General features: G+C 44.8%; 1 protein-coding gene across 1 annotated transcript; it reads left to right on the forward strand.

Moving 5' to 3' along the window:
• The first annotated feature begins 6,301 nt into the window (after positions 1 to 6,301).
• mboat4 (membrane bound O-acyltransferase domain containing 4) lies at positions 6,302 to 56,971 on the forward strand. The gene is made up of 4 exons (XM_041185300.1): positions 6,302 to 6,366; positions 21,040 to 21,168; positions 23,711 to 23,935; positions 55,993 to 56,971. The coding sequence occupies exons 1-4, from the start codon at positions 6,302 to 6,304 to the stop codon at positions 56,969 to 56,971; spliced, it is 1,398 nt and encodes a 465-aa protein (XP_041041234.1).
• Positions 56,972 to 72,089: the final 15,118 nt, after the last annotated feature.

Below are 72,089 nucleotides of genomic sequence, written 5' to 3' on the forward strand. Positions count from 1 at the left end.
CCCAGGGGTAATATTCAACATAACGAATGGGTCGTGTCAGGATGGATGGATCAACATTGCCCGAGGGGTGGATATAATTTGTATATTGTGCGCAACGGGTGGGGGTGGGGGGGTGGGGCGGGAACAGGAGCTGTAATGTACGAAAGCAATATGAAGGCAGACCCAAGTTTTGGACCAAATGCAAACTACCACGTGGTGGAATGTGCACATGCATGTGCATCCCCATTCCCCAGTGATAACACCTAGGAGGGGCAACCAACAGAAGTGTAGCAGTCAGGAATGCCCGTATGGAACACAGGATATGTCCCAATGGCACCCATTTGCTGGGCTCCACCAGCAATCACAGCAGCCCACCAGCCCCAACTACCAGAGCGACCACTCTGAAGCCCATCCCGTGTCCTGAATTTGAAGAACGGCCCACCAATGGGTTGTATTAATTAAAGAAAATAACGTTTTGGATGACAATGTACACCTCAGTTGGTACCTGTTATGTTGAACATCTCACATATTGGACTCCCATCCTGGTGCTCCAATCTGACCAGGGCATTATATGAAAGGTTGCTAAAACAAGTTATTAAACAGGAAACACAGGCTCAAAGATCACAGACAAAAGCTGCAGAAGGGGGAGAGCCCAACTGGAGATAGCCAATCTGGACCAAAACATGCGTGCCCTGAGTGCACAGCTGAAGGAAATTCTAAGAGATAGACAAAAGATCCAGACCGACAGTTTGGGTACTAGCCAGTTTTTTGTGGATCAAGTGCAGAAGGTAGCCACTGTTTCGGAGGGCCATGCCAAAACAATAAACAACTTGATCAAGGAGGAACAGCGGGCTTTTGGACAGGCTGCCAAGAACAGTGCTTGTAGCACTTAGGTGTCCTGAGTAGTAGAGCAAACCAGGGAAAACCTGAAACAGGTTCACCAAGGGAAGGTGTCTCAATGGATTAGTAATGACCAATTGGGTAACTTAACTATGGGAAAGTCCAACATAACCAGTTGCCAACTCAGAGGTCTTACGTGGGTGTATTCTACTAATACACATTGTATTGTAAAGCAGGGGAATGTTGCTGGGAATAGTATTGGCCATGCCTATCATAACACCAGATAATGTTCCCAAGGGATTATGAAACAAAAACAGAAAATGCTGGAAAAACTCAGCAGGTCTAACAGCACCTGTGGAGAAAAAAAAAGTTAACATTTCGAGTCCTTATGACTGTTGGTTATGATTTATTTCCCATCCCTAGTTGTCCTTGAGAAGGTGGTGGTGAGCTGCCTTCTTGAATCACTGCAGTCCATGTGGTGTAGGTACACCCACAGTGTTAGGAAGGGAGTTCCAGAATTTTGACCCAGCAACAGTGAAGGAACGGCGATATATTTCCAAGTCAAGATGGTGAGTGACTTGGAGGGTAACTTCCAGGTAGTGTTCCATGTGTCTGCTGCCTTTGTCCTTCTAGTGGTCATGGGTTTGGAACACGATATCTAAGGAGCCTTGATGAATTCCTGCAGTGCATCTTGTAGATAGTACACACTGCTGCTACTGTGCGTTGGTGGTGGAGGGAATGAATGTTTGTGGATGGGGTGCCAATCAGGCAGCTTTGTCCTGGACGGTGTCAAGCTTCTTGAGTGTTGTGGGAGCTGAATTCATCCAGGCAAGTGGGGAGTATTCCATCACACTCCTGACTTGTGCCTTGTAGATGGTGGACAGGCTTTGGGGAGCCAGGAGGTGAGTTGCACATCACAGGATTCCTAGCCTCTGACCTGCTCTTGTAGCCACAGTATTTATATAGCTACTCTGGCGAATCTTTTTAGATCCAAAATGGATAACCTCATATTTCCCTACATTGAACTCTGTCTGCAACTCACTCACTTATTACAACAACTTGCATTTATATAACACCTTTGATACAATAAAATGTCCCAAGGCACATCACAGAAGCATTATCAAACAAAATTTGACACTGAGCCACATAAGGGGATATTAGAGCAGGTAGCCAAAAGTTTGATCATAGAGTTGGTTTTTGATAAGGAGCATCTTAAAGAAGGAGAGAGAGAGAGATGGAGGTGTTTAGTGAGGGAATTCTGAAGCTCTGGGCCTAGGCAGCTGAAGGTATGGCCACTAATTGTGGAGTGATTAAAATCAGGGATGTGCAAGCAGGCCGGATTTGGAAGAATGCATAGATCTCAGGAAGAGGTTACAGAGATAGTGAGGGGCAAGGACATGGAAAAATTTGAAAACAAGGAAGAGAATGGTACTAGGTTAGAATACAGGCATCAGAGTTTTGGATAAACTCAAGTTTATGGAAGGTGGGAGGTTGACCAGGAGAGCACTGGAGTAGTCAAATCTAAAGGTAACAAAGATATTGATGAGTGTTTTAGCAACAGCTTAGCTAAGGAAGAAGCAGAGATTGTCAGTGTAATGGAAATGAAGTAGGTAGGCTTGGTCAGGATATTGGTCAGAAGCTTAGCTCTGGGTTAAATAGGACATCAAGGTTACGACTGGTCAACCTCAGATGGGAATCGGATTGAGTCAATGGCTAGGGAACAGAGTTTGTGACAGGGATCAAAACAGCTTGAGTCTTCCCAATATTTAGTTGAAGGAAATTTCAACTCATCCAGTATTGGATATCGGACAAGCTGTGTGACAAATCAGAGGCATAGGAAGGCTCAGAAGAGGTAATGATGTGGTTGAGCTACATGTTATCAGCATCGCGTATATTTAATCTTTCAATGTCCTTTTGCAACATTCAGATCCCATCTACACTATTTACTATGTCACGTAGCTTAGTGTCAGCTGCAAACTTGGATATATGACTCTCCATCCCTTCATCTAAGTTATTTATAAATACAATGAAAAGCTGAGGCCCCAGTAGAGGTGATGGGGGGACATCTTTAATCACATCATGCCATTTTGAGTACAGACCTATTATCCCTAATCTATTCGAATAGGTTGTCTCCAATTCCATGCATTCTCATTTCTGTGAATAAGTTCTCATGTGGAACTTTATTAAATGCCTTCTAGAAGACCATATAAATAACATACATCGGTGGACACTCCCTTAGCTCCCACATTAGTGTCCTCCTCAAAATTTAACTAAGTTTCTTAAACATTACTTATCCTTTACAAATCTATGCCAGTTTTCTCTGATCAATTCACATCTAATCATATAGTGCCTTGACAATGAAGGCACTCCAAAGAAACTAATCAAGCAAAACCTGACCCTGTGTCAAAGAAGAACATATTAACATAGCTGATTAAAAGCTTGGTTAAAGAGGTAGATTTTAAAGAGAGTCTTGAGAATTTGAGGCAATGGATGTTAGGGAAGGGGTTTCAGAGCATAACCCCTAGATTGCTGAAAGCACAAAAGGTGGGTCAAAAGGAATGAAAGGTGCACAAGAAGCCAGAGTTAGAGGAAATAAGAGTTCGCAAAGAGTTGAGGGCTGAAAATGCTTATATGGATAGCGAGGGATGAGGCCCTGTAGGGACTTGAACACGAAGGATAAGAATTTTACATTTGAGGCATTCAGGCACTATGTAAACACTGAGTTTTAGGCACCTTAACAAATGCCTATAAAAGGACCAGACAAATCCTTAATTCCTTCACTTTAACTTTTAACTAAGGAATTCTGTGGGTTTTACCACCCAGTTTAGGTTTAGAAATGATGCCTAAGTCAGCTCACCAAACTGTCATGTCTCTCAGTTCAGGTTGAATTGAGTTCTTCTCTAACTCCTGGATTGGGATATTCTCAAACTCCTGAGTGAATTTTTTTTATTCATTCATGGGATGCGGCCGTCGTTGGCCAGGTCAGCATTTATTGTCCTTTCCTAACTGCCCTTGAGTAGGTGGTGGTGAGCTGCCTCCTTGAACCGCTGCAGTCCATGTGGTGTAGGTACACCCACTGTGCTGTTAGGAAGGGAGTTCCAGGATTTTGGCCCAGTGACAGTGAAGGAACGGCGATATATTTCCAAGGCAGGATGGTGAGTGGTTTGGAAGGGAACTTCCAGGTGGTAGTGTTTCCAGGTGGCAGTGTTCCCATGTGTTGCTGCCCTTGTCCTTCTAGATTGTTGTGGTTGTGGGTTTGGAAGGTACTGCCTAAGAATCTGGGTGAATTCCAGCAGTGCATCTTGTAGCTGGTACACACTTGCTGCCACTGTGCGTTGGTGGTGGTGGGAGTGAATGTTTGTGGAATCATATCTCTCAAGATTGAATTTTTCTTTTACAAAATGGAAGGACTTGGCATTATCTGTATATTTGGATGCTGACCTGGGATTTTCTTTTAAAAGGTCATAAGTTCAACATGGAATTGTCAACAAGCAGGTCTCTTCCAAAAAATTACCTGACCTTAACAGTACTTGAGAAAGATCTGGTTGTTTGTTTTGAACTACAGTACATACTGAAGAAAAGCAAAATCTAGTAACTTGCTGGAAATCACATGAACCGACTGGCTTTGAAGGCAGTCTTGTTGGGGAACAAGCTGAGGAAAGAAGGCTACCCTAATTAGCTCTTGCTTTCCACTTTACCTAAAATTATGTGTGGCTATCAACCTGTAGCCAGAGAACCCTCATCTGAGCACAACTGGCCTGAATTTGGACCTGCAAAGCTGAGACTAGTCAGTGAGAACTTCCAGACGTCCATAGGGACCAGTGACCTGTCTTCACATGAGGAACCTCTCTGTCTACAGCATCGAAACCCTGTGAATTTTATCTTTTAGTTTTATAACTCCCATCCTCTAAAGCCCACCTCTGCTGAGTTTGTCCTTTGTCTGTATATGTGTCTGTGCATGTGCTAGGGAAATTCCATAAGAAAAGATAGATAGTTAAACTTCCCGATTAAAATTGTGTGTTAACCAGTACTTAAAACTTGCAAAAATAAGTTTTGTTTTATAATAAACAATCATTCTGAATTTATTTGAAGAAGCCTGGTTGAAGACTCTTTTATTCTGGACACCAGTAAGGGAAATAGATGATTGGCTATTTTGGTGAGAAAACTAAACTGTTAGATTAATGGTATGGCCTGCAGAGTAGTGGGGCTGGATCATATGTGCACTCCTATCATCGGGCTGCTTTGTTCTGGACGGCATCAAGCTCCTTGAGTGTTGTGGGAGCTGCACTCATCCAGGCAAGTGGGGAGTATTCATCACACTCCTGACTTGTGCCTTGTAGATGGGGGACAGGTTTTGGGGAGCCAGGAGATGAGTTACTCGCCAGAGGATTCCTAGCCTCTGACCTGCTCTTGTAGCCACAGTATTTATATAGCTAGTCCAGTTCAGTTTCTGGGCAATTATAATCCCCAGGATGTTGATAGTGGGGGATTCAGCGATGGTAATGCCATTAGAATGTCAAGGTTAGGTTCACTCTTGTTGGAAATGGTCATTGCCAGGCACTTGTGTACCACAAATGTCACTTGCCAAGCCTGGATATTGTCCACATCTTGCTGCATTTGGACATGGACTGATTCAATATCTGAGGAGCCGCGAATGGTGCTGGACATTGTGCAATCATCAGCAAACAACCCCACTGCAGACTCTATGATGGAAAGAAGGTCATTGATGAAGCAGATGAAGATGGTTGGGCCAAGAACACTACCCTGAGGAACTCCTGCAGTGATGTCCTGAAACTGATATGATTGACCTCCAGCAACCACAACCATCTTCCTTTGTGTCAGGCATGACTCCAACCAGCTGAGAGTTTGGCCTGATGCCATGAGACTTCATTGGAGCTGGACTCAATGTTGAGGACTCACGGAGCAATTCCCTCCCAATTGTGTACCACTGTACCACCACCTTTGCTGGGGTCTGCGCTGCCAGTGGGACAGGACATACCCAGGGATGGTGATGGTGATGCCTGGGACATTGTCTGATTCCGTGAGTATTGATTCCGTGTTGCCTGACTAGTCTGTGAGACAGCTATTCCAATTTTGGCACTAGCCCCCATATGTCAGTAAGGAGGACTTTGCAGGGTTGACAGGGCTGGGTTTGCCATTGTTATTTCCGGTGCCCTCATCGATGCCAGGTGGTCCGTCTGGTTTCATTCCTTTTAGGCTTTGTAGCAGCGTGATTCAACTGAGTGGCTTGCTAGGCCATTTCCAAGGGCAGTTAAGAGTCAACCACATTGCTGTGGGTCTGGAGTCACGTGTAGGCCAGACCAGGTAAGGCCTGCAGATTTCCTTCCCTAAAGGACATTAGTAAATGGGTGTTTTTTTTTTACAACAATCGACAATGTTTTCATGGTCATCATTAGATTTTTATTGAATTCAAATTTCGGCATCTGCCATGGTGGGACCCTGGATTACTAATCCAGCGACAATGCCACTACGCCACCAGCCCCACTATGTGAGGCAAGTGAAAACCAAGAAGAACAAGGGCAACAGGTATGGGAGCACCAACATCTGCACGTTCTCCTCCAAGTAACACAGCATCCTGATTTGGAAAAATATCTCTGTTCTGTCATTGTCACTGCAGCAAAATTCTGGACTCCCTAACAATACTGTGGAAGCACATTCACCACACAGACTGCAGCGGTTTGAGAAGCTGGATCCCATCCCCTTCTTAAGGATAATTAGGGATGTATAATAAACAATGGACTAACTAGTGATGCTCACATCTCATGAACAAATTAAGAAAAAGAATTGAAGGTGCTTCAGTGATGTAATTAAAAAAAGTAACACTAAACCAAAGAAAATATTAGGAGGGGTGTTGAAAGCAGAAGAGCTTAGGGAGGTAATTGCAGAGCAAAGGCTTATGCAACTGAAGACTCAGCCATCAGACATGGGGCAAAAGTAGAGTGATGATCAAGAGGCCCCCGCTATCCCTTTGGCCGTGCATTGGCTTTCACTTGAAGCTCATTAGCCACTTCAACCATTGCAAAATGTGTTGAATCCTTCTACATCGAACTGAATGTTCTACATGAATACTGTGTGCAGTTTTGGGCTCCTTGTTTAAGGAAGGATGTAAATGCATTGGAGGCATTTAAGAGGAGGTTTACTAAATTGATACCTGGAATCAGCAGGTTGTCTTATGAGGATAGGTTGGACAGGCTGGGCTCGTTTCCACTGGAGTTTAGAAGCGTGAGGGGTGACTTGATTGAAGTATATAAGATCCTGAATGCTCTTGACAAGATGGACATGGAAAGGGTGTTTCCTCTTGTGGGTGAGTCCAGAACTAGAGAGCAATGTTTTAAAATTAGGTGTTGCCCTTATAGACGGCGATTAGGATAAATGTTTCCTCTTAAAAGGTTGTGCAACTTTGGAACTCTGTGCCTCAGAAGGCAGTGTAAGCGGGGTCACTGAATATTTTTAAGGCAGATGTAGATAGATTCTTATTTGGCAAGGGAATCAAAGGTTATCAGGGTAGATGGGAGTGTGGAATTCAAGACACAAACAGATCAGCTATGATCTTATTGAATGGTAGAGCAGGCTCAAGGGGCCAAATGGCCTACTTCCACTCCTATTTTATATGTTAAGTTGCAAAACAATGTAAGGTAAAATTTTTAATCATGAGAACAAGCTTATACACTGTGGGGTTCTGCCGACATGGAACAGAAACTCAACACTGTATATATTTAAAACCTTTATTCTTATTGCTGTTTCTTATTCTGAAACTGGACTAATCAATTAAGATGGTTGACCCTCTGTCTGGAGTTATCCCCAGCAGTCTCCAGAACAAAAGAATTCTCCTCTCAGTTTCAGGAATGTCACACCTCGTTGTGCCTAAGGAACTACTAACAGACAACCTGAGAGACAGAGAGGGTGGGTGTATGTGTGTGTGTGTGTGTGTGAGAGAGAGAGGGTAGCTTTGTGTGCAGCAGAATTGTACTCGAACACAATCTGTAACCTCATGGCCCAGCATATCCCCCACTCTGCCATTACCATCAAACCTTAGTTCAATGAAGAGTTGCGGAGGGCATGCCAGGAGCAACACCAAGCATATCTAAAAATGAGGTGTCAACCTGGCGAAGCTATAACACAGGACTACTTGCATGCCAAACAGCATAAGCAGTAAATGATAGACAGAGCTAAGCAATCCCACAACCAATGGATCAAACTAAGCTCTGCAGTCCTGACACATCCAGTCGTGAATGGTGGTGGACAATTAAACAACTCACTGGAGGAGGAGGCTCCAAAAATATCCCCATCCTCAGGGATGGAAGAACCCAGCACATCAGTGCAAAAGAGAAGGCTGAAGCATTTGCTACAATCATCAGCCAGAAGTGCCGAGTGGATGATCCATCTCAACCTCCTCCAGAGGTCCCCAGCATCACAGATGCCAACTCAATACACTCCATGTGATATCACGAAATGTCTGAAGATACTGGATACTGCAAAGGCTATGGGCCCTGACAACATTCTGGCAATAGTACTGAAGACTTGTGCTCCAGAACTTGCCACGCCCCTAGCTAAGTTGTTCCAGTGCAGCTACAACACTGGCTTCTACTCAGCTATGTGGAAAATTGCCCAGGTACGTCTTGTATAGAAAACGCAGGACAACTCCAACTCGGCCAATTACCATCCCATCAGTCTTCTCTCGATCATCAGTAAAGTAATGGAAGGAAGTCATCAACAGTGCTATCAAGCGGCACTTCCTTAGCAATAACCTGCTCACTGATGTCCAGTTTGGGTTCTGCCAGGACCACTCAGCTCCTGACCTCATTACAGCCTTGGTTCAAACATGTACAAAAGAGCTGAACTCCCAAAGTGAGATGAGATTGACTGCCCTTGACATTCAGGCAGCTTTTGACCAAGTGTGGCATCAAGGAGCCCTAGCAAAACTGGCATCATTGGGATCAGGGGGAAAGCTCTCTGCTGGTTGGAGTCATATCTAGCACAAAGGAAGTTGGTTGTGGTTGTTGGAGGTCAGTCACTTCAGCTCAGGACATCATTGCAGGAGTTTCTCAGGGTAGTGTCCTCGGCCCAACCATCCTCAGCTGCTTCATCAATGACCTTCCATCATAATGTCAGAAGTGGGGATGTTCGCTAATGATTGCACAATGTTTAGCACCGTTCGCGACTCCGCAGATACTGAAGTAGTCCCTGTCCAAATGCAGCAAGACCTGGGCAACATCCAGGCTTGGGCTGACAAGTGTAAAGTAACATTTGCACCACAGAAGTGCCAGGCAATGACCATCTCCAACAAGAGAGAATCCAACCATTGCCCCATGATATTCAATGGCGTTACCATCACTGAATCCCCCACTATCAACATCTTGGGGGTTACCATTGACCAGAAACTAACCTGGACTAACCATATAAATACTGTTGCTACAAGAACAGGTCAGAGGCTAGGAATCTTGTGACAAGTAACTCACCTCCTGACTCCATAAAGCCTGTCCACCATCTACAAGGCACAAATCAGGCGTGTGTTGGAATATTCCCCACATGAGTGCAGCTCCCACAACACTGAAGAAGCTGGACACCGTCCAGGACAAAGCAGCTCGTTTGATTGGCACCACATCCACAAACATTCACTCCCTCCACCACTGACGCACAGTAGCAGCAGTGCGTACCATCTAGAAGATGCACCGCAGGAATTCACCAAGGCTCCTTAGACAGCACCTTCCAAACCCACGACCACTACCATCTAGAAGGACAAGGGCAGCACATATATGGGAACACCACCACCTGGAAGTTCCCCTCCAAGTCACTCACCAACCTGATTTGGAAATATATTGCCGTTCCTTCACAGTCGCTGGGTCAAAATCCTGGAATTCCCTTACTAACTGCACTGTGGGTGTATCTACATCACATGGACTGCAGTGGTTTAAGAAGGCAGGTCACCACCACCTTCTCAAGGGCAACTAGGGATGGATAATAAATGCTGGCCCAACCAGTGAAACCCACATCCTGTGGATAAGTTTTTTAAAAATTCAAAGGGAGCTCCAGGAGGGCCATTTGTATTTAATAAACCAATCTTGCTAGTGGAAGCAGTGGGTCTACTGAGACAATGGTTTCCCAAACAGCAGACCCTAAATATAAATGGCACCCCTTTCAACCCATAATGGCTAAGACACTATCAGTCCTAGAAACAAAGCCAATTTCAGACATTGGATAAACATCCCCTTTAGACGTCATTGTGGAGAAGGGAGGTCACATGACCCAAGACTCTGGCCTTTTGAACAGTTTAATATTACCTTTCTGAGCTGTACACCCAGTTTACTGTTTTACCAGCTAACTGGCAAGCCACAAAGAAGCCGGCTCTGCCCAGACAGGACAACCAGCCCATTGAACCTGACCCTGCTGGGAGATTTCATACCATCGTCTACAGAACCGACTCACTCTCTGCATGCCTACTTCATCTTGCAACACCAACACCACCCAAAAAGCAAATCTTACCACCCTGGTCTCCAGCCAGCTGAACTCGAAATGGCTATATAAAAGAATTCCTCATTGGACTCTGACTCTCGGACTCTAAAACTCACGTGAACCAATATTCAGTTTTTCTAAGGTCCTTGTACACTAAACTTCCTTTTCTTTATCCCTCCTTTACTGTGTGAATGTGGAATGCGAGGTTCTAGAAACTCCTTTTGCAGACTTTGAATATGTGAGATAAACGAACCTTCTGAGTTAATTAATCCTAACTCAAGTTTGCTGTGGATTATTAGTAAAATTGAGGGGTTGGGAAAAAATGTCACTGCTTATTCTTTAAAACAAACTAATTCAAAACATCAGTTTACGGACGGGTAGCAAGAGGAAAACAGTGCTGTTTGAATTGTTCCCTGCCTGTTCAAAACAACACACACAGCAAAAATAAATTCATAATTGTCACATATTGTCTCCTTCCCATCTTCCCTCCCGGAACTCATTAAATGGAGTGAACATAAGAAAGGTAAAATCAACAAAATTGTAATTGGGGACCATGGGACATGCATTATTGATGGGATGCCCGGGAGGACTAGTGTACAATGGAACTTATAGCTTTTATTGGAACTGACTGTCTTATTAACACAAGTTTCTCAGGCCGGGATTTTCCAATGCTGCTCATGGTGAGGCCTGTTGTGGGCGGGACTGAAAATTTGGAGAGGCAGCCAAGCATCCATTGACTTTGGGCTGAAATTTTGGCGGGACTGGTAAATCCCACCATCAATCTTTTTGTTCCTAAATTCACACGGGGCAGCATTTTCCTGTCGGCGAGCAGGGGGGTGTGAAGCTTGCTCACCGACGCGTAAAATTATGCGCAGTGACATCGGGCGTGCATCCCAACGTTACAGCGTGTCATCTAGGCTGTCAGTTCGGCGGGCACACAGCTGAGTCGGCTGCGCACCCACCGAATTGTCAAAGGCCTATTAAGGCCCGTTAAAAACAATTAAATGAGCTGCCCGTCCGATCTTAAGGTTGGCGGGCAGGCAAAGAGCCTAGGCAGCCTTCGCATATTTCATGGACCATCATCCACGGGCAGGATGAGGTTTCATGAAGTGTTCAAAAAAATCAGTAAAATTTTTTCCAAAATTTCATTAACATGTCCCTGCTCATGTGATAATGTCACATGAGGGGACATGTTTCAAAAGTTTAAAAATTCTTTATTTAAAAGCTTAACACTGAAACAAATCTCCCTGAGGCACACCCGTTTCTCAGGGAGATGTCTGAAGCACTCAGGGAATTCCCCCCTCCCTCCCCCGCCCCCCAGCCTGCACAGGGAGCACTCAGCCCACCCACTAAAAAACAGTGGTGTGGATCCGATCGGGGGCACCGATCAGGTTCGCGCCCACCCCCGTACCACCCCTCTTGACGGGGGAGAATTTCTGGCCACGAAATAGTGTTGGGTGAGGGGGAGGGGGGGAGATGTAAGGGAGCATCGCTAAGATTGCCAATTCTGGTTCATCACAAAAAGTTTTATCACATTTCCTGGCATTTCCCACCGCCCCCCCCCCCCCCAACCCCCCAACTCTCAGTATTGCTTACCTGTTACCTTCATCCTGATGTTGATTGGAAAGCAAACCATTTCTGCATCAATAGAGTCATGACTATTCGTCATAGGGTCTCTTATCCTATCTCCAATATTTTTAGGGTTAATAAACATGTGTTAAAGAAAATATTTTTTAACACCCTATGACTTTTCTTGCAGCAGATTAATCCTGAATTCCTGGAGACACAGAACAATCAGGGTACAAGTACATGTTATGGGACCAATAATGCAGACAACTTGAGTTCAAATCTTACTATATGGCAATTTGAAAATTGGTTAAAAAAAATTGGAAATAAAAAACTGGTATCAGTAAAAGTGACCCTGATCATAACATGATTGAATTTTACATTCAGCTCGCAAGAGGGAAAACATATAAACATAGAAATCAGGAGCAGGAGTAGGCCATTCGGCCCTTCGAGCCTGCTCCACCATTCACTATGATCATGCCTGATCATCCAACTCAATAGCCTGCTCCTGCTTTCTCCCCATATTGTTTGATCCCTTTCGCCCCAAGAGCTATATCTAATTCCTTCTTGAAAACATACAATGTTTTGGCCTCAACTACTTTCTGTGGTAGCGAATTCCAAAGGCTCACTGATCTCTGGGTGAAGAAATTTCTCCCCATTTCAGTCCTAAATGGTCTACCCCATATCCTCAGACTGTGATCCCTGTGATCCTTTCTGTAGGAAAGATCTGTCTAGTCCTTTTAGAATTTTATAGGTTTCTATGAGATCCTCCCTCATTCTTCCGAACTCCAGTGAATATAATCCTAACCGACTCAATCTATCCTCATATGTCAGCCCTGCCATCCCAGGAATCAGTCTGGTAAACCTTCGCTGCACTCCCTTAAAAGCAAGAACATCCTTCCTCAGATAAGGAGACCAAAACTGCACACAATATTCCAGGTGTGGTCTCACCAAGGCCCTGTATAACTGCAGCAAGACATCCCTGCTCCTGTACTCGAATCCTCTCACTATGAAGGCCAACATACCATTTGCCATCTTTACCACCTGCTGCACCTGCATGCTTACCTTCAGCGACTGGTGTACGAGGTCTCACTGCACATTCCCCTCTCTCAATTTATAGCCATTCAGATAATAATTTGCCTTCCTGTTTTTGCTACCAAAGTGGATAACCTCACATTTATCCACATTATACTGCATCTGCCATGCATTTGCCCACTCACTCAGCTTGTCCAAATCACACTGAAGCATCGCTGCATCCTCCTCACAGCTCACCCTCCCACCTAACTTTTTGTCATCTGCAAATTTGGAGATATTACATTTAGTTCCCTCATCTAAATCATTAATATATATTGTGAATAGCTGAGAGTGAGTCACAGACTAGATTTTAAACTTAAATGAGGGCACTTATGAGGACATGAAAGTGGTGCTAGCTAAAGTGAACTGGCAAATGAGGTTAAGGGATAGATCAGTAGAGATGCAGACATTTAAAGGGATATTTCAGAATACACAGAATAAATACATTCCAATGAGAAAGAAAAATTCCAAGGGGAGGACCCATCACCCGTGGTTAACTAAGAAAGTTAAAGACAGCATAAAACTTAAAGAAAAAACATATAATTGTACAAAGAAGAGTGGACAGAATATAAAGAACAGCAAAGAATGACAAAAAGATTAATAAGGAGGGAAAAATTAGAGTATGAGAGAAAGATAGCTAGAAATATAAAGACAGATAGTAGGAGTTTCTATGGATATGTAAATGAGAAAAAAGTTAACAAAGTGAGCATCAGTCCTATAGAAAGTGATTCTGGAGAATTGATAATGGAAAGTAGGGAGGTTATGCTTCATGTTGTACAGGGCACTGGTGAGACCACATCTAGAGTAACAAAAACAGAATTACCTGGAAAAACTCAGCAGGACTGGCAGCATCGACGGAGAAGAAAAAAGTTGACGATTCGAGTCCTCATTATCCTTCCACAGAACTGAGTAAGTAATATTGGTAAGTAATATTAGGAGAGGGGTGAATTATAAGCTGGTTTAAGGTGGGGGGGGGGGCCTGGGGGAAGAGAAGTGGGGGGTGGGGTGTGGTTATAGGGACAAGCAAGCAGTGATAGGAGCAGATAATCAAAAGATATCACAGTCAAAAGAACAAAGAGGTGTTGAAGGTGGTGATATTATCTAAACAAATGAGCTAATTAAGAATGGATGGCAGGACACACAAGGTACCGCTCTAGTGAGTCTGGGGTGGAAAGACGAACAGGGCATAAAAGGTATAGATTTAAAAATAATAGAAATAGGTGGGAAAAGAAAAATCTATATAAATTATTGGAAAAAACAAAAGGAAGGGGGAAAGGGGGTGGGGATGGAGGAGGGAGTTCAAGATCTAAAGTTGTTGAATTCAATATTCAGTCCAGAAGGCTGTAAAGTGCCTAGTTGGAAGATGAGGAGCTGTTTCTCCAGTTTGCGTTGGGCTTCACTGGAACAATGCAGCAAGCCAAGGACAGACATGTGGGCAAGAGAACAGGGTGGAGTGTTAAAATGGCAAGCGACAGGGAGGTTTGGGTCTTTCTTGTGGACAGACCGCAGGTGTTCTGCAAAACGGTCGCCCAGTTTGTGTTTGGTCTCTCCAATATAGAGGAGACCGCATTGGGAGCAATGAATGTAGAAGACTAAGTTGGGGGAAATGCAAGTGAAAGGCTGCTTTACTTGAAAGGAGTGTTTTGGCCCTTGGACGGTGAGGAGAGAGGAAGTGAAGGGGCAGGTGTTGCATTTTTTGCATTTGCATGGGGAGGTGCCATAGGTGGGGTTGAGGAGCAGGGGGTGATGGAGGAGTGGACCAGGGTGTCCCAGAGGGAATGATCCCTACAGAATGCCGCCAGGGGTGGTGAAGGGAAGATGTGTTTGGTGGTGGCATCATGCTGGAGTTGGCGGAAATGGCGGAGGATGATCCTTTGAATGCGAAGGCTGGTGGGGTGATAAGTGAGGACAAGGGGGACCCTATCATGTTTCTGGGAGGGAGGAGAAGGCGTGAGGGCAGATGCGCGGGAGATGGGCTAGACACGGTTGAGGGCCCTGTCAACGACCGTGGGTGGAAAACCTCAGTTAAGGAAGAAGGAGGACATGTCAGAGGAACTGTTTTTAAGGTAGCATCATCAGAACAGATTCGACGGAGGCGAAGGAACTGAGAGAATGGGATGGAGTCCTTACAGGAAGCGGGATGTGAGAAGCTGTAGTCGAGGTAGCTGTGGGAGTCGGTAGGCTTGTAATGGATATTGGTAGACAGTCACCAGAGATTGAGACAGAGAGATCAAGGAAGGGAAGGGAAGTGTCAGAGATGGACCATGTGAAAATGATGGAGGGGTGGAAATTGGAAGCAAAATTAATAAATTTTTCCAGGACCCGACAAGAGCATGAAGCAGCACTGAAGTAATCATCGATGTACCGGAGAAAGAGTTGTGGGAGGGGGCCGGAGTAGCACTGGAATAAGGAATGTTCCACATACCCCATATGGAGACAGGCATAACTGGGGCCCATGCGGGTACCCATAGCCACATCTTTTATTTGGAGGAAGTGAGAGGAGTTAAAGGAGAAATTGTTCAGTGTGAGAACAAGTTCAGCCAGATGGAGGAGAGTAGTGGTGGATGGGGATTGTTTGGGCCTCTGTTCGAGGAAGAAGCTAAGGGCCCTCAGACCATCCTGGTGGGGGATGGAGGTGTAGAGGGATTGGACGTCCATGTTGAAGAGGAGGCGGTTGGGGCCAGCGAACTGGAAATTGTTGATGTGATGTAAGGTGTCAGAGGAATCACGGATGTAGATGGGAAGGGACTGGACAAGGGGAGAGAGAAGGGAGTCAAGATAATGAGAAATGAGTTCCATGGAGCAGGAACAGGCTGACACGATCGGTCTGCTGGGACAGTCCTGTTTGTGGATTTTGGGTAGGAGGTAGAAGTGGTCCGTCCAAGGTTGGGCAGCTATCAGGTTGGAAGCTGTGGGAGGAAGCTCTCCAGAGGAGATGAGGTCAGTGACAGTCCTGGAAACAATGGTTTGATGTTCATTGGTGGGGTCATGGTCCAGGGAGAAGGAGGAGGAAGTGTCTGCGAGTTGACGCTCAGCCTCCGCAAGGTAGAGGTCAGTGCACCAGACAACAACAGCACCACCCTTGTCAGCAGGTTTGATGACAATGTTGGGGTTGGACCTGAGAGAACGGAGTGCAGTAAGTTCAGAGAGAGATAGATTAGAATGGGTGACAGGAGCAGAGAAATTGAGACGACTAATGTCACACCGACAGTTCTACATCTACAGTATTGTATACAGTACTGGTCTCTTTATTTAAGGAAAGATGTAAATGTGTTAGAAGCAGTTCAGAAAAGGTTTACTAGACTAATACCAGGAATGGATAGATTGTCTTATGAGGAAAGGATGGACCGGTTAGGCTTGTATCCACTGGAGTTTAGAAAATTAAGAGACAACTTAATTGAAACCCTCAACATCCCGAGGGGTCTTGGCAGGGTGAACATGGAGAGGGTGTTTCCACTTGTGCAAGAATCTAGACTTAGCGATCACAGATTACAAATAGGGATTGCTCATTTAAGGCAGAGATGAGGAGAGATTTTTTCTCAGAGGGTTGTGAGTCTTTGGAACTCTTTTCCTCAGAAGTCAGTGGAAGCAGTGTTTTTGAATAATTTTAAGGCAGAGCTGGAGAGATTCTTGATTAACAAGGGGGAATGTGGGGTTGAGGTTACAATCAGATCAACCATGATCTTATTGAATGGCGGAGCAGGCTCGAAGGCCTACTCCTGCTCCTAATTCATTTGTTCACGTACGTTTGTATGAAACTGCTGGATAACTGAGACAAAAACAAAAAACTGCGGATGCTGGAAATCCAAAACAAAAACAGAATTACCTGGAAAAACTCAGGAGGCCTGGCAGCATCGACATAACTGAGACAACCCAACTTGTTCACCAATCCCTTTTAGGGAAGGAAACTTGCAATTCTTACTGGGATCGGCCAACATGTGCCTCCAGTTTCACATTTATCAGGTTGATACTTAAATACTCTGTGAAGTAGCTTAGCAAGTCTGCCAGGTCACTAGACAGCATGGGATGGGCAGTAAATCTCAGCCTTGCTTAAATTCTAAGAATATTTTTGTTAAAGTTCTGGAGGGTTGGTAACTTCTTTCCCAACCAGAGGTTGATCTATCAATAAAGGCTGCTTACCTCCCATTCCCCACCAGCTCCCCACAATGCTGTCTCCCACCTCTCCCCCCACCCACCAGAAATAGATTCTCAGTCGAGCTTGCTGGGTTTCCTCATCCCTTGGTCTTCCCATCAATTGGGCTGGACTTCTGATGGGAGGCTGAGACCAGATAGCCAATTACCTCTAACTCCAAGGGATTGTTGAACACACCTTTAATGGTGGGCTCATTAATATATCTACTTTGTTTTCAACTCAGCAGCTGCAACATCTGTCTGCAAGCAGGATTTCAAACTGGTGCAAAGCAACTTTAATTTAAAACACACCACATAAAAGGCAACTCATTTATTTAGTTTCATACCTGTGGAAAAATGATTGGAGTTTTTTTTTAATACAATGGTATGGTATACAGCAACTCTAAGGCTTCTTTAACAGGTCTTCCCAAACTCATGACCTCCATCACCTAGGAGAACAAGGGCAGCAGGTGCATTGGAACACTACCACCTGCAAGTTCCCTCCAAGTCATTCACCATGCTGACTTGGAACTATGTCACTGTTCCTTCACTATCATTGGGTGAAAACGCTGGAACCCTCTTCCTAACAGCACTGTGAGACGTGGACTGCAACAGTTCAAGAAGATGGCTCACCTTCTCAAGGACAGTTAGAGATAGGCAATACATGTTTGTCTTGCCAGTAACACCCACATGCAAAGAATCTAGAATCAGACACCCATCGTGTCTATGCCAGCTCTCTGCAAGAGAAGCTCGGCTAGTCCCACTCACCTGTCTTTTGCCCAAAGACCTGGAAATGTTTTTACATAATTATCCTATTCCCTTTTGAAAGCCACAATTGAATCTGCCTCCACCACACTCTCAAGCATTGCATTCCAGATCCTAATCACTCACTGCATAAAAATAATTTTCCTCATGTTGCTGCTGGTTCTTTTGTTAATCTCTTTAAATTGGTGCCCTCTGATTCTCAACCCTTCCACTAATTGGAACTGTTTCTCCCCGTCTACTCTATCTAAATCTTTCATGATTTTGAAAATCTCTATCAAATCACCTCTCAATCTTCTCTTACCTAAGGAGAACAAGTCCAACTTCTCCATCTATCCTCATAACTGAAGTCCTCAGCTCTGGTATTTTTGTAAATCTCCAATGCCTTAACATCCTTCCTAAAATGTGGTGCCAAGAATTGGACACAATACTCCAGTTAAGGCCAAACTATTGTTTTATTAAGAATACAATACTTTCATTACTCCCAAACTTTTGTATACTATGCCTCTATTTATAAAGCCCAGAAACCTGTATAAACTACTAACCACTTTCTCAACCTGCCTGCCACTTCAATGGTTTGTGCACATACATGAACAAGTCCGTCTGCTCCAACATCCCCTTTAGAATTATATATTTTATATTGCCTTTCCTCATTTTTCCTACCAAAATGGATCTCTTCACACTTCTCTGCAGTAATTTTCATCTGCCACATGTCTGTCCGTTCCTATCCATGTCTTCTTGGGGTCTTTCATTATCCTCCTCGCAGCTCACAATACTTCCAAGTTCTGTGTCATCAACAAATTTTAACATTGCACCATGCACATCCAAGTCTAGGTCATTAATATAGATCACAAAAAGCAGTCATCCTAGGCTGACAGATGCAGTGCTGGAGTTATTAGTGGTTCAGGTGGGCAGCAGGAGAGACAACATTGTTCCACAGGGGTCCAGAACACCCTCAAGGACCACCCTTAAAAAGGAGTGGGAGTAGGACATCAGGTCAACTCCCAGAGCCTTGGCACAAGGACCCGGCAGAAGTGTAACAAGAGATCTAATGATCTCACACAGATGGTTAGCACCAGTGAATGCATCTTCACATGACATCTCCTACCCACCAGAACACCAACTTCTCACATTGCTCAATGCACCACACCCTCATCACTCATCCAGCAGCAATCCCTGTCACTCAGGACTCATGCCTAACATCCAGATATCCCAGTACATCCTCACATACCTACCAAAACTGCCAGCCTCACACCCACTTCTCACTGCCCCCACACACCTCCAACTAGTCAACTGTGATGGGGACATCACCAAACGCAATGCGAAACAATCATTGATATTCTGCCATCTCTCTTTCAGGACAAGGTGACACATACTAGAAGAGACCAGAGCAGAATTGGTGGGGGACAAGGACACCTTGTTCACCTGAGTCCTACAGAGGAGATGGTTCTCTGCATCATGGAGCAGGATGCAATGGAGTCAGTGGCATCCAGTGTCGCGGAGGACATTGCCCCATTTTAACTCCCAGCACACCCCTCATGCTACTATTTGGCATGGCGAGCATGCTGCAGATGGACCTCTTGCTTCCTACCCCCACTCCCAATTCCTACACAACAGCCCTTCCCCTTCTAAGTTCCTGCTTTCAAAGACCAACAAACTGCCATTGCACTGCCACAGCAACACAAGGGAGAAAAGCGAGAGAGAGCGACAGCACAACACTGCTGAGACAGCCCCATCACATGATCTGACACTTGCGGAAGCTAAGCTACCGGCACTGCACTTAACCTTTAAGGCTAGTATAGAGTTAGGATCAGCACATGATGAGTGGGCGGCAAGCAGTCCAGGGATATAATTCATTTACCTGCTGACTGGAGAGTGGGTTGGCAGACAAATACTGCTGCACAGGAGTTGCCTGAAGGCCTCAATGAGGTGGCATACAGGAGAATGTTGAATGGAAATGCACCCACAGATTGGCTGACCTAACTCTGTCAAGGAGCATGAGGGAGGCCAGCTCCAACTTAGCAGAGCATGACATGGAGCTTGACCTCTCTACAGCCTCTGTTTCCCTGTTGTGCTGCAGACCCAAAGGACACTGTCACTGTTGCCCCCATACCTGTTGTGTGGACAGGTCACCAACTCCTCTGCTATCCCTGTGAGGGCGCAGCAACACTCTCTGGCAAACAAACCAAAACACCTTCAAAAACATGCCAGAGTATTTTCAGATATTTTCCAATGGAAAAACGTTCCAAAAATTTTACTTACCTGCAATGAAGGTGCCTGGTCCTTTAAATAGCACTACTGCAGGGACCATCTTGCTGCTCCTTGCTTCTTTTTCCTGAGTGGACAACATAGGTATTTCCTGGACCTCCGTTGTCCAAGTTTGGTGTCCTCTCATCACATCAGCCAGTTGGACAGTGTTACAAAAGGGTAGAATCAATTCAACAGTTCGGTTGTACCCATATCAATGAAGGATGCTATGTGGACCACACCAGTAACTGCCTGCATCACTGCCTACCCCCCAGGGAAGTTAAGTAGGCCTGTGTAGCACTACTGCTAATGGTGCTACATGAATGGATTTCTCACCTGTGGTCTATTGGGAGAGTGTATATTCCACCATTTAAACAGTGAACCACAGGTGTAAATTTTAGTCTTCTCAGGGAGGACATCAAATAATTTCAATTTGCATTTTATCTTTTATACATCTTTCCCATGTAGGGAATGTAATTCTAAGTGAAAGACTAATGGTGCATGGACCCATGTTCCTTGGATACACACAGGCTTGTTTCAAACAGAACAAGAGAAGTAAACTATTTTGCTTTTAATGTAAGCTTTAAGCAAATACTATGATTGCTAGAAGCCAATTAGCATGCCAGAAATAAGTATTGTTTGCAGTAGGAATTCTAAGTGTCAGACAGTACAGTTGCTTATCTGGCACCCAGATTGAATTCCTCTCTGGAGCTGCTCAGTTACTGGGAAACAGGAGCAGGAATCAGTCATTTCCCCTTCTTTATCAATTGACATTTTCTTCTGTTGTATATTTTCTCAAATTCAGTTTAAATATGGACAAGCCTGTGACACATTAATTTGGCGTTGCTGTGTAGTACAAATTGGAGTTGCATTTTAAATATTGCCACTTGCGCTTTTGAATATTGTCAGTTGTAAGAATAAGTAGCTTTAATTGGTTGTCTAACTTATGTTTGAACCATATCCCAGGATGGATTTAGGGTTTTTACAATTTGAGTTAGACTATTACCCAGTCACCATCTACCAGTTTATGAGTGTCCCACTTGCACTTATGTTCTACTGCCTCTCCATCACCGGACGCCTTCCTTTGACTGCAAGGTAAGATTGCCTAAAGTTTGTCAGTAATGAGTAATACCAAGCTCTAACTCATTTAAACACTAAAAGTACTTAATTCCATCCCGTACTCTCCGCAACCTGGATGTCGCGAACATGTACATTTTCAGTCGACAACAGGTAACAGGGCAGGTGACTTTTCTTTGGTAGGTTGAAATAAGGCAGCAATAGCCAACAATATGCATCCCTAGGTAAAATGTCTGGTTGGCAAATTGAATTATATTATCTTGGAACGGAACAGAAGGAAGCTTAGTGTTTTGTAACCTTATTTTGCAGATAGACTGTTACGTTTATAAAACTCTAGCTTAAGTATTTACAGATCCAATAGCAAACTACAAAAATTGAGTTAATGTTTCAGGTTGATGACCTTTCATCTGAGCCCAGATGGAAGGTTACCAACCTGAAACGTTAATTCTGTTTCCCTGTCCACGAATGCTGCCAGACCTGCTGAGTATTTCCAGCATTTTCTGTTTTTTATTTCAGATTTCTAGTATTCGCAATAGTTTTTTTTGTGCAAAAAAGGAATTGTGAAGAGAAAAGAGAATAATCTGCAGGAAAATCTAGCTTGGTGGATTGTTTATTTCACTCTTTGTTATTATGTAGGATAGACCAGGAATTTAAGGAACACACAGAAATAATTTTATAAGTTAGAAATTTAGAAATTATAATTTAGAAATAATTTTAACTTGAGTGTGAAGTAATCCTTTTTTTGTGATGATCAAAAGTTTTCTTACATGGAACTCTCTTTTGCAAGCAACTGCTTCATTTAATTTTAAGAAAAACAAAAACAAGTAATAGTCTTGTCAGCTGTTTTGTGATAGTAGGAATTTGATTATTGTGAAAATGTTCAACTGTTCAAAGTGCATTAATTATATATTATAAAATACAAGGATATCTCCTGTACCATTTCTTATGGTGAGTCAAGGGTTACAGACTCAGTAACATTTGGTAATTTAGTTAGGTCTACTAATACAAAGCACTTTGGTTATTTTTCAAAATTAGTTGAAGAAAAACTAGAGATTAAACATTTGTGAGCTTTATTCCAGTAATGTTTATATTGGTTTTTAAGTAGAGATTTTTTTGTGTGACAGCAAAAAACAGACATCTAGTTTAAGTCTGGAGGATCTGCAAAAGAAAGAAAGAACCTGCAGTTATATAGCGCCTTTCACAAACTCAGGGCATTCCAAAGTGCTTCTTGAACAAAGGGGTTCTTGACCTGTCTTCACTGTCGTGATGGGCAGCCAATTTGTGCACAGCAAGGTCCCACAAACAGCAATGAGATAAGCAATTGGATAACTTCTGTTAGTGGGTAATGGTTAGGATCGCTTGTCCATCTGAGAGGGCAGATGCAGCCTTCATTTAGCACTGTCTCAATACTCTATGATATGTTAGCTGGTGTTATGTGTTTAATTCTCTGGAGTGGAGTTGAACCCACAAGCTCCTGAGTTAGAAGTAAGAGTTGCTACCATTGAGCACTGTGTGTTTCAGTGTATTTCAACGTGCATAAGTTGCTATGAGAACTTATATGAGAGGTTGTAAGTATGTCTATATGTGAGTGTGACTATGTAAAGTATGCGTGTTTGTGTTTCTGTCTGTATGCTAGAGTGTATCGTTTGATATGTGAGTGTATGCATCCAGAGCCAGGATTTTACGCTTCCCCACAGACAGGCTTTTAGACAGAAGGGGAGCGTGAAATTGAACGGACAGGATTCTCTCTGGGTGGGCAAGACCTAGGACAGGAAGTCCACCCTTGTCCCAATTGAGGTCCTTAAGTGGCCAATTATTGGTCACTTAAGGGCCATTTCCTGCCCAACCTCAAATTTTAGGCTGGTGGGAAGATTAAACCTCTGTGGGGGAAGGCTGAAATACATCAAAGTTACATCCTGGACGGGGAGTGGCCAAGGTGGCGGGGGGGGTGGGGGGGGGTGGGGGGGTGGCATCCATCGAAGCCCTCTTCTGAAGTCGGGCACCTCCGTGCCCCCTTCATTTAAAGTCCAGTGGCCTCCTGAACTCCCTCCCCACCCCAGGTCTCTCTCCCGAGACCTCAGTCATCCCTTCTCGTGCCACCCACCCCCCAAAGGCCTTCCCTACCCTCACCACCCTGGGACCCTCTGAACTTGTCTGTGCCTCCAGTTCCCAGACTTAGTCTCTGATGACTTCCTGAACTTCTTTTTCTGTCCATTGCAGCGCTGCCGCTGTGAGGAGCGGAAGTCCTACCTGCAGCCAACTGACCTTACTGACGCTTGTTGGAGTGTAAATTGGCTGCAGGGCAGTTGGATTCGGCGGGGATATGTTTCCTACCGACTCTTTGGATGGCAGGAAACAAGACCCCAGCATCCTAAAAATTCAGGCCCCTATGTATGTGTGGGTTTGTGTATGTGTTGGCCCATGTGTGAATCTCTGTGTGGGTGCATGTGTTTGTATTTCTTTTAGAAAAGCTGATCAATAACACGATGCTGATGTGCACAATTAAGAAGCAATTCATATGGGTTTAATTTAAAGAACAGAATTTGTCATATTTCTCCAGATATATATTCCTTATGTTCGGAGGACTTCTAATGGCAATTGTTTCCATGGGATTTTATGCAGTTCTGGTGCTCATACCTTCAGTTCTCTCCATGGTATTCATACTCTCTCTGGAGCCCAGAATTATTCACAAATGGACCTTCCTCACTCAGATGGGATGGCAAACACTGTGTCATCTCTGGCTACACTATAAAGACTACTATCTACAAGAAGCAACAGATATTAAGTAAGTGTATAACCTATAAGCAGTTATTACAAATACCGCTTGGTGATTAATTGATCCATTACCCAGTCTAATATTGCTCTCTCCTGGTTTTATAACTATGGGCAGAATTTTACCATTGGCGGGTGGGGCCCGCTCACCGACCCTTAAAATGATTCAGGATGACATCAGGCGGAACTCCCACTGTCACCCCGGCCCATTTAAATTTTCAGGAAGGCGGGGGCGCAGCAAAATCAGCTGCGGGCCCGCCGACCTGTCAATGGCCAATTGAGGCCATTGACAGGATCAATTAAGCAATTAAAGGACCTGACCATCCAACCTTAAGGTTGGCAGGTCGTCCAGGAGCCCCGGCGGCAATTAGATAAAACATGAAACCTCATCCACCAGCAGGATGAGGTTTCATGCAGTGTTTTAAAAATTGTAATAAAGTTGTTATGTAAATTATGAACATGTCCCAACTCATGTGACATTGTCACATGAGGGGACATGTAAGGGGTGTTTTATTTCACTATTTTTAATATTTTTAAAAGTCGAGGCGATCTCCCTGAGGCTGCGTTTAGCCTCAAGGAGATGAGTGCGCTCTTTCATGCGCATGCACGAGAAAGCGCACTCTCGACTTTAGGGATTTCCACCCCCCACCCGCACAGGGAGCGCATAGCGGTCAGCTCCGCGCCCACCTGCTATTGGGTCAGGCCTGCCCGCCTGACAAATGGAAAATTCTGTCCTATGTTCTACCTCGCTTGGTCCAATTAGTTTTCTCTTGTTCTGCTGGTTCTTCTGGCCTCTTTATTTTACTGCTTTACCTTCAAGCTAATTTTCTCCCAGCTTCATCTCCATGATCTCCTGGCCACACATAATGAAGCCTTTTTGTACACAAATATTAGAAGAGCTATCCAACCCTTATATCCAGGCGTTTGCTTGATGGAATCCAGCATGGTTATTAGGGCTGCTAAGGGACTGCGGACTCACAGATCCTGTATCCAAATAGAGATTTATTTCATTACAGGATGATCAACAAAAGGTCCGCAAGTTCTTGAAAAGTCATCAATGGATTCTCTAGTGATGTCCATCAGATTTTGATGAATGGTAATATTGCACTGACTTTTGAAAGTTTGACACTGAGACCTACCAGTTATCTCATGTATTCAGTGTTCAAACAGAGGCAATGTTTCCGTCATCTGAATATGCCTGTCTGCTTGTAAAACCACATGGACAGTAAGGCCTGATAATTACTGTGAGAGATTGGGGGAACGTGACAGTGGTGGGGTGGGGATTGTTCCCATAAATCACAGAGTGACAGAAGGATCTGAATGGCAGATCCTCATTATCATTTTCTCATTCTACTTCCTGACCGTCAGCTGGCCAGATTGCAGGCTATCACACAGGATAGCCAGCATTAGGAGGCCAGAGTCGAGGACTGTTGATGCTGATCCCCGGCAATCATGAAAAATTGGGGAACAGACAAGGGGTTGGCAGTGAGGCAGAAAGTTTGTTTGAGGGGCGCGTGGAAGCACTTTTGCACCTCCTGCTCCATAAAGCAGTGCTCTCAAAACCACTTAATTTCTGTAGCCAATGGCTCCATCTCCAATTAGCTACCAGCAGTTACAGATGAAAGCGAAAGGTAACAAGTGTTAAAACCAGCAGCAGGCCAAGCCATTGCCCAGCCTAACTCAATACCAATATTTTGTAAAAGCTTTGATCAGATACTCCTGAAAGAAAGTTGATAATGGAGGAAATAAGATACACATTCAAAACCCGAACAGGTAGATCTTTCAGTCAGAGACTATAAGAAATGAATAACTGTAGATAAAGGCTAACTATAAATTAATAGGTTAGCATAGAGATTGCAAATACTTATTTTCTTAATTTCTTTCAGGAAGCTGGTTAGTATAATGTTTACATATATATATATATATATATATATATATGTTTTCTGCAGACTTGCTCTCATTAAGTTTTCATTGAAATTAAGATGGGGCTTCCTGTTCCCTGCACTCCAAGTAATTTATGGGGAATGCAAGCACAGCATGTGTCCCAGTAACAACAGGAAAATAGCAGGATCTGCAGACACAGGGACACTGAAAATATCTTGCAGCATCAATGGGAAATAAAGAGAAAATAAAACCATTAATGAAAGTGAAAGGTCAAAATAAGTAATGCTCCAAAATTAATACAGTCGAAGAACATGACAGTTTAAAAAAAACACACAAATGCTGAGTAAGAAAGCCCTGTGTTGATGTGAATAAATATTAAAAGATCAATGAGATTCATTCCATGTGGCAAATTAATGAGCACTTTGGGAAAAATTGCTGCAAGCTAAAGATCTTGGATTGGAGGTTGGTATTCGTGCTCTGCTACTTACCAGTCAATGGGAGGAAACTTAGCCTCGTAAATCTGTTGGGACAGTTGCAGCAATTACTGTATTTTCGTCACTCATCTGCTGTAGCTTCCTCCTTAACCCCCGCAGATGGTCAGTCCCCAACTTTTCTTACACTGCACTATCACTCTGAAATGTCTGACAATGCCTTTCAGGTGACTAGACGCAGGGGATTAAGATCAAGAAAATCTCTCATCTGCTGATGCTGTGGAGAGCAGCCAATTACTGCACAAGCAGAGATCCCCTTTGCCAGCAACCCAATTTTTCAACACTTACTACAAATTTATTGATGGTTAGCAATGATTCAAGAGCTTATGTGACTTTGTCCTTGATAAGCCCCTCACATGGCAGGGTTACCTGTTCCACGCAGATCCTCTACTTTGGCTGAGCACACCTTCCCTACATGTGCATTGTCTCTGAGTTTGCTGACTTAAATATCACCTTCCTTAACCTCAGGCAGTTAATTGGCACACCTATCTCTGCTTGTAACTGACTGCTACAGTCAGACAATCTATAACCACCTATATTGTGCTTGTAAAAGGTGCCACTCTACCTCTGCTAAGTAAAGATTATGGCCAAAATTTTCAGTTTGGCGGGCAGGCAGAGCAGGTGCTGGTGCGGGCTGCCGCAGACCCGATCACCACCATTTTATGCAGGCGGGCCAATTCAGACCCGCCCAGCGCATTTCCGACTCCCATGGAGAGCGGGAGTCTGGAGTTTGCGGCAGGCGTGTACAGACCTCTGGATCCAATAGCGACCTGGCAGTCTGTTTAAAAAAAGGCCCGGCAGCCTCCTTTAGGTTGATCACCATGGCCAGCGACAGGTGGTACTGCAGGGGTTCTGCACAGCAGACCAATGTTGGGGGAAGCCCAGAGGGGGATGGCAGGCTGCAGGGTAGGCCAGTGGGGGGCCAATGTGCCCCTTGCTTTTCAGATGATTGCCTTGCTGCCCTTGTCAAGGAGGTGCTGTTTCCCCAGGATGGGAGGAGGAAGCCCTCCACATGACAAAGCATGCCTGGGAGGAGGTGGCGGAGGTGGTAAGCTCCCAGGATGTGGTATGGCATCTGGATCCAGAGTTGCAAGTGCTTTAATGATTTGTTGTGCTCTGGAAGGGTGAGTACCATGTTGGTGTTGGGCATTTAACCTAGCAGATAGCCTTAGCCTTTGAGGGTCCCCCCGCCAAGTCTTACTGTCATGACTGCATTGACTCATGTTGGGCATTTGTCACACGCTGGGTGGGCAAGCAGATAGTGCCCATGCTTACATCAGCCTCAGTGATTAATGAGAAGATAGGTTCTCCCCGCACCATGTGTTGGTCTTAGCTGCACATGACTAGTCTGGGGGCAATCTGCAGGAGATGCAGCTCGGTGCATACTCAGAACTCCAACACATGTCCTATTCACAGTGATGAGATTGTGGAAGGGGTGCCTCAAGGTCTCATGGCCAAGAGCCATCTGGTGCCCTCGGCGCCGCATCTAGTTGTGCCTCCTTGCCATGTGAGCAAAGACCGTGTATTTCTGAGAGTGATGGATGCAGAATGTGTCCAAGGTGGCTGTTGGGGGGGTGGAGGGGGGAGGTTGGGAGCAGTCATACTAGTTTGGCACCAATCAGCAGTAGTGTGGACAGGAGGCACTGGAGGCCTCAGATGGGCCACAGTGGTTGGGGTGCAATGTGCGCGTGCAGAGTACATGAGCGATTAGCCCCAGTGAATGGTCTTCCCTGTTTTGCAGGAGAAAAATGCACACGATGCTTATGAGCATTCGCGCAGTGGAGGCGGCCAGGCCCAGTTGGTGATATTGAGTCGTTTTGAGCAGGAGCTTGAAATGCGCCATGCACCCAGGTCCACTGGTGTCAGTGAGGCAGAGGTGGAGCGGCCAGTTATTTGAGGTCCACCATCCCACCATCCAAAGCACTGTTGATTGTTGGAATCATGAATGCAGCAATACTGCTCATTCACAGACTGATACAATCAGACATGTGGTCATACACAAAGGTCCATCAAAGATGCACGTGTCCAGCACCTTCCAAAGTCACCTTATCCCATTTCTGACCACTATCCCCATGGCCTTGTATGCCATGGCATCGCAACTGCACATCCAAATACTTATTACATGATAGGAGGGTTTCTGCATCCACCACCCTTTCAGGCAGTATGTCCCACATTAATGTGTGCCAGAGTTCCTCATCACCTCACCTGTCAACCTCATGCCCCTTACCTTAAATAAGTGCCACCAGGTTAGTCATCCCTCCGCCAAGGGGAAAAGTTGCTTTCTGTCCACCCTATCTATGCCTCTCATAATGTTATGAAGCTCAATATTGTCACCCATCAATTTCCTGTGCTCCAGGGGAAATATCCCCAATCTATGCTATGTCTCTTCATAACTCCAACTCTCCAGCCCAGCATGCATCCTGGTCAGCGACCTCTGCACTCTCTCCACGCCAACCACATCCCTCCCATGAAGCGTTGATCACAACTGCATGCAGAACTATAGCTGTGGCCTCGGCAGCGTTTTCAGCACTTGGAACATGTCCTCTCTGTTCCTACATTATAATCCTTGGCTAATAAAGGCTAGTGTGGCATTTACCTTCTTAAATGCCTTATGTACCTGTCCCGCTACCTTAACGGGCCTGTCGATATGCCCAGCAAGGTCCTGTGATCTTTCTTACTTTCTACGGTCCTACCATTCCTCATGTATTCCCGTACCTAGTTTCTCCTGCCCAAGTGCATCACCTCACACTTATGTACATAACATTCCATTTGGCATTCCTTTGACCAACTGACCAGCCCGTTTGTATCTGCCTGTAATGTTTGGGCCACCTCCTGACTATTTGCCACCCCACCAATGTTCATCTCCTTAGGTTCTGGAAGGTTGAGTGCATAATGAGCCGGGGGAAAGGGATGAAGTGTGTCCCTGTATGGATGCTAACTGATCCACTATCCTTCTTGTTATTTTCAGCATCATCAGAGGCTGGCGACCAGGCTCCATTACTGATGCCCCCTCTCACACCTGAGGGCTGTGAACTGTCACCTGCATCACACCATTTCTGCCTGGCAGGCACCAGTGCAGATACTAGCACATCGGTGGGAATTGCAACATCGGCTAGTGTCCCGGGGCACAATGGAGAGGGCACTTCACAATCGCTGGAGGAGATGGTAGAGACAGAGAGTGCAGATGGTGCCAGCAGTAGGAGGACTTAAGGGGACTAGGCACATGCTGAGTCGGGGCGTGATGATGTGCCTCTGGAGTCGTCCATGACACAGCAGCTGCAGGAAATGCGGCCAGGTGTGTGGGAGCCTCTGGGAGGGTTGTATGAGATCATGCTTCACTAGGTGTCATGGTGGAGGAGTCCATGCGAAGTATGAGTGATGCCATTAACCTCATGGCAGAGCATCATGCTTCCTCCAAAAAGAGAATGGCGACTCTCGTGGACAGGGGCTTACAGGAGAACAAGCAGCATCTCCTGGGGATACGCTCGGACCTGCAAGTCCTCACAGCACCAGTGGCCACAGCTGATCATTGGCAATGTGGGAGATGGTCTGGGCACCAAGTTTCCCAGCTCGGTGGCCATCCATCTACAGTGAGCAGGGAGAATCGAAGCGACCTCACGTCAGCACAGCAGCTGCCTGTCGTCTCTGTGGGCTCCTCAGTGCGCTGCGGATGAGGGCAGCAGCTCCTCCGCCCCTCTACCAGTGACCGTTGCATCCGTTGAGTCTACGATGACTGGGGAGATGCCAGCTGTGGAACTGGCCGCTCCCTCCCAAGCAGGGCCAGCACAGGCTCCGCGGGCCCAAGGACGTCTGCCAAGGTCATCGAGGCCACCAGGATAGCAGAGTCAGCTGGCTGTCTCAGAAGCCACTTTGAGCAATGGGGCGGCACCAAGAAGTAGCACCCGTAAATGTAAGCATAAGGCACCTTAGGCACACCACGGGTTTCTCATTGGTGCTTTTGCGTTGGCCCTAGATTAGGGAATTATTATTTATTGCTGTTGTAAAAACGTTTTGCTTTCATTTTGTTGCACCATATCATGGATGAAATTAAATCTAGATATGTGTTACCATAGCTGAGTGTGGCTCCTTTGTTCTGCATTTGTAAGTTTTACATACATTGTCATGAGTGTTTGAGTGGACATTGATGTTTATGTCCAAAGTCCTTAGTTGCAGCTGATGAAGTGGCAGATTTAGCACTTAAGTGCCGAGTATGGAAGCACCAGGCAAGGCTGGCCCTCCTGATCCATTTGTGTGGAGCTAGCTGAAGGTTCGATGGATTAAAGTCTCCCAAGTGTCCCTGCCTCCTTGGTGTAGTCCCAGGTCAGCATTTAGCCCCTCATCATTCCTCTGTGCTTCCTCATCCTCTGAATCAGTGCTGGACTCATCGTATGCAGCCACATCCACTGCGTCAACATCTTCATCGTCTACTGCGTCCCCCCTTTCCAGCACAAGATTATGCAGTTTGCAGCAGACTACCACAATCAGAGAGACACAACCTGGGGGGTACTGGAGTGTGCTCCCTGAGCAGTCCAGGCAACGGAAGCGCATCTTGAGAAGACCGATGGTTCTCTCCACCACAGCCCTTGTGGAGGTGTGGCTCCTGTTGTAGTACTGCTCAGCTTCTGTTCTTGGATAGCGGCGAGGCATCATGAGCCATCTTCTGAGGGGATAGCCCTTGTCACCCAGCAGCCATCCATCAAGCCGAGCTGGAGCACTGAAGAGACCCAGCACCTGGGAGTGTCTGAGGATGTAGGCGTCATGGGAGCTGCCTGGTTACCCTGCACGGACTTGTAGAATCAGCATCCTGTGACCACACACAATCTGCACGTCCATGGAGTGGAATCCCTTCCTGTGTGTACAGCAGAGTGGGAGACACCGCAAAGATCACTCACTGAGCCCTGGAAGGAGTCAGAGGCATAGAAGTTGAGGGCAATTGTGACCTTCAGAGCCGCTGGCATAGGGTGTCCACCCACACAGTTAGGGGAGATCTCAGGGCCAATCATCTGACAGATGTAATGTACTGTCTCCCTTGACAGTTGGATCCCCATTCGGTACTGCACCTCAGTCATATTGAGGTAGCTGCTTCTCACCTGTATACCCTGGCAGCAGGATAGTGGCGTCTTCTGTGGCCCCTTCCACCTTGGACTACATCTTGGCCCAGCACATCTTGTGCCTCTGCCTGGCCTCCCAAAGGTGGCCCCCCTGGAGGCTGATTGTCCACTCCTGGCCTCCTCCTCATTCTATCCCTCCCTTCCTCCTCAAAGAAGCTGCCTCCAGCAGACATGTCAGAACCCATGCCCAGACAAAAGGGAGGCCTCCAGAAAGCTGGAGGCACGGTAAAGATTACTGACAGCAGAGTGCTGAACTGAAGGTTCAAAGTACACAGAAAGCTGCTGGAATTCGTTCTGAACTGCTGCAGATCACACAAGCAAGTTTAAAAAACTTTCTGCAATAAATACTGCACAGACCAGATCGACAACCCCACTGAGCCCTCTTATCCCGCCTGTGGATGAGTTTTATTAAAAAGTCGCTTACCCGCCTGCCCGTTGCGCCCTTGCGCCGAGCTGAAGATCACGTGGGCGCCTGAAAATCAGCGTTGATTGCCGAGTTAAGGGTCTTAACTAGCCCATTAATTAATGGTGGGCACGTGTTGCATTTCATCACACGCCCACCCAACGAAATACCACGATGGCGCGCGGTGACATTGGCATGCTCGCCCGACGTCATTGCGCCTCATTTTACGCGCTGACGTGCAGGGCCCGTCCCCGCCCCCCCTCCCCTCCCCCCCAAACATGTCATTCTGAAAATTCTGTCCAGAGAAAAGAAAGGAAGAATCTGAAAGAACGTGAAAGAATGTGCCAGAATTTGTTCAAATTCTTATACTGTTGTATAATTTAAATTCAAATAAAAACCCTTTCCATTCAATTGATCAATCTCGATAAGACATGCATCAAGAGGTTTCCTTCTGGAGGTAATCATGTCTAACAGCCTCTTAAGAGTCCAGGAAGATCTTAAGCTGATGAGGCATGGATAAATCAACACATGAGACTCAAGGTTATAAAAAGAATAAAAGGATAAAACTAAAGGCTCTGTATTTGAATGCACAAAGCATTTGAAACAAAACAGATGAACTGAGAGTGCACAATGAAATAAATAAGTATGAAACAAAAACAGAATTACCTGGAAAAACTCAGCAGGTCTGGCAGCATCGGCAGAGAAGAAAAGAGTTGACGTTTCGAGTCCTCATGACCCTTCGAAACGTCAACTCTTTTCTTCTCTGCTTTGTGCATTCAAATACAGAGATCTGAATATTAACGGATATAGGACATTTAGGAAGGACAGGAAGCAAGGAAAAGGTGGAGGGGTGGCCCTATTAGTTAATTATAGTGTTAGCACAATAGAGACAGATGACCTAAGTTCAGGAAACCAGGATGTGGAAACGGTTTGGGTAGAGATGAGAAATGGCAAAGGCAAGAAGTCACTTGTGGGAGTCGTATACAGGCCTCCTAATAGTAACCACATGGCAGAATGGAGCATAAAGGAAGAAATAACGGAAGCTTGTCAGAAAGGCAGGGTGATATTCGTGGGAGATTTTAATCGACATATAGACTAGAAGAGACAGATGGATGAGGAGTTCATAGAATGTTTCCAGCATGTTCTGGTGCCAACCAGAGAGCAGGCTATACTACACCGGGTGTTGTGCAATGAGATGGGACTAATTAATGATCTCATAGTGAAGGCATCCCTAGGTAACAGCGACCATAATAGGCTTGAATTTTACGCTCAGTTTGAGGGAGACAGGAGTGGGTCCAAGAATATGTTTTTAAACTTAAATAAGGGAAATTATGAGAGCATGAAAGCAGAGCTGGCTAAAGTAAATTGGCAAATTAGGTTAACGGATAGGTCAATGGAAATGCAATAGTAAACATTTAAATGGATATTTCAGAATACATAGGGCAGCTTTATCCATTCAGCGAGCGGGGACAGGGTGTATGTCCCGACGTCACCCCACATCATTTAGATTTTCAGTTTGGTAGGCGTGCAGCCGAACCAGCTGCATGCCCGCCAAACTGTCAAAGGCCTATTAAGGCCATTAAAAAACAAATTACCCTGATTGATGGACCTGCCCATCCAACCTTAAGGTTGTCGGGCAGGCCAGGAGACCAGGCGGACCTCAGAAAAAGCAAGATTTAAATTTTTCTCAAATGTTTAAATAAAAGTTATTGACAAGTCCCAACTCATGTGACAGAGTCACATGAGGGGACATGGCAGGGAAATTTTTTTATTGCCTTTATTTCAACTTTTGAATCAAAGCCAATCTCCCTGAGGCAGCACTTTGCCTCAGAGAGATCTGTGTGGTTTTTCGCGTGCATGCGCGATAGATTGTACTCCCAGCTGAGGGAGTCACCCCACCCGACCCCCGCCTGCACAGGGAGCACATATCCTGGTGGATGTCAAGCTGGGCGGGCCTTAATTGGCTCTCCCATGTAAAATGGCGGTGCACCCCCAATGTGGGGTGCCGATCGGAGGCCTGCCCATGCCCACTCCCACACAATGTTGCCATAGAGTAGAATTATTCCAACGAGTAAGAAAAAGTCCAAGGGACGGACCCACCATTCGTGGTTAACTTGAAAAGTTAAAGATAGTATCAAACTTAAAGAAAAAGCATATAATTGTGCAAAGATAGGTGCAAGGTCAAAAGATTGAACAGAATATAAGAAACATCTAAGGATGACTAAAAGATTAATAAGGAGGGAAAAATTAGAATACGAGAGAAAGTTAGCCAGAAAAATAAAGACAGATAGTAAGAGTTTCTATAAATATTTTCAAAAGAAACAAATTTACAAAGTGAGCATTGGTCATATAGAAAATGAGTATGGAGAATTGATAATGGAAAACAAAGAAATGGCAAATGAATTGAGCAAGTATTTTTTATCAGTCTTCACTATAGAGGATACAAGTAATATCCCAGAAACAGCAATAAATCAGGAAATAGAAGGGAAGGAGGAACTCAGGAAGACTACAATCACCAGAGAAATGGTACTGAGCAAATTGTTGGAGCTGCGGGCTGACAAGTGTCTGGGTCCAGATGGACTTCATTCTGGGGCCATAAAAGAAGTGGCTAGTGAGATAGTTGATGCATTGGTTTTAATTTTCCAAAACTCCCTAGATTCGGGAAGAATTCCATTAGCTTGGGAGATAGCAAATGTAACTCCATTATTCAAAAAGGGAAGGAGACAGAAAGCAGGAAACTGCAGGCCAATTAGCTTAACATCTATTGTAGGGAAAATTTTAGAAGCTATAGCAGGACACTTGGATAAGTTCAAGGTTTTCAGGCAGAGTCAACATGGTTTTGTGAAAAGAAGCAGAGTCGGAGGGCGGAGTTCCAGAGAGGTGAGTATAAAAACCTTATCTTGGGGATTCGCCGCCTACTTCCAGGGAGCAGAGTCAGAGGGCGGAGTTCCAGAGAGGTGAGTATAAAAACCTGACCTCGGGGATTCGCAGACCTCGGGTCTTTTAAAAAAATAATCAACACTCTGTTTGCACAGCACAAACAGGAATTCTGCTGCAGTGTGTTTCACCCCAGTGTCAATGTGGGTCATGAAACGTACCAGTTTATTTCTAAGGTAAATCTGTGACCTGATTGGCTGATAGAGAATCTACACTGAATTTGAAACTAAAACATTGTTAAACTAATTATACCTAATAAATTAATCACTTAATTAATAAGTAGAAGGTATCTAGACCATAATCAGGGGATTACTGTTCTTAGAATTTAGCATTTATAGTAGTAATCTAGCCCTAGGGAACGTATAGTTAATAAGGAGTCAATAAGCAGTTATTACATTTAAATTAATTTATTAAATAGTTCTAGAAATGGCAGTTGCTGGGGTGAAGTGCTTCACCTGTGGGATGTGGGAAATCTGTGATGCTTCAAGTGTCCCAGACAACTACATCTGCAGGAAGTGTACCCAATTGCAGCTCCTCACAGACCGCATGGATCAGTTGGAGCAGCAGTTGGATGCACTTAGGAGCATTCAGGTGGCGGAAAGCATCATAGACAGGAGTTTTACAGACGTGGTCACATCCAAGGTACAGAGAGATAGATGGGTGACTGCTAGAAGGGGCAGGCAGTCAGTGCAGAAATCCCCTGTGGCTGTCCCCCTCTCTAACAGTTATACCATTTTGGATACTGTTGGGGGGAGATGGCCTATCAGGGGAAAGCAACAGCAGTAGCCAGAGCAGTGGCACCACAGCTGTCTTTGTTGTTAAGCAGGGGGCCGTCAAAGCACAGAAGAGTTATTGTCATAGGGGACTCTATAGTCAGGGGCTCAGATGGGCGCTTCTGTGGTCGTGAAAGAGACACCAGGATGGTATGTTGCCTCCCTGGTGCCAGGGTCCAGGATGTCTCTGATCGGGTACAGGACATTCTGAAGAGGGAGGGAGAACAGCCAGAGGTCGTGGTACACATTGGTACTAATGACATAGGCAGGAAGAGTGACAAGGTCCTGCAGCGGGAGTTCAGGGAGTTAGGCAGAAAGTTTAAAAACAGGAACTCTAGGGTTGTAATCTCAGGATTACTCCCTGTGCCACATGCTATTGAGGCTAGAAATAGGAAGATTGTGCAGCTGGACATGTGGCTGAACAGATGGTGTAGGAGGGAGGGTTTCTGATATCTGGATCAGTGGGATCTCTTCCGGGGCAGGTGGGACCTGTACAAGAAGGACAGGTTGCATCTAAACTGGAAGGGCACCAATATCCTGGCTGCGAGGTTTGCTAGTGTCACTCAGGAGGGTTTAAACTAGTATGGCAGGGGGGTGGGAACCAGAGCAATAGGTCAGCAGGTGAAATAAATGACTGGGAACCAGTGAATATGGCCAGTAGGACTAAGAGGAAGGGCAGGCAGGGAGAAATTACTGAACACAGTGGGACTGGGGGTCTGAAATGCATTTGCTTCAATGCAAGACATATAACAGGCAAGGCAGATGAGCTTAGAGCTTGGATTAGTACTTGGGGCTATGATGTTATTGCTATTACAGAGACTTGGTTGAAGGATGGACAAGATTGGCAGATAAACGTTTCAGGATTTAGATGTTTCAGGCAGGATAGAGAGGGATGTAGAAGAGGTGGTGGAGTTGCACTGCTGGTTAAGGGGAATATCACAGCTGTACGACAGGAGGACACCTCATTGGGCTCATGCAGCGAGACAATATGGGTAGGGCTCCGGAATAGGAAGGTTGCAGTCACAATGTTGGGGGTCCACCCAATTGCCGGCTGGAGATTGAGGAACAGTTATGTAGACAGATTTTGGAAAGATGTAAAAGCAATAGGATTGTTGTGATGGGTGATTTTAACTTTCCTTATATTGACTGGGAATCACTTAGTGCTAGGGGTTTGGATGGTGCAGAATTTGTAGGGTGCATCCAGGAGGGCTTCCTGAGACAATATGTAGATAGTCCAACTAGGGAAGGGGCAATACTGGACCTGGTAATAGGGAATGAACCCGGCCAGGTGGTTGAAGTTTCAGTAGGGGAGCATTTCGGGAAAAGTGACCATAATTCAGTAAGTTTCAAGATACTGGTGGATAAGGATAACAGGAGTCCTCAAGTTAAGGTGCTTAATTGAGGGATGGCTAATTATAACAATATTAGGCAGGAACTGAGGAATCTAGACAGGAGGTGGATGTTTGAGGGCAAATCAACAACTGATATGTGGGGGGCTTTTAAACGTCAGTTGATAAGAATTCAGGACTGGCATGTTCCTGCTAGGATGAAGGATAAGCATGGCAAGTTTCAGGAACCTTGGATAATGAAGGATATTGTGAGATTAGTCAAAGAGAAAAGGGAAGCATTCATAAGGGCTAAAAGGCTGGGAACAAATGAAGCCCGTGGAGAATATAAAGAAAGTAGGAAGAAACTTAAGCAAGGAGTCAGGAGGGCTAAAAGGGGTCATGAAAAGTCACTGGCAACCAGGATTAAGGAAAATCCCAAGGCCTTTTATACATATGTAAAAAGCAAGAGGGTAGCCAGGGAAAAGGTAGGCCCACTCAGGGACAGAGGTGGAAATCTGTGTGTGGAGCCGGAATAAATGGGAGAGATACTAAATGAATACTTCTCATCAGTATTCACCAAAGAGAAGGACTTAACAGCCGATTTGTCTAGGGAAGAGTGTGTAGATAGCCTGGATCATGTTGAGATCAAAAAAGAGGAGGTGTTAGGTGTCTTGAAGAATATTAAGGTGGATAAGTCCCCTGGGCCAGCTGGGATCTACCCCAGAGTCTTGAGGGAGGCAAGGGAGGAGATTGCTGGGGCCTTGACAGAAATCTTTGCATCCTCACTGGCTACAGGTGAGGTCCCAGAGGACTGGAGAATGACCAATGTTGTTCCATTGTTTAAGAAGGGTAGCAGGTATAATCCAGGAAATTACAGGCTGGTGAGCCTTACGTCAGTGGTAGAGAAATTATTGGAGAAGATTCTTCATGACAGGATTTACTACCATTTGGAAGCAAATGGGCGTATTAGTGAGAGGCAACGTGTTTTTGTGAAGGGGAGGTCGTGTCTCACTAACTTGATCAAGTTTTTTGAGGAAGTGACAAAGATGATCGACGATGGAAGGGCAGTGGATGTTATATACATGGATTTCAGTAAGGCCTTTGACAAGGTCCCTCATGGCAGATTGGTACAGAAGGTAAAGTCGCAACGGATCAGAGGTGAGCTGGCAAGATGGATACAGAATTGGCTTGGTCATAGAAGACAGAGGGTAGCAGTGGAAGGGTGCCTTTCTGAATGGAGAGCTGTGACTAGTGGAGTTCCGCAGGGATCAGTGCTAGGACCTTCGCTGTTTGTAGTATACATAAATGATTTGGAGGAAAATGTAACTGGGCTAATTAGTAAGTTTGCAGATGACACTAAGGTCGGAGGAGTTGTAGATAGTGAAGAGGATTGTCAAAGGATACAACGGGATATAGATCGGTTGGAGACTTGGGCGGAGAAATGACAGAGGGAGTTTAATCCAGACAAATGCGAGGTAATGCATTTTGGAAGGTTTAATACAGGCAGGAATTATACAGTAAATGGCAGAACCATTAAGTGCATTGACGGGCAGAGGGATCTGGGTGTACAGGTCCACAGATCACTGAAAGTGGCAACGCAGGTGGATAAGGTAGTCAGGCAGACATAAGGCATGATTGTCTTCATTGGCAGGGGTATTGAGTATAAAAGCTGGGAAGTAATGCTGCAGCTGTATAGAACCTTGGTTAGGCCACACTTGGAATATTGCGTGCAATTCTGGTCACCACATTACCAGAAGGATATGGAGGCATTGGAGAAGGTACAGAGGAGGTTTACCAGGATGCTGCCTGGTCTGGAGGTTATTAGCTATGAGGAGAGGTTAGAGAAACTCAGATTGTTCTCACTAGAGCAACGGAGATTGAGGGGCGACTTGATAGAAGTTTACAAAATTATGAGTGGCATGGACAGAGTAGATAGTCAGAAGCTTTTTCCCAGGGTGGAAGAGTCAATTACTAGGGGACATAGATTTAAGGTGAGAGGAGAAAACTATAAAGGAGATGTGCGGGGCAAGTTTTTTACTCAGAGGGTAGTGAGTGTCTGGAATTCGCTGCCAGAGGAGGTGGTGGAAGCAGCTACGATAGTGGTGTTTAAGAGGCAGCTTGACAAATACATGGATAGGATGGGAATAGAGGGATACGGACCCCGGAAGTGCAAAATGTTTTAGATGACGGACAATATGATCGACGCAAGTTTGGAGGGCTGAAGGGCCTGTTCCTGTGCTGTACTTTTCTTCTTCTTTCTTTGAAATCATGTTTAACCAGCTTATTAAAGTTCTTGGAGGTAGTAACATGTGCTTTGGATAAAGGGGAACTGGTGGATGTACTGTACTTAGATTTCAGAAGGCATCTGATAAACTGCCACATCAAAGGTTATTGCAGCAAATAAAAGCTCATGGCATGGGGGTAACATATTGGCATGGATAGGAGATTGACTGGCTAACAGGAAGCAGAGAGTTGGCATAAATGGGTCTTTTTCAGGTTGGCAAGATGTAACGAGTGGTGTGCCAGAAGGATCAGTGCTGGGACCTCGACTGTTTACAATTTATGTAAATGACTTGGGTGAAGGGATGGATTGGATGGTTGCCAAATTTGCTGATGTCACAAAGATAGGTAGGAAAATAAGTTGTGAAGAGGACATAAGAAGGCTACAAAAAGATATAGATAGGTGACGTGAATGGGCAAAGATTTGGCAAATTGTGTATAATGTCAAAAAATGCAAAATTGTCCATTTTGGCAGGAAGAATAAAAGAAAGGCTTATTATCTAAATGGCAAAAGATTGCAGAGCTCTGAGGTGCAGAGGGATCAGGGTGTCTTAGTGCATGAATTGCAAAAGGCTAGTATGCAGGTACAGCAAGTAATTAGGAAAGCTAATAAAATGTTAGCATTTATTGTGAGGGGAATTGGATACACAAGTACAGAGCAACAACAGAAAATGCTGGAAAAACTCAGCAAGTCTAACAGCATCTGCTGCGAGAGAAACAGAATTAACGTTTTGAGGTCATATGCCCCTTCTTCAGAGCAGAAGAGAAGTGGAAATATGATTACATTTATACTGTTTAAGGGGGGGTGGGGCAGGTGGAGCTGGATAGAAGGCCAGCTATAGGTGGGGTCAAAGGAGGGATTGACAAAGATGTCATGAACTAAAGGACAAAGGTTAGTGCTAAAAAAGGTGCTGATCGTGACATAAAGGTAAGAAAGCAGAATGTGATACTAGCACAGATGCCGTTAGACCTGCTGGGTTTTTCTAGCATTTTCTGATTTTGTTTCAGAGTTCCTACATCTGCAGTACTTTGCTTTTACAAAAGTAGGGAGATTATGCTTCAGTTATATAGAGTATTGGGAGACCACATCTGGAGTGATGTGTACAGTATTGGTCACCTTAGTTAAGGAAGGATGTAAATGTGTTGAAAGCAGTTCAGAGACGGTTTTGAACTCACTCTCCTCCGTCCCCACCCCCTTTCTGATCCCCTTTTTTTTCCCAATAATTTATATAGATTTTTCTTTTCCCACCTATTTCCATTATTTTTAAATGTATTTCCATCCATTGATTATTATCTCCACCTTTTAGCCTATTTCGATCCCTTCCCTTCACCCCACCCCACCCCCACTAGGGCTATCTGTACCTTGCTTGTCCTGCTTTCTACCCTTAATTAGTACATTCCTTAGATAATATCACCACCTTCAACACCTCTTTTTCTTTTTGTCTATGACATCTTTTGGCTATCTCCACCTATCACTGGCCCTCTATCCAGTTCTACCTGTCCCATCACCCCCTTAAATCAGCTTACATTTCACCTCTTTTCTATTTTTACTTAGTTCTGTTAAAGAGTCATACGGACTCGAAACGTTAACTGTGTTCCTCTCCGTAGATGCTGCCAGACCTGTTTTTCCAGGTATTTTTATTTTTGTTCTACCAGACTAATACCTGGAATGGGCGGGTTGTCTTATGAGGAAAGGTTAGACAGGCTAGGCTTGTAGCCCCCGGAGTTTAGAAGAGTAAGAGGCAACTTGATTGAAACATATAAGATCCTGAGAGGACTTGACATGGTGGATATGGATAGGATGTTTCCTCTTGTGGGAGAATCTAGAACTAGGATAAAGATAAGGGGTTGCCCATTTAAAACGGAGATGAAATCTTTTCGCTCAGAGTTGTGAGTCCTTGGAACTCTCTTCCTGGAAAGGCGGTGGGAGCAGAGACTTTGAATATTTTTAAGGCTGAGGTGGATATATCCTTGATAAGCAAAGGGGTGACAGGTTATCGGGGGTAGGTGGGATGCAGATTTCAGGTTACTATCAGATCAGCCTGATCTTATTAAATGGTGGAGCAGGCTTGAGGGGCCGAATGGCCTACTCCTGCTCCTTATTCGTATGATCATATGGATACATAGGCATGCCACACTACACTTCTATTGCCCTAACATCTCAGTTTTTCTGTTTAACAAAATGTCTTACACAAGATGAGGCATGAGTTATTTATATCCCACTAATGAGCTGTTCCTGAGCACAGTATGTAGCTGGCCTGTTTATCACTGGTAAGGAATGTTCTATTTAAATAAACCTTCTTGATTTCAATTATCTTCAATTTCCCAGCATTTAGTTTAATTACTAACTCCATATTGTGTACTTTTTAAGCTGAAGCTCCAGTTTGAGCTCATTTTTCATACTTGGTTTTGCTCATTCAAAGTTTATGCACATCAGTAGCATAACAATCCTGTCATTGAGAAAGCCAGTGTAGCAAAGTTAATCCCACAGTGCGATTAGGTACAGAGTTCCAGGATTTTGACCCTATGCTGATGAAGGAACAGGGATATGTTTCCAAGTCAGGATGGTGTATGACTTGAAGGAGAACTTGGAGGTGATAGTATTACCAGACATGTGCTGTTCTTGTCTTTCTAGGTGGTGGAGCAGATGGGTTGGGAAGTGCTCAAAAGATTTTTGGTGAGTTACTGGATAGTCAACACAGCTACCATAGACCACCAGTGGTGGAGGGGCTTGAGATATTGGCTGGGGAGCGGACTGCTATACCCTGGATAGTCTTGAGCTTCTTGAGTACTATAGTAGTTGCACCAGTACAGGCAAGTGGAATGTATTCAATCATACTTCTGACTTGTATCTTATTGGTTTTCTTGTAGGTTTGGAAATTCAGGAGATTCAGAGCAGTCAGTCACCGCAGAATACCAAGCCTCTAATCTGTACTAGTGGCCATGTCAGATATGTGACTGGCTCAGTGAGTTTCTGGTCAATGATGGTTCATAGAATGATAGAATCATTTATAACACAGAAGGAGGCCATTTGACCCATCAAGTCCATGCCAGCTCCCCACAGAGCAATCCAGTGAGTCCCACTCCTGCTACGATGGGAGAAGTCAATGATGTAATGCCATTGAATGTCAAGGAGTGGTTAGATGTTTTTTCTTGGTGGAGATGATCAGCATAAGCATTACTTGGCATTTATTAGCTGAAACTTGGATGTTGTCCAGGTCTTGCTCAGTTTGGCACAGGCTACTTCATTCTCTGATGAATTGAGAACGGAAATGAGCACAGTGCGATCATCAGTGAACAACCCCACTTCTGCCCTCAACAACAAGAACTTGTGTTTATAAAGTGCCTTCATTGTCATAAAATGGCCAAAGGTGCCTCACAGAGGCATTATAAAACAAAATAGGACATCAAGCCACATTAAAAAATATAAGACCAGGTGTCCAAAAAGTTTGGTCAAAGAGGTGGATTTTAAGGAGTGCCTTAAAGGAGGAAAGTGAGGTAGAGAGGTGGAAGGTTTAGGGGAGGAATTTCAGAGCTTAGGAGTTAAGGCAACTGAAGACACAGCCACCAATGGTGGAGGGATTAAAACAGGGGGTGCTCAAGAGGCCAGAATTAGAGTACTGCAGATATCTTAAGAGAATGGTGGAGCTGGAGGAGATTACAAAGATAGGGAAAGGCTAGGTCATGAAAGAATTTGAAAACATGGATGAGAATTTTATAATCAAAGTATTTCTTAACCAGGAAGCAATGTAGGTCAGCAAGCACAGGGGTGATTGGTGAACAGAATTTGGTGCAAGTTAGGAGATGGGCAGTTGAGTTTTGATGACCTCAAGTTTACCCCCGAATGTTGGAGGCTGGCCTGGAGTGTATTGGAGGTCTAGAGGTAACAAAGGCACGAATGAGTGTTTCAACAGCAGAAGGGCCTAAGGCAGGGCTGGGTTTGAGCTATGTTATGGAGGTGGAAATAGGCAGTCTTAGTGAAGCATGGAGATGTGGTTGAAAGCTTATTTCGGGCTCAGATATGACATAGAGTTTGTGAATAGTTTGGTGCAGCCTCAGATATTTGTCAAGGAAAGGGTGGAGTTGGTGGTGATGGAGCAGAAGTAGGGTAGGGACTGAAGACAATGGCTTCAGTTTTGCCAAGGTACATGGTGGAATTTTCCCTGAATTGCACTGACTGTGGTGGCGGGCGTGAAAAAAGGCGTTTTGCATGCTAACCACAAGAGTGGGTTTTTGCTTCCCGGCACAGTAATTATGTAACCACAAGAAACATGCTGTTTCACTGGTGGGCAGACTGAATCACCCTCCACGCTATTACCTCACTGTTACCTCACTCCAGGTGCCATTTCTAAACTGCAGCAGCACACACAGTTCTCAATGCTTGCAGCCTAGGACTGCTTCAATGAAGACACGGCCCTGAAAGCCAAGAAGAGTTCAGTGACCCATCACTGGAATGCCGTTTGGAAGCTCGCCGTGATGTCCTCTACCCCTGCTCTGGCTGCAGGAGGTCCAGCAATCTCACCACTCTAGCTTGGGAGGCAGTGGCAATGGTGGTCAGTGCCAATGCTGCACAGAAGAGGTTGGCCATCCCATGTAGAAAGTGGATGAATAATCGCACCTGTTTCATCAGGGTAAGGCAATGCCATCTCATCATTCTAACCTCACGCACTCAGTAAAGTGATGGGGGGGGGCGGTCATTAACAGTGCGGCACTTGCTTAGAAATAACCTGCTCACCAATGCTCAGGTTGGGTTCCGCCAGGTTCACTCAGCTCCTGACCTCATTACAGCCTTGGATCAAACATGGTCAAAAGAGCTGGACTCCAGAGGCGAGGTGAGAATGACTGCCCTTGACATCAAGGCAGCATTTGACCGAGTGTGGCATCAAGAAGCCCTAGCAAAACTGGAATCAATGGAAATCAGGGGGAACCTCTCAGCTGCTTGGAGTTACACCTAGCGCAAAGGAAGATGGTTATGGTTGTTGGAGGTCAATCATCTCAGCTCCAGGATGTCATTGCAGGAATTCCTCAAGGTAGTGTTCTAGGCCCAACCATCTTCAGCTGCTTCATCAATGATCTTCCTTCCATCATAAGGTCAGAAGTGGGGATGGTCGCTGATGATAGCACAATGTTAGCACCACTCGTGACTCCTCAGATATTGAAGCAGCCTATGTTCAAATGCACAAGACCTGAACCATATCTAGGCTTGGGCTGAGAAGTGGCAAGTAACATTCATCCCACACAAGTGCTAGGCAATGACCATCTCCAACAAGACAGAATCTAATCATTGCCTCGTGACATTCAATGGCATTACCATCACTGAATCCCCCACTATCAACATCTTGGGTGTCAGTAAGAGGCGCACGATCAGTAAGGGGAGACTTCAGCCTGAGTGAGACAGAGACCAAGTAAGTACATTTGGGACAAAAATAAAAATAAAAATAGCTGGAAAAACTCAGTGGGTCTGACAGCATCTGTGGAGAGGAATACAGTTAATGTTTCGAGTCCGTATGACTTCATCAGAACTGAGGAAATATAGAAATGAGGTGAAATATAAGCTGATTGAGGGGGGTTGGACAGATAGAACTGGATAGAGGGCCAGTGATAGGTGGAGGCAAAAAAGAGATTGTCAAAGATGTCGTAGACAAAAGGACAAAGGGCTGTTGATAGTAGTGATATTAGCTAAGGAATGTGCTAATGGTGACATTAAAGGTAGAAAGCAGGATGAGCAAGGTACAGATAGCCCTAGTGCGGGTGGGGTGAGGGGAAGGGATCGAAATAGGCTAAAAGGTGGAGATGAAACAATGAATGGAAATACATTTAAAAATAATGGAAATATTTGGGAATTTGGTTCAAAGTGGGAATTCAGTGCATGGGGGAAAGAGGTGCTTTAGGTAAGGTTTATTACAATAAATAAAGTCTGTTGAGCGGGGAGTTTGGTGAAGGGCGGAGAGGAGGTGCTTTTTTTCTTCTACCCTTTTTCAGCCTCTAGTAATTGATTTCCACTTTGGTGCAGCAGAAGGATCAGGTAAACCAGTAACTGGTATTATTAGTTTTATCAGTATTGCAAGTACTGTATTGTTTTATCAGTATTGTAAAGTTTACTGGCAGTGCCTAAACCTATTGAGAGATGTTTGCTTTACTCATTATAATTAATTAACTAGCAATTATTAATTAACTAACATATATTGGAGATGGCAGGGCAGGTAATGTGCTGTGATTGCAGGATGAGGGAGTTTCTGGATACCGTTGTGATCCAGGGCAAACATATCTGCAGTAAGTGTTGGCGGCTGCGGGAAATTCGGCTCTGAGTTTTTGAGCTGGAGGCCAAGCTGCAGACACTGCAGCATATCATGGAGGGGTAAAGTTACCTGGACACTTTATTCCAGGAGGCAGTCACACCCCTTAGGATAGAGTCTTCTGATTTGGTCCGTGGTCAGAGACAGGCGGGCGTAACTGCAAGTGAGGCAGGTAAGAGGACCCAGGGGGCAGGAGTGCAGGAGCCCTGGTCCTTGCAATTGTCCAATAGGTTTGAGGTTTTTTCAACTTGTTTGCGTGGGAGTGGAGGCTGCAGAGGTTGATGAGCTAACTGACCATGACACCGTGGCACAGGAAGTAAAATTTGCTAATGATCCAGTGTGGGGAGGATGATTGCAGCGAACAAGGCTTATAACGAGATGCAAAAGTGTTGAATTAGATTCCCAACGTGCAGCAGTGGGAAACGTGGCCCGCTATTTATAGGTGGAGCGAATGATTGCAAACTGGCTTTACGATGACATGAAACTGATTTTTGTGATCTCCTGACATTTTCCACTCCCACAAGCTATGACACCCGCTGCAAACGGAAGTGGAAAATAATGGCCATAATTTTAGGAAGCTTCTTCTCACCTAACATTGTATGTTGGACAAGCAGACTGACAATTTAGATCTACAGGAGGGGTTGAGAGGGATGGTGGTGAGGTAAAGCTGGGTGTCGTCAGCGGGCATGTGGGAAATTACATCTTGTTTTTAAATTATGTCATCGGGGCAGCATGTAGTTGAGAAATAAGGAGGGGCAGAGGGGAGCCAAATATAGTCCATGGGAGACGTCAGAGGTAGCTGGCCTGGAAATAGGATAAACCATTAATGGTGTTTCTCTGGCAAAGATCAAATAGATAAGAGTGGAACCAGGTGACTGCAGTCCCACCCAGCTAGATGGCAGCAGAGAGGCATTGGAGGAGGATGGTCAACTGTGTCAAAGGCTGCAGGCAGTTCTAGAATGACGGGGAGGGATATTATGCCTTAGTCACAGTCGCATAACATAAGACCAATGACTTTGAGAAGAGCAATTTCAGTATTATGTACTTTGGGGTGATTCAAACATGGAGCTGTGGGAAAAATGAGTATGAATTTGGGAGGTAACACATTCATGGACTTTGCAGAGGAAAGGGAGGTTGGAGATGGGGTGGTAGTTTGCAAGGACGGTGGGGTCAAGAGTTTTTTGAGTTCGATGGGGTCAAGAGTTTTTTGAGGTCAGGGGAATAACAACAGATTTAAAGGAGAGAGGAACAGAACCTAAGGAGGGAGAGCCATTAGCAATATCAGCTAACATAGGAGCCAGGAAAGAAAAAGGAAGTAGTTTTTTGGGAATATGGTCAAGGAAGCAGGAGGCGAATCTTATAAGAACATAAGAACTATGAGCAAGCAATTCAGCCCCTCGAACCTGCCCCACCATTCATTACGATCATGGCTGATCTAATTTTGGCCTCAACTCCAAATTCCCGCCCTCTCCCCATAACCTTTCAACCTGTTTCTAATTAAAAATCTGTCTATCTCCTCCTTAAATTTATTCAGCGTTCCAGCATCCACTGCACTCCGAGGTAGTGAATTCCACAGATTCACGGCTCTTTGAGAAAAGTAATTCCTCCTCATCTCTGATTTACATCGACCACCCTTTAGCCTAAAACAATGGCCTCTCATTCTAGAATGCCCCAGAAGGGGAAACCTCAGCTCCACATCTACTTTATCTGTCCCCTTTAGCATTTTATATACCTCAATTAGATCTCCACTCATCCTTCTAAACTCTAGCGAGTATAGGCATAAACTGCTCAATCTTTCCTCATAAGACAAGCCCCACATCTCTGGAATCAATCTAGTGAATCTCCTCTGAACTGCCTCCAGTGCAACTACATCCTTCCTCAAGTAAGGGGACCAAAACTGTGCACAGTACTCCAGGTGCGGTCTCACCAATGCCTTGTACAGTTGCAACAACACTTCCCTATTTTTATACACTAATGGCCAAGATGAACTTGAAGAGAGCATGAGGGAAATAGGAGAGAAACTAGGGAAAGGTACAAGTTCAGGTCTAGGGAAGGAGGACCTTAGATGAAGTTTGGCCTGGAGGGCTAGGGGAAGGGAGAGAAGCAGCAGAAGCAGCTGGTGGGATGGCCTCAATCTTGGGCACAAAGAAATCTATGAGCTCCTCACACCTCTTGTTTGAGGTGATGTTGGAAGAGACAGAGAAGGGCTAAAGAAGAAAGCTTGCTGTAGAGAAAAGAAGCCAGGGGTTATCTTTGCATTCCAGGATGATTGTAGAATATTGAGCAGTTTTAGCAGATGAAATCAGGACTCAATAGTGCTTCATATGGTCCAGTGGATGGCTAAACCAGTCGTCCACCACACACTTTCAAATCTACATCCCTTGGACTTCAGGAAGCAGAGATAAGAGCCACACCAGGGGAAATGGCTAGGATGAGATAGAGTAATGTTTTTAATGAGGGCTAAGGCATCAAGGGTGGAGTTGAGGTTGGAGTTGAGAAGATCAATAGCTGCAAAAATGCTGTGGTGACCAGAGGGCCAAAGGCAAGACAGTTGGGATTTTTAAACTGCAGTTGTAATGAATTGGGAAAGATTTCTTTCCAGGGCGGATACAGAGGGAAGTAGGGTTTAGAGGGGACCTGGGTTGTGGGTTGAGAGCAGTACAAAGAAGTGGTCAGAGCTGGCCTTATCTGTGATTGGTACTATGGGAGCGGGGCCTCACAGGATGGTAAGGTCAAGCAAGTGGCCATGAACATGGCCTTGTGTGTTTACATGGAGCAAGAGATTAAGGGAGAATAGGAGGGCAGTGAACTCAGGGACTATAGAATGTGATGAATTGAGGTGGAGTTTGAAATCACCTTGGATGAGAAGCTGCTTGGTGTAGAGGCTGAGGGAGGAAAGTAGTGAGGATTGTTCCATAAGAAAATTGGCATGCTATTTAGGTGGATGGTCGAGAGCCAGGGTTTCAAATGAAAGATGAGAGGATTTGAATATGGCAAGGTGCTCAAAGGAGGAGAAAATGTCAGACGATTAAGGGACAAACAAAAGTGCGATTTGTTGATAAGAGCCACACTACCACTGTGACGAGGTGAGGTGAGTGGTGAAAGCTATAACCAGGAGGGTTGGCTTCATTGAGAGGGAAGGTGTCATCACCCTGAGCCAGGTTTCTGTCAAGGCTATGATGTCGATGCAATCATCCACAATAAGCTCATGATGGGAAGAGCTTTGTTTATGAGTGAATGGACATTCTGGAGGGAGCTGTGAAGAAGAAAGGTGATAGCTGATCCACTGGCAGAGTCCACAGGTTCAGCATAGTTGGGGGGTGGGGAAGGGGTGGGGGGCGGGGTGGGGGGTGGGTTTGCTGGGGGGATGAGTTGGACAGGGAGGAGATTGGCAAGATCATTCCCCAGCTGGTGTCCTGGGTGTGAAGAGCAGGGAGAGAGTGGGAATGTGTAGTTGGGGTTGATGCTCATGTGAAGGCAGCGGTGAATGCCTTCAGAATGGCAAGAGCAGCAGAGAGGGAAGCTGTAGGCTCAACTAAGAGGAAGTTAAGCCTCGAATGGCAGTAGGAGGGTAGGGAGGTCAAAGAATACTGAAGGATTGGGATGGGGATTTGGTAAGACAATGTACAGAGAAAGGAGAAATGAAAGGAGGCATAGTCACAGGAGCTGAAGGTCTAGAAGGGCCACCAATAAAGGAGTAAAAAGAGGGAGGAAAATAATAAAGTGAAAATCGAAGTGATGGACTCTAATCCAAAGTGGCGGCCAAAGTGTGCAAGTAAATAGACATGGGAAAAACTGAAATTACATAGACCTGGATATGGAGCATTAATTAGGATGCATTCATCCTAGTACTGATCAGGGATAGAGAGGAGCCAAGAGGAGAGAGCCCAGAGTGAAAGCCATAAGTCCCACAGCAAGTTTAAGTTGACATACATAGGTGGAGTTAGCTTAGAGCATCAACAAACTGGTTGTCCAATTTCAGAGACAGGCGTGGCATGAGTGAAGTCCAGAAGCTATTTGATGGGTAAGGTGTCAGAAGATACATTGATGGAGGAATTTCCATTGGAATGAAGATCCAGGAGGCATGCAGCATCAGTTACAGGGCAAAAAAATTATGGTTACGTTGGCAGTCACAATACAATCCAGAAGAAGTGGAGAAATGTGCTTCGGTCCAGGGCAGAGTAATCTGGTCAGGACTCAAACAGAGATGAGGAGAAACTTCTTTAGTCAGAGAGTGGTGAATCTATGGAATTCATTGCCACAGAAGGCTGTGGAAGCCAGGTCATTGAGTGTAATTAAGACCGAGATAGATAGGTTCTTGATTGGTAAGGGGATCAAAGGTTACGGGGAGAAGGCAGGAGAATGGGGTTGAGAAACTTATCAGCCATGATTGAATGGCGGAGCAGACTGGATGGGCCAAATGGCCTAATTTCTGCTCCTATGTCTTATGGTCTTGTGGTCTTATGGTCAGACTGTAGCTGAAGGTGAAAAACCAGAAGAACCATGTAATCATGTAACCATGTAACCAGTATCTCATTGATGAAGCAGCTGAAGGAAATAGGTCAAGGATACTGTCTGAGGGAGCTCCTGTATTGATGCTGAACCTAGACTCTAACTGCCACCACCATCTTCCTTTGGGCTAGAAATGTTTTGGGGCAGTGGAAAATTATTCTCTCATCCCAGTTGATTTACATTTTACTTGGATTCTTTGACAGGGCCAGCAGAACCACTTGGCAAACTAGGCAGTCGTCTAGGGTGACAACGGTTGGGACAGCAGCCACAGCACGCCAGCACCAGCACTGTGGCAAAAACTGAAGTCTGAATTCTGAAACTTTAAAATGATATCGATATGACTTTATTATGAGCATGAGCAACTTAACCGAGTGCCTGGGGCGGGGCAGTTTCACTTCAGTCCCTCCTCCCTGTCCATCTGGAATTTTCTAGCACACAACAGCAGCTACCAGCTCCTTCCCGGCAACCCCCCGCACCACCCCAGTCCCCATGCATGCTTACAACCTCCCAACCATTTCCGTCCAACGCATGTGCTTGTTGACTATCCAATCGCGTTCCCTTCCTTATCTTGCTCCAGGTGATGATCTTGTGATGCAGATTGAGGTCTCACAAGGTTCAGCCATTCAAGGGCAATTCCTGAGTGATGATACAAAAACAGAAAATACTGGAAAAACTCAACAGGTCGAGCAGAAGCTGTGGAGAGAGAAACAGAGTTAACGTTTCGAGTCCGTATGACCCTTCTTCAGAGCTGAAGAGAAGTGGAAATGTGATGAGATTTACACTGTTTTTAAGGGGGGTGTGGAGCAGGTGAAGCTGGATAAATGGCCAATGATGGGTGGGGGCAAAGGAGAGATGGACAAAGATGTCATGAACTAAAGGACATAGGGAGTGTTAATGGCAGTGATAAGGGCTGATAGTGGCAAAGGTAAGAAAGCAGAATGTGATAATGGCAGAACAAGGGCCAGCACACAGAAAAAAACAACAGGAACATGTAACAGATGGCCCTTTCGGGGATGGGGCGGAGAAAAAAGGATAGAAAATAGGATTGAGGGGAAATTAAAAAAAGGGGACAAAACCATGGATAAATGAATAAAAATAAAAATAAGCAGATAAAAAAAAAATGAATGTTGAAAAAAGGGAATTAAAAAGGGGTGAGTATAGAGGAAGGATTTTATGGTCTGAAGTTGTTGAGCTCAGTGTTAAGTCCGGAAGGCTGTAAAGTGCCTAATCGGAAGATGAGGTACTGTTCCTCTATTTACATTGGGCTTCACTAGAACATTGCATCAGGACAGACATGCGGGCATGATAGCAGGATAGTGTGTTGAAATGGCAAGCGACAGGAAGGTCTGGGTCATGCTTGCGGACAGACCAGAGGTGTTCCCCAAAGTGGTCACCCAATCTGTGTTTGGTCTTCCCAATGTAGAGGAGACCGCACTGGGAGCAGCGAATGCAGTAGCCCAAATTAAGGGTATTGCACCTTCTGTAAATGCATGGAAGGTGCCTTGGGAAGGGAATGAGGTGTTGGGGGTGATGGAGGAGTGGACCATTTCCATCCACAGGCACATGCTTATTGACTGTACAGTCACGTTCCTTACCCTGCTCCAGGTGATGATCTCGTGATGCAGATTGAGGTCTCACAAGGTTCAGCCATTCAAGGCAACTCCTGAGTGATGATACAAAAACAGTAACTACTGGAGGGAGCGGTCCCTATGGAATGCTGACAAGGGGGGTGAGGGGAAGATGTGTTTGGTGGTGGCATCATGCTGAAGTTGACAAAAATGCGGGAGAAGGATGCTTTGAATGTGGAGGCTGGTGAGGTGAAAAGTGAGGACAAGGAGGACCTTATCATGGTTCTGGGAGGGAGGGGAAGGTGTGAGGCCAGAGGCGCAGGAGATGGGTCGGACACGGTTGAGGGCCCTGTAAACCACAGTGGGGGGGATACCTCAGTTAAGGAAGAGGGAGGACATGTCAGAAGCACGGCTTTGGAAAGTGGCATCATCAGAACAAATGCGATGGAGGCAAAGAAACTGAGGGAATGGATGAACTGAGAGAATGGGATTACCCCAACACCTCATCCCCTTCCCACTGTCCCTTCCCATGCAATCACAGAAGGTGCAACATCTGTCCCTTTGCCTCCTCCTTCCTCACCATCCAAGGCCCCAAACATTCCTTTCAGGTGAAGCAGTGCCTCACTTGCACCTCTTTCAATTTGGTCTATTGCATTCACTGCTCCCAATGTGGTCTCCTCTACATTGGGAAAACCAAACGCAGACTGCGTGACCACTTTGCAGAACACTTTCGGTCTGTCCGCAAGCATGACCCAGACCTCCCTGTCACTTGCCATTTCAACACTCCATCTTGCTCTCATGCCCACATGCCTGTCCTTAGCCTGCTGCAATGTTCCGATGAAGTCCAATGCAAACTGGAGGAACAGCATCGCATCTTCCAATCAGGCATTTTACAGCCTTCCAGACTTAACATTGAGCTCAGCAGCTTCAGACCATGAACTCTCTCCTCTATCCTCACCCCTTTTTTAGTCCCCTTTTATCTACATTCCATTTTAATTTTTATCCACTTATTTTTATTTTTATTCATTTATCAATGGCCTTATCCCCTTTTTTACCCCCCTCTCTACCCCATTTGCTATCCTTTTTGTCCCCACCACCCGTCTCCACCCACCCCATCCCCAAAAGGGCCATCTATCACAAGTTCATGTTTTTTTCAGTGTGCTGGTTCTTGTTCTGCTATTATCACATTCTGATTTCCTACCTTTGCCACTATCAGCACCTTTTTTAGCCTTGCCACTACCATTAATGCTCCCTTTGTCTTTTTGTCCATTCCAGCTTTATCAATCTCTCCTTTGTGCTCAACTATCGCTGACCTTTTGTTCAGCTCCACCTGCTCCACCCCCCTTAAACAGTATAAATTTAATCACATTTCCACTTCTCTTCAGCTCTGAAGAAGGGTCATACAGACTCGAAATGTTAGCTCTGTTTCTCTCTCCACAGAGGCTGCTAGACCTGCTGAGTTTTTACAGCATTTTCTGTTTTTTTAGATTTCCAGCATCCGCAGTATTTTGCTGTTATCCTGAGCGATGATCCTGTGATGTCTGTTGAGATCTCGCGACAGGTGTGGGAGTGGACTGCACGAATCTGAATGGTGCTGAGGGAACATGGTGCTGCAGAGGCAGAGCTGTGGGATGGAACTTGAGAGGCAGAGACCAGAGTGAGGGCTGAGGGCAGGCCTAACCATGAACTTGATAAGTCTTAGCAGTTGTATGGGAGTGGGACCATTTTACTGTATTAATTTTCAAAAGTTAATTATGGGGGTGCCAGGGTGAAGGTTCACCTAGGGCATAAAATATCTTTGCTCCTTGATGTCACAGTAAGATAAATGCTTGCCTTCATGTCAAGGGCAGTCACATCTCTGGAATTCAGCTCTTTTGTCCATATTTGCACCAAGGCTGTAAGTCAAGTTGATCTGGAGGAGAGTGGTCCTGTTGCAACCCAAAAAGAGCATTGGTGAGCAGGTTAAGTGCCACTTGATAGCACAGGGCTCCTTCCATCACTGCTGAAGATTGAGAGTAGGATAATGGGATTGTTATTGCTGTGTTGGATTTGTCCTGCTTTTTACAGGGTAATTTGCCAATATAACCAAATCAATGTCTTGCATTAAAGTAAATAAAGGTTAATCCTGAACACTATTGAATCAGATCCCAACTGAAGGGTAAGGGACTATATGTGGTGCAGGAACAGAGTGACCTGAGGGTGCATGTGCACAAATTTTTGAATGTGGCAGGACAAACTGAGAAGGTTGTTTACAAAAAGTATGGGATTCTTGGCTTTTGTAATAGAGGGCTGGAGTACAAAAACAAGCAAATTATGCTCAACCTTTATAAAATACCAGTTAGATTTCAGGTGTATTATTGTGTCCACATCTGGGCAGCACACCTTAGGAAGTAGGTCGAAGCTTTAGTGAATGTGCAGAAGAGAATTACTGGAACAGTACTAGAAGGGACTTCAATTATGTGGAAAGACTGGAGAAGGTTGGCTTAGATTCATTAAGGGAAAATCATATTTAACTAACTTGCTGAAGTTTTTTGAGGAGGTAACAGAGAAGGTTGATAAGGGAAACACTGCTGATGTGATGTATATGGATTTTCAAAAGGCATTTGATACAGTGCCACACAACCGACTTGCAAGTAAAATTCTAGTTCATGGAATAAAAGAGAAAGTAGGCACTGGGATAAGGAATTGGCTGAGTTGTTTATCAGATTGGGGGAAGGTTTGTCATGGAGATCCCAAGGCGTCAGTGTTGGGACCCTTGCACTTCCTGATATATAGTAACGACCTAGGTTGTGGTGTTCAGGACATGATTTCAAAATTTTCAGATGATATGAAAATCGGATATGTTGTCAACTATGATGAGGATAGTCTTGAACTTCAGAGGACATAGACATGTTGGTAGATTGGGCAGACAAGTGGCAGATGAAGTTCAATGCAGGGAAGTGTGAGGAGATTCATATCAGCAGGAAGAATATGGTGAGACAGTATAAAATAAAGAGAGAAACTCTAAAGGAGGCACAGGAACAGAGGGACCTTAGTGTATCTGTACATAAGTCATTGAGGATGACAGGGCATGTTGAGAGAGCAGTTAATAAAGCATATAGTAGTATCTTAGGCTTTATTAATAGGGGCATTGAGTACAAGAGTAAGGAGGTCATGTTGAACTCATATAAGACACTAGATGGGCCTCATTTGGAGAACTGTGTCCAGTTCTGGGCACCATATTTGAGGAAGGATGTGAAGACACTGGAGAGAGTACAGAGGAGAGTCATAAGAATGATTCCAGGGATAAAGGACTGTAGCTATGAGGATAGATTGGAGAAGTTGAGACTGTTTTCTTGGAGAAAAGAAAGCTGAGAGGAGACTTGTCAGAAGTGTTCAAGATCCTGAGAGGTATGAACAGGTGTGAAACTGTTCCCACTCAAGAGAACATCAAGAACTAGAGGGCACAGATTCAATATAATTGGCAAAAGGAATAAAAGTGATGTGAGGAAAAATTTTTTCACCCAGAGGGTGGCTGAAGTCTGGAATGAACTTTTGGACAGGGTGGTGGAGGCAGGTTTGATCAAGGTATTCAAAAGGAAATTGGATTGCTATCTGAAAAAAATGTGCAAGGTTATGGGGATAAGGACTGGGACTAGGTAGAATGCTCTTTGAGAGGCAGTGCAGACTCTATGTGCCAAATGGCCTCCTTCTGCACCATAAAGTTTCTGTGATTCTATTCTTTTAGAGAAAAAAAGGAAATTTGATAGAGATGTTCAAAATTATAAATGGTTTTGATAGAGAAAAAAAGGGGAAACAATATATAGTGGTAGAAAGGTCAATAACCACAGGAAACAGATTTAAAATGTGATTAGCAAAAGGGACAGAGCAAACATCTCTTGATGCACTGAGTTATTGTGATCTGGAATGCACTAATGCACAGCCTGAGAGGATCATGGAAATAGATTCGGTAGTAAGTTCAAAAGGTTAAGCCAAAAGGATAAATACTTGAAGGAAAAGCGCTGGCAGGGCTATAGAGAAAGAATAGGGAATTGGCATTAATTGAATAGCTCTACAAAAACCTGGCACAGGCAAGTGAGCCAAATGGCTTCCTTCTGCACATTGTCCTTCTTCAGGTCTATGGTAAGTGCAAACAAGTCTTTGCACAAACAGAAGACTAATTCCTGAAATGGCCTCAAAGTGGGCAGGGGAAGGCTGGAGGTAAAAAGAGTTAAGCAGTGTGATTGGAAGACAGTTTCTACAAAAGAGGTGAAAGGGAATATGAATTGTTTTGAGGATAGTGCACCGGTAAAGTTACACTTTATTGGGTGAAGAAGACAACTGTAATGAGAAAAATATCTTAAAATTACACATTCTATCTGCTGCTCCCTTCTAGTGTTTGGAATTTTTTTTAACAAGTATTATTCCAGTAACAACTTCATTTATTTGTGTACAAAAATAAGTTAATACATCACTATTAAGAGGATTATGCTTGGTTTCACATTCAGGTTCATAATAGCGCTGTCATCTCTGATGCTGTTAACACAAAGAGTAACATCAATGTCAATGGACATTCATGAAGGTGAAATCAAGATTCCAGCTCGAATTATGCAGCAAAATGGCCTTGGCTCTGAAATTCTCTACTGTTCATTACCATACTTCAGCTACATGCTATATTTTCCTGCACTACTTGGAGGACCTCTGTGTTCTTTTCAAATGTTCAGGATTCACATAGAAAATCTTAAAGAGTCTGGTCACAAATGCATCGCCAAACCTTTGTGGTCATTTTTTAAAAAGTGTGTCTTATTTTTTCTGTTGAATATGCTGAGAATATCTGTAAGAAACTGTATTAGTGTTATAGAGCAAAGCAACCAAGGATCCCTTCAATGGGGTGTTCCTAAGGATATTTTATTGATTTGGATTACAGCTTTGATGTTCAGATTAGCATATTACTCTCAATGGCTTCTTAGTGAATCTCTTAACAATTTAGTTGGCCTGGGATTAGATAACGGCAGGACTGGAAAAGCTACTCTTTCCGATGCTGATATCTGGACGCTTGAGACAACCAGTAAGATATCCGAGATTGCTCGAACATGGAACAAAACCACAGCTGGTTGGCTAAGGAGGATGGTGTTTCAACACAGCAAAGTTCAGCCTCTGATGTCAACATTTGCTTTTTCAGCTTGGTGGCATGGCCTTCACCCTGCCCAGATCTTTGGATTTATCTTGTGGGCTGCAACTGTAAAAGCAGACTATCATGTTCACCGATATATGGGCTCAGTTACTGCGGGATCAAGAGTCCTGAGAATATTATATAAAGTCCTGACATGGATGCAAACTCAACTGGTAATTGCGTACATTTTGGTAGCTGTGGAACTGCGGAGTTTTTCTTGTGTGTTGGTGCTGTGCAAGTCCGTTTGCACTGTCTGCCCATTACTATATGTACTGGTACTAATAGGAATGCCAAACAAGCCAAGCAAAAATTAAAGAACATTGTCAGTTTACCACCTGCTCTACACTCCTTTCATCTAAATAAGGCAGCACTACTTCCGGTTGTCAAATCATCTGCTTTTTATCATAATATCTGTGGATGACACCAGGCAGCTTTTGTGAATTATAGACACTAACTTGTCAGACTAGTAGTGCTCTTCAGCAGGTGGGCATCCTAGCTGTGCCCCTAGTGGCAGGGGGTTTGGGGGTGCACTTTTGTCATAGATAATACGGGTCCTCCCCTGCCCCAATGAACTCTGGTGCGTAAATATTCATATTTATGCTTGGATGCTTTCTTCCCACAAATTTTTAGTCCAGACCATCATTTCCCCTGCTTGGGATATCAATCCATCCAATTGGCCACCTTTAAACAGCTCTAATCCCCTAACTATATCTTTTGACTTGGGCTTTATTAAATATAGGTTCACATTCAACAACACTTAACGCTTCCATTAACCATTTTAAAAAGAACATCAATTCAGTATTCCTCAAAAACATTGTGGCAACTGCCTCAATTATGAATCTTATTCACCGGTTTGAATGGAAACCTATGTGTGTACAACAATGACATCAATACGAAATGAAAGAACATTAGGATGGTACCATAATAATTACAGAAAAGTCCCTTCTATAACAGACCATTCAATGCAGTTAATATTCTTGGTCCTATAATTGTAGATTGCTTACCCTGAATTATTTTAATTTTAGAACCTTGTATCCTAGCTATCATATCTATCTATCCACCTACAAAAACATCCATATAAATCACACACATTTTGTTCAATCACATTTTCAGCCATCATATTTTTACAGATGTAATCACACTCTTGCATGATTGGCTAAAATTTCAGTCAAAAAATATTGACAAATTGGAACAAATGGGGAATATACCAATTGTAAAACAAAAACAGAATTACCTGGAAAAACTCAGTAGGTCTGGCAGCATCGGTGGAGAAGAAAAGAGTTGACGTTTCGAGTCCTCATGACCCTTCAACAGAACTGATTTTTGGTTCTGTTGAAAAATCATTGACAGGTCGGCGGGCGTGCAGCTGATTTTGCTGCAAAAATCAGTTCTGTTGAAGGGTCATGAGGACTCGAAACGTCAACTCTTTTCTTCTCCGCCGATGCTGTCAGACCTGCTGAGTTTTTCCAGGTAATTCTGTTTTTGTTTTGGATTTCCAGCATCCGCAGTTTTTTTGTTAATATACCAACTGTGTCTGGTCAGAAGGGTTACATGAATTTCCAATGGAAACTGCTAAAGACAGATGAAAATGTTTGCATTTGCAACCATCTTCAGCCAGAAGTGTCAAGTGGATTATTCATCTCAGCATCCCCACCATTACAGATGCCAGCCTTCAACCAATTTGATTAATTTTATCTAATATCAAGAAATGTCTGAGTGCAGTGCATACAGTAAGGTCTATACACCCTGATAACAAATCAACTGTAGTGGTAAAGACTTGTGTTCCAGAACTTGTCACTAGCCAAAATGTTTCAGTACAGCTATAACACAGGTATCTATCTACGTGACAAAGTAGAAAATATGCTTAGAAATGTCCTGTCCACAAAACTCAGGACAAATCCAATCCAATCAATTATCATCTCATCAGACTACTTCAATCATCCGCAAAGTAAATTTTGCATCGGAGTATACTGGTACAGAGTGGAATTATTGCGAGTTTGTCGAGAAGGTAGCTCGGTGAGGAGGGGAGGTAGGTGCTCTTTTCTTTGTCATTCTCTATCTTTCTCAGCTTGCAGGTGACCAGGGACAGGATTTTACTGTCCGCGAGCGGGGGTGGGGGCGGGGCCCGCTCGCCGACCCGTAAAATGATGCGGGATGACATCAGGTGGTACTCCCAACATCACCCCGTCCCATTTAAATTTTCAGGAAGGCGGGGGCGCAGCAAAATCAGCTGCAGGCCCGCCGACCTGTCAATGGCCAATTGAGGCCATTGACAGATCAATTAAAGTAATTAGTGGACCTGCCCGTCCAACTTAAGGTTGGCGGGTAGGCCAGGAGCTCTGGCGGAAAGTAGAAAAAACATGAAACCTCATCCACGGGTGGGATGAGGTTTCACGTAGGGTTTTAAAAATGTTAATAAAGTTTTGTTGCAAATTATGAACATGTCCCAACACATGTAACATTGTCACATGAGGGGACATGTAAGGGAATTTTTTTTTCTATTTTTAATATTTTTGCATGTAGAGCCAATCTCCCTGAAGCAGCACTTAGTCTCAGGGAGATGCTTGCGCTCTTTCGTGCACATGTGCAAAAGAGCGCACCCTCGATTTTAGGCAAATCCCCCCCGCGCGCACAGGGAGTACATAGCGCTTCCCTGCGGACGTCACACTGGGCGGGCCTTAATTGGCCCACCCATGTAAAATGGTGCCATGCCTCTAATCAGGGGCGCCAATCGGAAGCAGGCCCACCCATCAACTTCCCCCCGATGGAGGAAAAATTCAGCCCCAGGAGCTGAAAAGCTGCACAAGAGGACGGAGTTTAGAAACTATACAAGAATGACATCACAGGAGAAATATAAGTTCAACGGTTGTTGAAAAACTACAGTTAGCAAGGGTCTTCAAGTAGCTGAAAATGAGAAAAACACATTCTTTTGAAAGAAGGAGCTACTTACTTTTCAATAAGAAACACAAGCAATACGGAAGTAAAGTTAAGTCAAGGTCAGGTAAAATAAAGTAGTATAAACCAAAGTAAAATAAAGTTAACGTAAGGGAAGTAAATTGAAGCCATGGTAGGGCAGCTCAGTCGTTTGGAATGCATGTCCTGTAATATGTGGGAAGTCCTGAACAGCTGCAGTATCTTGGGCTCTGAATTTCGCACTTGAGCAGCGGCTGGAGTCACTGTGGCACATCCGCGAGGCTGAAAGCTAGGTGGATAGCATATTCAGAGCGGTTGTCACACCGCAGCTTAGGAGCCTGGAGGCAGAAAAGGAATGGGTGACTGCCAGGCAGTCCAAGAGAACTAGGCAGGTAGTGCAGGAATCCCCTAGGGCCCCACTCATCAATCAGGTCTCCATTGTGGATACCATTTTTGATACATTTTGGTTACTTGGAGGAGTGCAGTCAGAGCCAGGTTTGTGACACCACAGGCAGCTCTGCTCTATAGGAGCAGAGAAAGAAGAGGGGAAGAGCACTATTAATAGGGAACTCATTAGTTAGGAGAACAGACAGGCATTTCTGTGGCCATAGACATGACTCCAGGATAGTATGTTGCCTTTCGGGTGCCAGGGTCAAAGATGTCATGGAGCGGCTACAGGACATTCTTCTCAGGGAGGGTGATCAGCCAGAGGTCGTGGTCCATGTTGGTACCAATGACTTAGGCAGGAAAGGGGATGAGGTCCTGAAAGCAGAATTTAGGGAGCTAGGAAGGAAATTGAAAAACAGAACATCTAAAGCAGTATTCTCATGGTTATTCCTAGTTCCACATGCAAGTGAATATGGAAATGGGAGAATTAAGTGATTAAACACGTGGCTGGAAAGCTGGTGTAGGAGGGAGGGCATCAGATTTGAGTCATTGTGACCAATTGTGGGGAAAGTGGGACCTGTATAAGCTAGACAGTCTACACCTGAACAGGACTGGGATGAATATCATTGCAGGGAGATTTGCTAGCGCAATTGTGGGGGGGGGGGGTTAAACTAGATTGGAAGGGTGCTGGAAACCTGAAAGCAAATTCAGAACAGGGAACAGGAGATGGAGAATTAGTGAGTGACCATGAAAGACGTAGGAAGCACAGGTTAAAAAATGTACAGCACAGGAATTTGACAGTTCTACTCCATAGAACAGGAGTAAAAGTTCTAAGTTGGGGGAAGACAAATTTTACAAAGCTGAGAGGTGAACAGGTGAAAGTGGACTGGACACAACTACTAGAAGGGAAAACTGTCAAATCAGTGGGAGGTATTCAAAAGCGAGATTCCACAGGCCAGTGTAGTCATGTCCCCACACAGAAAAATGGTGGTACTGCCAAATCTAGAGACCCCTGGTTATCCAGAAACATACAAGGTAAGATAAAACAGAAAAAGAAAGCTCTGACAGTCACAAAAAGCTTAATATTGTAGAAAGCCTTTAGGAGTGTATAAAGTACAGAGGTGAAGGAAAAAAGATATTAGGAAAGCAAAGAGAGGGTACAAAAAAAATATTGGCAGGTAAAATCATAGAAAACCCAAAGATGTTTTGCAAGTATATTAAGAGCAAGAGCATAAATAAGGAAAGAGTAGGGATTATCAGAGATGCACATGGTAACTTGTGTTTTGATGCCGAAGATGTGGGCAGGGTTCTCACTGAGTACTTTGTCTCTGTCTTCACTAAGGAGAGGGATGATGCAGACATTCTAGTTAAAGAGGGGTGTGAAATATTAGATACAATAAGCATATTGAGAGAGGATATACTGGAGGGACTGACATCCTTGAAGGTGGATAAATCACCTGGGTCAGACGGATTGTATCCCAGGTTGTTAAAGGAAGACAGGGAGGAAATAATGCATGCTCTGAGGATCATTTTCCAACCCTCACTTGGTGCAGGTAAGATACCAGAGGATTGGAGGTCTGCAAACATTGTACCAATATTTAAAAAGGGTGCAAGGGATAGGCCAGAAAATTATAGGCCAGTCAGTCTGACTATGGTGGTGGGCAAATTATTGTAATCAGTTCTGAGACAGGATAAACTGACACTTAGAAAGATATGAACATAAAAACAAAAAAACTGCGGATGCTGGAAATCCAAAACAAAAACAGAATTACCTGGAAAAACTCAGCAGGTCTGGCAGCATTGGAGCAGAAGAAAAGAGTTGACATTTCGAGTCCTCATGACCCTTCGACAGAACTTCTAGATTGATCAGGGATAGTCAGCATGCTTTTGTTAGGGGAAGACCATGTCTTGTTGATTTAATAGAATTTGTTGAGGAAGTAACAAGGAGGATTGATGAGGGTAGTTCAGTGGATGTTGTGTACATGGACTTTAGTAAGGCATTTGACAGGGTCCCACATGGCAGACTGGACAGAAAAGTAAAAGCCCATGGGATACATGGGAAGGTGGCCAGTTGGATCCAAAATTGGTTCAGCAACAGGAAACAAAGAATAATGGTCAATGGATGTTTTTGCGAATGGGAAACAGTTTCCAGTGGCTTTCCACAGGGCTGTGTTGGGTCCCTTGCTGTTTGTTGTATATATTAATGACTTGGACTTAAATGTGGGTGGCATGATTGGGAAATTTGCAGTTGACAGAAAAATTAGCTGTGTAGTCGATAGTGAAGAGGATAACTGTTGTGTCCAAAATTATATCAATAGTTTGGTTGGGTGGGTGGAAAAGTGGCAAATGGAATTCAATCCAGAGAAGTATGAGGTAATGCATTTGAAGAGGGCAAACAAAGCAGGGGAATACACAATAAATGGAAGAATATTGAGAGGGACTTTGGAGTGCATGTCCACAGGTTCCTGAAGGTGACAGGATAGGTGGATAAGGTGGTAAAGAAAGCATATGTAATGGATTCCTTTATTGATTGAGGGATTGAATATAAAAGCAAGGATGTAATGAAAGAACTGTATAAAATGCTGGTTAGGCCACAGCTGGAATTTTGTGTACAGTTCAGGTCACCACATTACAGGAAGGACATAAAGGCCCTGGATAGAGTACAGAGGAGATTTACAAGAATATTGCCATAGCTGGAAAATTGTAGCTATGAGGAAAGATTGGCTAGGCTGGGATTGTTGTCCTTTGAATGGAGGAGGCTGAGGGGTGACCTAATTGAGGTGTACAAAGTTATGAGGGGCCTAGATAAGGTAGACAGGAAAGACTTGTTTCCCCTAGCTGATGGGTCAATTACCAGGGTCATAGATTTAAGGTGATTGGTGGAAGGATTTGAGGGGACATGAGGAAAAACCTTTTCACCTGGACAATGGTGTGACTGGAATTCACTACCTAAATTGGTGGTTGGGGCTGAAACGCTCAACTCATTTAAAAGGTACCTGGATCTGCATCTGAAGTGCTATAACCTGCAAGGCCACAGACCAGGTGCTGGAAAGTGAGATTAAAAATGAGCGGCTAGTTTTTTTTCTCTTTTTGGCCGGTGCAGGCACCATGAGCTGAATGGCCTCTTTCTGTGCCGTAACATTTCAATGGTTCTAAGTGATGGAAGGTATCACCAAGTGGCACTTACTCACCAATAACCTACTCACCGATTCTTTTTGTTTGTTTTTGATTCTTTCAATGGGCTGTGGACATGCTGGTGAGGCCAACATTTATTGTCCATCCATTATTGTTCTTGAGAAGGTAGTGATGAGCCGCCGCCTTGAGTCGCTGAAGTCCATCAGATGCAGGTACACCCATTGTGCTTTTGGGAAAAGAGTTCCAAGATTTTGATCCAGTGTCAGTGAAAGAATGGTGAAATAGTTCCAGTCAGGATGCTTGTAGCTTGGAGGGGAACTTGGAGATGGTGGTGTTTTCAGGAATCCGCTGTTCCTCTCCTTATAGGTAGCAGAAGTCATGGGTTTGTAAGGTGCTGACAAAGGAGACTTGGTGAGATGCTACATTGCATCTTGTAGATGGTACGCACTGCTGCCACTGTGCATCTGTAGTGGAGGGAGTAAATGTTTAAGATGGTGGATGGGGTGCCGACCTAGCAGACTGCTTTGTCCTGGGTGGTGTTGAGCTTCTCGAGTGTTGTTGGAGCGGCACTCATCCAGGCAAGTGGAGAATATTCCATCACAACCCTGACTTGTGCCTTGTAGATGGTGGGCAGGCTTTGGAGAGGCAAGAGGTGAGTTACTCACCACAGAGTTCCCAACCCCTGATCTCCTCTTGTAGCCACAGTATTTATATTGCTGATCTAGTTCAGTTTCTGGTCAATGGGAACCACCAGGATTTTGGTCGTTGGGGATTCAATGATGCTAATGCCCTTGAATGTCAGATGAAGAAGGTTAAGATTCTCTCCTGTTGGAGATGGTCGCTGCCTGGCGCTTTTGTGGTGCTAAGTTGCTTGCCACTTCTCAGCCTGAATGTTGCCCATGTCTCGTTGCATATGGACACAGACTGCATCAGTATCTGAGGAGTTGTGAATGGTACTGAACATTGTGCAATCATCAGTGAACTTCCCCACTTCTGAGTTTATGATGGAGGTAGGTTATTGATGAAGCAGCTGAAGATGGTTAGGCTTAGGATACTACCCTGAGGAGCTTCTGTAGTGATGTTCTTGGATTGAGTTGATTGATCCAACCATCTTCCTTTGTGTTAGATATGAATTCAGCCAATGGGGAATTTCCCCCCAATTCCCATTGACTTCAAATTTATTACGGTTCTTCGATGCCACACTGGGTCAAAGACTACCCTAATGTCAAGGGCAGTTGCTCTCACCTCGCCCCTTTAAAGATAACACGCACACTGTGGAGTTTTCAGAAATATCAAAGGGAAACCAGTTCAAAATGGTCAAATCTCAATAAAAATCGGTAATACCATCACCATTAATACCAGGTTTCCATTTTAAATTACACAAGACCAGTTGGGACAACTTTTACTGGTACCCTTCATTTCTAACTTTTACTGGTTTTTCCTTTTGAGTACCAACCCCAGTAAATATCAGGCCTTGTGTCTAGAACGCACTGAGTCACATTCCAGACATTGCACATAGGAAGTTACAATTTGTTACAGATGCAAAATAATCGAAAAAGAAAGTCAATCATTGACCTGGGGTCTGAAATTAACCAGCTCTCTAATTGACCTGAGCAGATTATAAATTGGTGCAATTACCTGAATTTGCTTATTTTAAGCATTACCCTAAAGGCACAGGGCAGATCAGCTGCTGAAACATTCTCAAGAGTGTTTGCTGCATTGAAGCCTGCTAACATATATAAGAAGTCTTTCTTCTAAGACATCAATCAAATTTTTATTGCAAATGCAAAATATTCTTTACAAATTATTGAATAGCACCATTTTGATTGTATGCCATCAGAACCGAATTCCAGACTTCAGACAGCACACAAACCCAATTGTACTTTTTGGACATATTGATCATATTTATTTATTATTGAATTTCCTGCTTCTGTGACTGACGAACCAGTGATTAAACAACCCACGTATATAATTAGAAGCCACAAAAATAGAGAATTTAGACTGAAAAACACACTAAGATTGACTATCAGACACCCTCAAAACATTTGCAGTCAAATTTCTATCTTTATTGCAACATTACTTCTTTAACTATAGGATTTCTAGTTATTCTTTCACCAAAGACTTGAACAGAATTAAAAACCCTCACTCTGGAAAAAACTGCACAAAGCTGCCCATGTGTAAAAACAGGCCAAGGGATATAAACTCCAATTTTGTCAAGAGTCTGGCCTTGTGACTTGCTTATAGTCATACAATGTGAAAGTCTAATTGGGAACTGTTTTCTCCTGCATTGAAAGGGCAGGTTTATATCTGATGGGCTCAATAGGAGTTGAAGAATAAACATTCTATTTCCTTGAAATCTGTCTGTTATAATTTCAGGATCTATCATCAAATAAAGCAGCTTCCTAATTACAAATCTTGTTCCATGATTAAGTCCTTGTTTAGGATTCAAATTTTGTAGCAACATAATTGCTCCTTCCATGAGTGTAATTTTTGTGGTGGCATCCCCATTGGAGTTAGACTGTGTAGAAAATCTGGAGGATATAGACTGTTATCATCTTTTTTTCCAATAGAATCAACGCTGGTGTATTCTTTTAATTCATCTGACAGCTTTTCTAAAACATTTTAACTCTAGCAAATCTTCATTTTTAGCATAAGGAACAGCCTTTGAATAATAAGTTGTATCAAATAATTGTCCCTGCCATTTTGCCACATTTAACTATTACCACCATCTCATCCACCCTTCCCATGCCACTTTTCTTATGCTATTCCATCCCTCCTATGCCGTCCCTTTCCATGCCATCCCTCTCTTGCCATCCACATTCGTCACAGAAACAATCTCTCCAGCCAGGGTAACTTTGTTGTTGAGCACCCCTTCCACTGCTTGTTTGCCACCAATGCCACCACCCTCATCCCCTCCAACTCTACCATCACTGCTGCCACCAACTATTGGCAGCTGCATTACATGCTTCAGGCCACCACGTATCCTGCTTGCCTCTATGTGTGCCAGGCATTGCCCACCAAGTAAACCCACCAACAGACACACCCCCTTAAATTAACAGTGGTGTACTGGTAATGTCATTGAACTAGTAATTCGGACTATGGTCTGGGGACATGGGTTCAAATCCCACCACAGCAGCAGGGTGGAATTTAAATTCAATTAATAAAATCTGGAATTGAAAAGTAGTCTCAGTAATGGTGACCATGAAACCATCATCAATCGTTGTAAAAAACCCATCTAGTTCACTAATCTCCTTCAGGGAGGGAAATCTGCCATCCTTACCCAGTCTGGCCCACACGTGACACTTGAGCAAGTAAAAACAGAAAATGCTTGAGAAATTCAGCAGATCAGGAAACACCTGTGGAGAAAGAAAGAGTTAACAGGTAGAATTTTCTCAACTTAGGCCCTCCTGAAATGGTGGAGCATTCACAAAACGGGAAAAGCCACTGAACTCTCCAGTGGGCTTTGTTGTAGCTCTTTAACTGAAGTGCCTAAGGAAGTCACCAGCAGAAGGGTTCTCCTGTCAGCCTGGAAACAGTGCATCAAGAGCATCCAGGACCTCAGGAGGTCAGAAAATTAAGTAGCATAACTTTCAGGTGCCAAGGTGCGCAATCTGACCTTCCCATCATTCCCCTACATAATACTCTCAGACCAACACACTTTGTAGCTCCATTCAGTCCTGTCTCTCCAAGTACCTTCTCACGTCCCCAACTAAGCAGTCAACATTCACACTCACTCATCCTATTGTGCTCAGGTATCCATGCCTCACAGTCACCCTCACAAATGTTGTTCCCTGCTACTCACAGAAGCCACTGCGAACACTCCCAACTCTCTGTTTTCTCTCTTTGCAGGTGAAGAGAGTACACAAACTCAGGGAGAGTCAGAGATCTGGGTGCTGGCCCTCCAGTGTCCAGGCACCTAGTCGGCCACTGGCAAAGAATGCCCACTTGGCCTACTAGGAAGGAGGTCTTGTTCCAGGAAGCTGCAGATGGCAGCAGTGATCTGCCATGAGGAAGTGAGCCTCCTGATGCACTGGTGCTCAGGCATGACAAGGGAGCTGATCCTCTATATGTAATTTGGAGCTTTCACCTCCTTAGAGCATGGTGTCCATCCCCTCTGCCCTATGGAGTGGCATGTGGCTGAGGAGAGGCAGCTAATGTTGGGGTTTCTTCTACGGTTGGTGGTGAAGGTGGTATTGGCATTGCTGCTCTTTTTCAGAGGTGCAAGGTGGGGGTGCATAAGCTACTCCCATGCCATGTTTAAGAGTGGCAGCAGAAAAGTGCAGCTGAAGGTGAGTGAAGTGCGAGACAGGTGAATTGACATCCAAGAAGTTGGCAATTGGCTGTCGAGCACTGAAATCACTCTCTGAATCACAGAACTGTTACAGCACAGAAGGAGGCCATTCGGCCCATCATGTCTGTACCAGCTCGCTGAATGAGCAATTTACTTAGTGTCATTCTCCCACCTTCTCCCCATAACCCTGCAAATTCTTCCTTTTCAGATAACAGTCTAATTCCCTTTCGAATGCTTCAATTGAACATGCCTCCAACACACTCTCAGGCAGTGCTTTCCAGGCCTTAACCACTCACCATGTGAAAAAGTTTCTCCTCATACTACTTTTGCTTCTTTTGGCAATTATTTTAAATCTGTGCCCTCTCGTTCTCAATCATTTGACGAGTGGAAACAGTTTCTCCCTATCTATTCCATCCAGACCCCTCATTATTTTGAATACCTCTATCAAATCTCCTTTCAGCCTTCTTTTCTCCAAGGAAAACAGTCCCAACTTTTCCAATCTACCTTCATAACTGAAATTCTTCCCACCTGGAACCGTTCTTGTGAATCTCTTCTGCATTATCTACAATGCCTTCACATCCTCCCTAAAGTGCAATATCTAAAACTGGACACAATACTCCAGCTGAGGCCAAACTAGTGTTTTATACAAGTTCAACATAACCCCCTTCCTTATGTACTCTATGCCCTGATTAATAAAGTGTAGGATACTGTATGTTTTATTAACCGCTCTCTCAACCTGTCATGTCACCTTCAATGACTTATGCACATATACACCCAGGTCCCTCTGCTCCTTCATCTCTTTAGAATTGTCCCCTTTATTTTATATTGTCTCTCCATGTTCTTCCTACCAAAATTAATCATTCCACATTTCTCCACATTGAACTGTATCTGCCACATGTCCACCCATTCCACCAACATGTCCATGTCCTTTTGAAGTTCTTCATTATCCCCCTAACAGTCCACAATTCTTCCAAATTACGTATCATTCACAAACTTTGAAATCGTGCCCTATACACCAAGGACAGAAATTTTCATAAGGCAGGCAGGCTCAGCGTGAGTGGGTGGGGCCGGGGGCGGGTGTGGAGCCGATTGCCGCTCATGATGGGTTCCACGCTGCCATTTCACATGGGCAGGCCAATTAAGGCCTGCCCAGTGTATGACGTGACCGGTAGTGCTCAGTGCTACCCGTGCAGGCAGGGGGAGGAGGGAGAGCTGGGGCCAGTGTTCTTTCGCGCATGCGTGCAGAAGAGCACTTCAATCTCCCTGAGGCACAGAGCTGCCTCAGGGAGATTGAATCAATAATAAAATTATTAAATAAAAGGTCTAAAAATTCATTTAAACATGTTCCCACATGTGACTGTTTTGGGACGTTTTTATATTTATGAAAATTTATTTATCTATTTAATAAAAGCTTTAGGAAACCTCATCCCGCTCGTTGATGAGGTTTCCTAAAAAATACAAAGGCCGTTTGGGCTTTCTGCCTGCCCGCCAACCTTAAAGTTGGATGGGCAGCATTCACAATCACAATAACTACATTCTTAATGGCCTTAATATGCCCTTTACATTTGGCAGGCGTGCAGTCGACTCCGGAGACATGCAGCTCCTCCATCTCCTCCTCAGCCAGCTCCTCTCCCTGTTGCAGCACCAGGTTTTAAAGGACACAGTAGATGATGATGATGTGTGACACCCTCTGCAGACGATGTTGCAGGGCTCCACCAGACTGGTCCAGGCACTGGAACTGCATCTTCAGCATCCCGATGGTTTGCTCCACCAAGTTGTGAGCTGCTGCACGAGCCTCATTATAGCATCGCTCTGCTGCAGTCTGAGGCCGCCACACGGGTGTCATCAGCCACGGCCTCTGCGGGTAGCCCTTGTACCTAAAGAACCAACCCTGCAGCCTCTGTGGACTCTGGAAGACTGCAGGGATCTGCGAGCAACTCAGGATGTAGGCGTCGTGCACACGCTCTGGAAACCGTGCACGCACCTGCAGGATGTGTTTCTGGTGATCGCATAACAGCTGCACGTTCAGTGAGTGGAAGCCCTTTTGGTTGATGAAGTCCACTGAGTGTAGCGACAGAGACCTGAGCACCACATGAGTGCATTCAATCACACCCTGCACCTGTGGGAATCCTGGGATCAGGGCAAATCCAATGGCCTTTGCATCCTGGCTGTCCCAATCCCGGGCAAAATGCACAAAGTTGTGTATCTTGGAGAAGATGGCATCCGTGACCTCATGGATGCATTTGTGGGTGGCAGATTGTGAAATCCCACAGAGGTCACCTGTGGAGCCCCGAAAGGAGCCACTGGCATAGAAATTGAGCACCGCAGTCACTTTCACAGCCACTGGCACCAAGTCCTACAGTAAGTGGTAGATGTGAGCCATCAGGTCTCTAGACATGAGCAGTCATTGGCGACACTGGTTCTCAGTCATCTGCAGGAATGGCAGGCGGTGTCTATAGACCCTGGGTGTTACTAGGCGCTGACCAGCCATGGTTCACTGTCACTCCTGGCCAGCATGTGCGGGAGCCCCTGCAGCCCCTTCTTCATGAGGTTGCTGCTCCTGCCTTTGTGCGAATGGATGCGTCAGTCACTCTCTCCTCTGTCTTCTACAGTCTCTGTAGGCCATCAGGCACACAGCTAGGTCACCAGAATCCATGATCCTGACATGGTCCTCCTGCAACATGAAAGAGAGAGAGAGACGTGGTTTTCATGGCTGTACTTAGCACCTTTCCTGGCTCTGTATGACCGCCCCTTAATGCTTCCTGGAGAGTGCTGGTCACCCCTCGGATGGCCAGATGTGAGTGCGCTGCAATGGCTGCCCTGTCAACCTGTGACATGGGGGACACTGGTCCAAACCAGAATGCTGAGATTACAAGGGGCTGTGAGCATCTCCAGCAGTGACAGCTACATGGCCAGCGTTGGCGAGGAGATTGTACAACGTGTGCAGCCCAACTACTCCCCAGTCCAGTAAAGTGGTGGCAGACTCAAAGTCTGTGTCTGGAGGGTGAGGGGGCATGGCAGTAAGGTATGGAGTGCTTGGTGCCCCTTTGGTGCCTCCGCATTGCTTGGATGGATGGGCAGACTAGGAGTCTGACCCCAATCATATCACTGTGGCTGCGCTTGATCTGTCTCAGTTGCAGAGGCATGGTCAGTTTATACAGGTGTCCCTAATGCGTGGCCACTTCCCTCATTTACCCTTACCCCCACCACGATTGCCTGTGTGTGGGATGCAGCGCCAGGGCAGCACTTAACCACCCCCCCCCCCCAACAGTCGCCTCTGAGGCTAGTCAGCACTTGCCCCCGGACACACCACACACCCCTCCCCCCCTCAGCAGTCACCTCCAGGGCCATGCATCAGTTGCCCCTGCCCCCCCAGTGCCCCATGAGGCCTGTAAACAATCGGTGAGCTGTGGAGAACGCTGCTGCTCACTCACCTCAGTTGCCCCAAAGTGAAGGCCGCCAAGTGCATGCCATCAGTGTACTTTTTCACCAACGTGGATGGACAATGCAGCAGGGTTCCAAGAGCCTGGTGCGATGGCCTTTTAATTTATGCTGATGTATTACAATTAACTGCCCATTGACCAATGGCGGGAAACACTGCCCACCCTTGGTGGGCTGAGCAGACAATCGCGACCTGCCTTCATGCTGCAGTGAAGCAGATCATGCCATATTTTCCACGCATGCCACCTATCGCGCCCGCCGCCAGAGGGCTCAGAAAATTCCACCCATTAAATCAAGTTTCCACTTGCCCTCTTGAGTCAATGGCTAGTGCCGTAGATCTTTAGCAGAGAAGAGCAGGAGAGTTTTCCCCAGTGTCTTGGCCAATATATGTCCCTCAACCAATATCACTACAACAGATGATCTGGTCATTTTCCCACTGCTGTTTGTGGGACCTTGATGTGAGCAAATTGGCTGCCGTGTTTCCTACAACAGTGACTGCACAGTACCGCTTCCTCCTTTCTTCTTTCTTTATACACCTAACCCAATAATGTAAAACAGACAATATCAGATCAGCCATTACAGCCTACCATTATATACCTCTTCCAATTTTCCTGAAATGGAAATTCAGGAGAAGTGAATAATAGACGGTGATCCGATAATGACTGTTTCACATTATCAGCAAAAGGTAAAATAGCTTCACTCCTTCTAGAGCTCATCAATATCTTCTTGGAACTTTCATCATGATTTTAATACTTGAACAACTTATAGTAATTAAAAATTAGCTCCTAAATTATGGTAACTTTGTAGCTGATCAGCATTGTTAGGTCATTGACATCAAAAGATAGGAAACAGGAGCTGGAGCAGTTCATTTGACCCTTCATGTCTGCTATGCCATTCAACAAGGTCATGGTGGACCTCCTATAGCAGCTACAACTTCCTGTGCCATCCCTGTATCTCTTAATTCCCTAAGTACCCAAAAATCTATTACCCTGTATCTTGAATACACTTAACAATGAACATCCCTGGCTCTTGAAGTGAGAGGCTTACAAAGATTCACAACCCTTTGAGTGAAGAAACTTCTCCATCTAAATTCTAAATGCCTATCTCCTTATTCTGAGACTGTGACCCCTACTTTCTGGATTCCCCAGTCAGGAGAAACATGTTATAAGCATCAACGCTGTCAAGCCCCTTAAGGACTTCATATGTTTAAATTAGATCATCGCTAATTCTTCCAAGCTTCAGGGAATATGCACCTAGTCTACCCA

The sequence above is a fragment of the Carcharodon carcharias genome, chromosome 4 (assembly GCF_017639515.1).
Source record: "Carcharodon carcharias isolate sCarCar2 chromosome 4, sCarCar2.pri, whole genome shotgun sequence".
Lineage (NCBI taxonomy): Eukaryota > Metazoa > Chordata > Chondrichthyes > Lamniformes > Lamnidae > Carcharodon > Carcharodon carcharias.

What these genes read in the sequence shown, in the direction of transcription:
- mboat4 (XM_041185300.1), top strand. Translation starts at nt 6,302, where the DNA reads ATGCCACTACGCCACCAGCCCCACTATGTGAGGCAAGTGAAAACCAAG. An exon ending in AAGAAGAACAAGGGCAACAG is followed by an intron (nt 6,367 to 21,039) that starts GTATGGGAGCAC and finishes ACCATATCCCAG; the next exon opens with GATGGATTTAGGGTTTTTAC. An exon ending in CGCCTTCCTTTGACTGCAAG is followed by an intron (nt 21,169 to 23,710) that starts GTAAGATTGCCT and finishes ATATTTCTCCAG; the next exon opens with ATATATATTCCTTATGTTCG.